The sequence below is a fragment of the Hemicordylus capensis genome, chromosome 7 (genome assembly GCF_027244095.1).
Source record: "Hemicordylus capensis ecotype Gifberg chromosome 7, rHemCap1.1.pri, whole genome shotgun sequence".
Taxonomy (NCBI): domain Eukaryota; kingdom Metazoa; phylum Chordata; class Lepidosauria; order Squamata; family Cordylidae; genus Hemicordylus; species Hemicordylus capensis.
This window is the reverse complement of record NC_069663.1, coordinates 31,342,528-31,403,475: the sequence shown is the minus strand read 5'-3', so window position 1 is coordinate 31,403,475 and position 60,948 is coordinate 31,342,528. Positions and strand designations below refer to the sequence as shown.

General features: G+C 58.7%; 4 protein-coding genes across 11 annotated transcripts in view; 3 read left to right on the top strand and 1 right to left on the bottom strand.

The window, feature by feature from the left end:
* Window positions 1-9,861: 9,861 nt before the first annotated feature.
* On the bottom strand, window positions 9,862-18,206 carry UTP11 (UTP11 small subunit processome component). Its single transcript, XM_053268317.1, has 8 exons — window positions 17,996-18,206; window positions 16,564-16,625; window positions 15,524-15,626; window positions 13,860-13,973; window positions 12,996-13,089; window positions 12,558-12,688; window positions 10,486-10,596; window positions 9,862-10,100 (listed from the first exon to the last, which is right to left on the bottom strand). The coding sequence occupies exons 1-8, from the start codon at window positions 18,056-18,058 to the stop codon at window positions 10,017-10,019; spliced, it is 762 nt and encodes a 253-aa protein (XP_053124292.1). The 5' UTR covers window positions 18,059-18,206; the 3' UTR covers window positions 9,862-10,016.
* A 1,137-nt stretch (window positions 18,207-19,343) lies between these two features.
* On the top strand, window positions 19,344-40,939 carry FHL3 (four and a half LIM domains 3). 6 transcript variants are annotated; one of them, XM_053268316.1, is made up of 6 exons: window positions 19,344-19,388; window positions 36,889-37,056; window positions 38,633-38,807; window positions 38,945-39,114; window positions 39,213-39,399; window positions 39,625-40,939. In XM_053268316.1, exons 2-6 carry the CDS (start codon window positions 36,901-36,903, stop codon window positions 39,774-39,776), a joined length of 840 nt encoding a protein of 279 aa, XP_053124291.1. In that variant the 5' UTR covers window positions 19,344-19,388; window positions 36,889-36,900; the 3' UTR covers window positions 39,777-40,939. The 6 variants fall into 6 exon arrangements, with proteins under 6 accessions (XP_053124291.1, XP_053124287.1, XP_053124288.1 ...); XM_053268312.1 differs by lacking the exon at window positions 19,344-19,388 and adding an exon at window positions 21,899-22,044; XM_053268313.1 differs by lacking the exon at window positions 19,344-19,388 and adding an exon at window positions 34,211-34,501.
* Window positions 40,940-47,250: 6,311 nt separating this feature from the next.
* On the top strand, window positions 47,251-54,990 carry SF3A3 (splicing factor 3a subunit 3). The gene is made up of 17 exons (XM_053268637.1): window positions 47,251-47,517; window positions 47,792-47,839; window positions 49,200-49,252; window positions 49,514-49,619; window positions 50,164-50,236; window positions 50,452-50,543; window positions 50,754-50,836; window positions 51,200-51,338; window positions 51,531-51,599; window positions 51,786-51,853; window positions 52,064-52,171; window positions 52,327-52,396; window positions 52,488-52,652; window positions 52,740-52,850; window positions 53,639-53,729; window positions 54,116-54,171; window positions 54,714-54,990. The coding sequence occupies exons 1-17, from the start codon at window positions 47,260-47,262 to the stop codon at window positions 54,789-54,791; spliced, it is 1,668 nt and encodes a 555-aa protein (XP_053124612.1). The 5' UTR covers window positions 47,251-47,259; the 3' UTR covers window positions 54,792-54,990.
* Window positions 54,991-55,109: 119 nt separating this feature from the next.
* LOC128333299 (uncharacterized) overlaps window positions 55,110-60,948 on the top strand; it is a 9,756-nt gene continuing 3,917 nt past the window's right edge. Inside the window, exons 1-4 of one of the 3 annotated variants that reach the window (XM_053268642.1) lie at window positions 55,110-55,593; window positions 55,927-56,061; window positions 60,394-60,450; window positions 60,795-60,854. In XM_053268642.1, the coding sequence (XP_053124617.1) occupies window positions 60,426-60,450; window positions 60,795-60,854 (85 nt within the window). In that variant the 5' untranslated portion in view covers window positions 55,110-55,593; window positions 55,927-56,061; window positions 60,394-60,425. Of the gene's footprint in view, window positions 55,594-55,926; window positions 57,459-60,393; window positions 60,451-60,794; window positions 60,855-60,948 lie in introns of those variants that run through there. The other 2 variants (XM_053268640.1, XM_053268641.1) reach the window with 2 other exon arrangements.

Sequence of the window (60,948 nt, the reverse complement as noted above, 5' to 3'; positions counted from 1 at the left end):
ACTTTGTATTTCGCCCGGAAACTTACTGGCAGCCAGTGTAGTTCTTTTAAAATGGGTGTGATCTCTTCGGGCAACCCCAGAGACCAACCTGGCTGCTTCATTCTGTATGAACTGCAGTTTCTAAACTACCGCATTGCAATAGCAATAGCAATAGCAATAGCACTTACATTTATATACCGCTCTATAGCCGGAGCTCTCTAAGCGGTTTACAATGATTTAGCATATTGCCCCCCAACATTCTGGGTACTCATTTTACCGACCTCGGAAGGCTGAGTCAACCTTGAGCCCCTGGTCAGGATCAAACTTGTAACCTTCTGGTTACAGGGCAGCAGTTTTACCACTGCGCCACCAGGGGCTCTCAATAGTCAAGTCTGGATGGTACCAGCAGATGCACCACTGTTTTAAGCTAGTTCAGCTCCAGAAATGGATGTAGCTGGTGAAGCAGCCAAAGCTGATAAAAAGCCCCCCTGGCCATAACCTCAACCTGAGAAATCAGGGAGAGGTTTGGGTCCCAGCCTACGAACCTGCTCTTTCCAGGGGAGTGTGACCCCGTCCAGCTCTAAACCACTTCCTAAGTCTTGGCCTCCCACAGAGAGTGCCTCTGTCTTGCTTGACCCCTTGAGCTCAGTATTATGGACTCTGAATGGCAGCTGCTCTCCAGGGTCTCAAGCATTCTTTTTCTCCTCCCGCTTTTTAGCAGGAGACGTGGATTGACTCTGGGGCCTTCTGTGCATAAAGAGTGTGCTTTGCCACTAGCGCAGGAGTGGCTGGTCCGAAGGAGCCAGAGCAGGGGCAAAGGAGGCCCAGCAGCCTCTGCTGCCTGGAGCTTCATGTGCTCCTCTCTCCCCCATCCCAACCCAGTATTAATAAGAGCTCCAGGATGCCCATTCGTCAGGTAGAGAGCTGTGCAGTTAACCGCACAGCTCTACCTGACAAATAGCCAGCCTGCAGGCAGTGTGTGGGGCAGAGGGGAGAGCAGCAAAGTAACAGAGCTCTGGGAAGCAGAGGCAGTTGTGCTTCCTTTGGCAGCCCCCCACCCCCACCCCACCGCTCCTTAGGATGAGCCCCTCCATTTCCTGCTGGATGCGAGGAGGGTGTGCATCTCTGTTGTCCCAGCACCACATCTCTCCCTCCCAGGGTGCCAAGCTGTTTGGAAGGGCAACATCCTGTGCCTCGGGAAGTGGTCAGAGGCCCAGCTCGATGGCCTGGGCACAGCTGCCCAGCCGACCTGGAACTCCAGGTCCGATCTGAGCCCTCCGCCTGCACATGGTTGAGAGGCAGCTGGCTGTGTGGCCAGAGTCTGGGAGGTGTCCCCCCCCCCGCCCCGCCCGGGATTGGCCCTTTGGCCAGGGCGGTGAAGGGCTTTTGCCACACGCCAGCAGCCAGCCCCCGCCTGCGTCACGGCTCCCTCCTGACGACAGCCGGGCCGGTGCTTGGCACAGGGCTGCAGGGACGGGCTGGCTGCAGCTTCCGCTCCTGCCTTCTCGGCCTCCGCCTGAGAGTCCAGCTCCCTGTCCTGGAATGCGGCTGGAACACGGAGCGCATTCAGCCACCGCCTGCTGCACACCCAGCTGCCCAGCAGCCGCCCGCCCTGCGCTCCCAGGGGACGAGGGGCCTCTCTCCGTCCCACGCAGCAGCAGCAGCAGCAGCACGGGGCTGGCCAGATGGGTGGCATTTGCCGGCTGGGGACTTGGGGACAAAGCGGCTCCTGTGCCAAGCTCGGGCTGGGCAAATGCCAGCTGCCCTTTCGAATGCCATGTGGTGGCAGCCAGCAATCCCCCCGCCCCACACACCCCGCTCCTCCTGGCTGGCTGCTGCTGGTCACCTTGGCAGGGCCTGGGCTGAGCAGCAGCCACACCGCCCCAACGGGGTCCCTCTCTCCTCCCTGCCAACGCAGAGCAAGGGCGCCTCGCAAGGCAGCCTTCTCCAAAAGGCAGGTCTCGTGCTTAGGAGTTCCCATGAGAGGGGCTGCTGGGCTCGGGCCTGCGTGGAAAGTGCATCGCCTGGCCCGGAAGCCCTTCTGGAGGCTCATTTGGCACGTGCTCAGAGGCACTCTCTTCTTTTTACTTCACAGCGTCTGTGGAGGAGTGCAAGCCTTAGAAGCAGCTTCTCACGCATATCCGAACAAGCCAGGGTGTGTGTGTGTGTGTGTGTGTGTGTGTGTGTGTGCGCACACACACAGAGGCACAGCTGCCTCCTTCCTGGAGTTCCATTTGCTCCTCTCTCTCTCTCCCACCCCGCACCCTGGCTACAGGCTGGCCATTCATCAGGTAGAGCCACACAGTTCACCAGCCTGCAGGCAGGGCAGCTCTAATTAACGCGGGGGTGGGAGCGAAAGGAGCAAACGGAGCTCTGGGAAGGAGAGGCAGCTGGGCCTCCTTGGGTGCTCCCCCCCCCACACACACACGTTTCATTCGTACAAAGCGCTCCTGTTCTCACATCTGACATGAGAGCTGTCTGGGCTCAAGATGACCTACAAGCACAGCCTTTGTCCTGGGAGCCCTTGCTGACCCCCGGACATGCATGTGGTCGGAAGGTGGTGGTGTTCTACTCAGAGGAAGGAGGAATCTGCACATGCTCAGGAGCATTCTTCTTTTAGCATAACTTCCCATGTTGCCTGGCTCAGGCAGGCGGGGCATTGAAAATGGGGGCTGCTCCTTGGTGAGGCCTCCCCCCAGCAAAGGCCGGGACGGAGGCCAAGCAGCAGAGCTTAGCAAAAGGGCCAAGAAGACGTGGACCACCTTGCTCCACCCCTCTGGAGAAGCAGAGTCCCGCGCGGGCCACACCTCCAACTCAGCGCTGTTTCCAAGGGGCCGAGGGAGGCAGTAACCTCGGCTCATCCCTCACAGGCTCTTTGGGGACGTGAGCTCCGTCTGGGAGCTGCCGGCACAGCTGCTCCTGCAGGCTTGTGTCCAACCCGGGGCAAGAGTCACTCCCTGCCCCAAAGTGATGCTCCTTTTCCCCAGCAAAAGGCAGGCTGGTCCAGCTCCCAGCTCCCTCTGTGGTGGCGGCACGATGGCTCCTGGCCGCAGCCCTGACCTTGGAGGAGAGGCATCTTCCAGCTTGCTCAGTGGCCTGGAGCGGGCGGGGATGTCCTGGCCGCAGGGCTGGTGAGGCGTGGGGCTGGCCAGGGGTGTAGCTAGGGGAGAGGGGGCCCGTGTCCGCCCCTCTCCCCGGCCAGCGCCCCCTCAGAGTGAGGGAGATAGATAATGAAGAAGAGAGGGAGGAGTGAAGCGGGGGGGGCGGGTTCTTTGACCCCATCTGCTCAGTTACAGCCCAGAGAGTTGAGGCTGTCGGGGAAGTCCTGAGGAGGAGAGCCGCAGACGGGGCCGCGCTGAGCCCTTTGGAGGAGCCCAGGGAGGGCGCCACCCCTTCCGCCCCTCCCGAGTCCGCCTCCTCCGGCACCTGAGCCAGATGTGCTTCTTACAGGGGGGCGGCGGGGCGGGGCGGGCCAGCCAGGAGGGGGTCCTGAAGGGCAAAGGGTGTGCCTGGGAGGCCCCCAAAGCAGCCGACGTGCAGCCGCCCTCCAGCCTCCCCGGACGTCATTTCTGCATCGCCGCGGGCTGCCGGGCAGAGCGTGCCTCCCATGCAGGGACAGCCAAGGCGGCCTCAGCCCTCCAGCCCTCTGAGGGGCCACCCCTCCCGCTCCCCTCCTCAAGGCCTGGTGCAGGTGCCGCTGCCAACCTGTGGCGTGCCTTGGCAGTCCACACAACGCCAGGGCCCATTCTGGTCCCGGTCCCGGTCCCGGTGGGGCCTCCTGGGGAGTGGCCAGAATGCCTATGCAGGCTTTGTGCAGCCGCCGCAGGCGTGGGCTGGGACACGGATCGGGGCCACTTCACTCAGCCAAGACAAGGGGCCCCCCTCTGAACCGGGGGGGGGGAGAGGGGCTCAGCAGGACACCAAAGAATAAAGGCTTGTTGTGAGAGGTCAGCAGCCAAAGGCTTCCGTAGGTGGACGGCAGATAAGAAGGCAACATGATCTCTCGGCCGGGAGGCCTGCAAGTCGCATTCTGCCCAGGCCCCCAGCCCCCGTGAACAAAGCGCCCAGTGTGGGCACGCTCAGTGAGGCTTTTCTTCCCAGGGGGCTTGGCCCCTCTTCGGACAGAAAGGCAAAGGCACGTGTGCCAGCCAGGCCCCACAAAGGGCTCTTGAGCCTCCGATGGAGCCCCTCATAAAAACATTATTGTCTGCATCCCGGGACATTTATTTGCTCCGGCAACGGCCAGCGCACTCCAAATATGTGACTCCGGAACAGCCGCTTTCGCCGCCCCCGGACAGGGTGGACTGTGGCCACCTTGGAGGAGGGAGGGGTGTCACTAAAGGACAGGCACGTGTCCAGTCCCAGCAGGCTCCCTTGGTGCCTCCCTGCTGCTGCTGCTGCTGCAAAGAGGGACCAAGAAAGGCTCGGAGCACGAGCCTCAGGGGCTAGTGGGGGCCTGGCAAGCCACCCACACAGCCCCAGCCCAGCCCAGCCCTCCACCTCCTGCCCGTCTCTGCTCAGCGGCAGCAGCTCGTCCGGGCGGGGAGCAGGGCGCTCCCAGCAAGGCACAGCTGCCTCTGTTTCCCGACACTGGGCCCGTTTCTCCCATCCTGCCCGGCCCCGTGCAGGCTGGCCATCCAGCAGGTAGAGCTGTGCGGGCTAAGCCTGCAGACAGCGCAGCTTTCCCGGGCGGGAGAAACAGGCGCCATGGGGCGGAGCTGCGCTGCGCCGGGTTTGGCCCCCCACTGGCTGCTCGTGCGGACGGGCTGCGGCAGCTCAGATACGGGACTGCAGCCTGCTATGCCCGGAAGAGCGACCCAAAGGCTTCCGATTCCGACTCGAGTGCCCTGCAGAGGGAGGCTCCCAGCTGCTTTCGCTGCGGGGCTTTGCCGGCGCCCGGCCTGTTCCTTTCTGCAAGGCAGCCAGTCCAGGAGGGCCCGCTCCCTGCCACAAGGCTGGACCGCGGGCGTCGGCGGCGCAGCTGGGAGGTTCCCGCGCACTCCTCCCGAGGGGGGCCACCGCTGGGCTCTGGCGAGAGCCGGAGCGGGGCTGCCTCCTCCTGCCTGCAGGCTTCTGAACTGGGGCCGGGTCTTCGAGGGCCGGCCCAGCTGCGCGCACGCGGGGCCCGGGGCGGCTGAGGTCGGCGGGAGCAGCACAGCGGCGGCGTCGTTCTCCTCCTGGGGAGCTGCACGCTCGTCTCGCTCTGCACACGTGAGGGAGGCTCGCTTGCTGCCTGCCTGCCTGCGCGGAGGAGGGGGTTGGCTGGGGCGGGAGAGCCACGCCTGCCGGCCCCCTCCCTGCTAGCCGGGAAGGAAAGGGGCTCCCCCTCCTCCCCCTTCATGATCCGGGCCGCGAGAGGGACCGAGCCGGCCCTTCCTGGCCGCCAGAGACTAGCAGCGCCGGCGCTGCGCTCCAAAGGCGGCGCGCTTGGACGGCAGCGACAGCCGCAGCTCATTAGAGATGCCTCTCGCTTGGCGCGAGTCCCACACCTTCCAGCTCATTATAAATATGCAGTTGCTGCTGGCTCTTCCCCAATCATCTCTGCAATCAGAGCTTTTAATTAGGTTAATTAAATTGTATCAAACCTCGCAGGGACACAGTTCCCTGATGCTGATGAGGCAGCCCAAACAGACCTCAGCGGCTGCAGCTCGAACAACGGCGGCGACTCACTGGCCGGCCGGCCGGCCGGCCGCAGTTAGTGACAATGCCTGCCCGCGGCGGGTGTGGCCGGGGTTGAGCAACGGGGCGGCTCCCGTGACCTGGCTGGCCATCTGCGGGACGGAGGGCAGCCTTCGGCTTGCACGCGTCCAGCTCGCCCCGCTCCCCGCCCCATGACTGGCTTCGGCTGCCGCCCAGCGCTTGCAAAGGGCGAGAACGCCGCTGAGAGGGGCATGAAGGCCACCCGACCGCGCCGGTGGCCTGGTTCGCAGAGGGGGCCCGGGGAGCACCCAGGCAGGCGCGGCCTGGCACCAGCTCAAGGGACCCTGCTGGAGAGATTGGGCAAGGCCTTGCCAAGCCGGGGCGCTTGGAATGAACGTATTGTTGGTGTAGGTGCTGCCTGCACAGCCTCCTCCAGATGGCTACTTACTTATTGTCTTGCGTTTATCGACGGCCCCATCCCAAGGCTCTGGGGGGTCCAGATCACTGCAACAACCTGCTTGGGCTAGAAAGGAGGGCGTGGTCGGCCTGGACAGCACCCTGACTCAGTAGTAGCCTTCCAGAGGAGGGCCCAGGCGGGGGGCCTTGGAAGCTGGGCCAGAGAGCCTCCGCTTGGGCCTGACTGGGCGGCAGGGCTGTTCTTGGGACAGAGTCTGCTCAGCGTCTAAGCAAGAGAGTTTCCTGCAGAGAGAGCCAGCAACAAACCACCCCTGGGCTGCTCTTTGCCTAACGGCACCTGGCAGGTGGGCTTGCCCTTTTGGGAGGGGGCAGGGGACAGTTGAGAGAAGAGCAGGTTGGGGATGGGGTGGATCCCACTGCTGCTCTTCTGGGACCCGTGCTCCTGGCCAGTTGGTCTGCTTGGAAATGATTCTGGGAATGAAGTGCCTGCCTGTCTGCAGAGCTTCCTTTCCCCAAAGCCCTGAGAACAGACTGATCCTCACCAGCCCCCAAGAAGGTAGGCTGCCTTCAAAGAGCAACAGCCTGGCTTCCAACTTGGCCTGCCTGCCCCAAAAGCGCCAGCCTTGCGGGTTCACAGCAGGAAGGCAATAGCAGAGCAGCAACAGGGGCTGCTCGCGGCAACGCGGGGGCGGCTGCAGAACCCCCCCCCCCCGCTGGAGGAGCTCTGAGCTGCAGGGACTCTGAGCTGCTGCACGCTGAGTCACCCGAGTCTACCTGCTGTGGGATTCAGCTGCACCACCAGGGAGCAGGGAGGTGGCTCGGGAACCTGCCTGTTCAGTCCTTGTTGCTATAATTATCCCCAGCTGCTTATCTCCCCCACAGATATCCCCAAGCAGGAGCTGGGGGCTCAGAGACCCCACCCCATTCCTCCCACTCCACACTCTGCAGGATTGGGAAATCCAAACAAGTCCTACCGCACGGCAGCTGCATATGGCAGCTCCCCTCAGGACTGCACAGCCTTTGTGGGTGGGGGCAGGGTGAGGGAAAGATCCCCTGCACCCTGGTTCCCACCCTGGACACTTTCCTGAGCAGGAGTGGCAGCAGGAAAGGCCTGGAGGAGGCCAGGAGTGTCAAGAGAGCAGCCCCAAGCCCGGAGAACAGGAAGGGAGCAGCTCCTGAGCTGGGGAGTGCAGCAACAGAGCAAGGAAAATACAGCACCACCCCAGCTCATGAGGCCCCAGCCTGCCCTGCCAGCTTTTAGCACCCATCAGATCCGGAGAGACATATTTATTGGTATTTATATCCTGCCCTTCGTAGTCCAATTAGTTCAGGCTGCAGCAAGCCAGCGTTTCACCTCGAGGCAGGTAGTGCTGCTTAAGAACCCTCTCGAAGCCAGAGCTGTTGCCACTCAGCGTCAAGAGAATCTTGCCCTAAATGATCCAATGCTCTGACTTGGCATAAGGCAGCCTCATCTGTGCTGGGCAATTTTCACAACAGAGGGAAGAAAGAAGAAGCGTCTCTATTGCAATCTGTGTTTTTTAAAGATCTGGAGTTAGAGGGAAGCAGCCAGGTGGCCAAGTCTGCAGAACACATCAACCTGTGATCAGTTTTCCAGGGTGGTGAAAACCAAAATAGACCACAAAGAACTTCTCCAGATTAGGTAAAGGGGTGACAAGATTGTTGCAAGAAAGTGTAGAGCAATGCGGGGGGGGGGGTGGAGCGGGGAGAGAATCTCACTGTCTCATCTACACTCAGGGGAGTAACCTGGAAATGTCTTGCTCAATGAAAAACTTTGGGATCACTAGGAAAGGGGTGAAAAGCAAAACTGCCATTAACTAGTGCCTTTTGTGACCACATCTGGAATACTGGGTACAGCTCTGGCCACCTCAAAGAGGACACTGTAGAGCTGACTGGGAAGAAATGATTTCAAGAGAGTCCATCCCTTTGCCAACATCCCTTCAGGGGTTAACCCAGCAAAACTACCCAGATGTGAAGGCCCCCCCACCCTGTTCCTCTTATCAGAGACCAAGGTTGGAGCGACTCACCCTAATATGCGGGGGGGGGGGGTCAAAGGAGGCACAGTTAACTCTGCAGCTCTACCTGACAAATAGCCAGCCTGCTGACAGGACAGGAGAGGCAGGTGCCAATGGGTCCCAGGGAAGGGAAGGCAGCAGATCTTCCTCTGGGGTGCCCCACCCCCAGCCTTTTAGGGCAGGCTGTTCATGGACCACTCTGGAGACACCGAAGAGGCAACCCCAGAACACAGGCTTGGAAGTAGCGCAGCACGGAGCAGCAGCGGCACCTACTGGGCACTGGCTGCCAGTGCAGGGCCAGAGCCAGGAGGGCTGAGACCCCCACGCCCCCTATGGCAACCCAATGCTGCGATCTCCCTCCTTGAGGGGAGGAGCCAGCTGCCCTTTTTGGAACCAGACTGGCCAGCCTGGGCTGCACTCGGGCAAAGAGACTCCACCTCCAGCCTCAAAGGCAGGATGCCTCTGAGTAGCAGTTGCAGGGGAGTATCAGCAGGAGAGAGGGCAGGCCCTTAGCTCTCGCCTGTGGGTTCCCCAGAGACATCTGGTGGGCCACTGTGCGAAACAGGATGCTGGACTAGATGGGCCTCCTTGGGGGGCCTGATCCAGCAGGGCTGTTCTTATGACTGCTGCCGAGAGAGCTTGTTCCCCTTCACCGCGTGTCCAGCGACGAGGCCACCAGTGATTGCAGACCTCCTCCTCGGGGTTAGGGGCCAAGAAGAGTCCCCGTAAGAGGCGCTCTCTAGCTGTAGGGAGGAGCTGCCTCACTCCTAGCTTCTCCCTTTCTCCGGCTCATTTCGGAGATGCCGCTTTCTTCCTTTCCCCTCTTAACACAAGTTCCAAACCAAACCACAGCCAGTGACCAGCGAGCAGACCAGTGGGTCAACTTCCCCCTACAGCACAGCCGCAGCCAGTGGCAAAGTAAAAGAGAGGCAGGGGAGCCATTTGCCGACAGTGGTGAAATCTGAAGCATGGCAAATTTTGCTGCCCCTCTCTGGGGGTGGCAGCTGCAGCGAGCGGGGGAGGAGAAAGCCCCCGCCCTTTGCATTTTAAAAACACACACACTACTGCGTGGCAGTGGCAGTAGCTGTGGGGAAGGGAGAGTTCCCCTTTACCAAAGTATTTAGGGGGGGTGAGGGGGGGAGCATTCCCCTTTCCTCCAGGTGGCTGTTAGCAGAGAGGCGACAGACCCTTTCAGTCACTTGGGAGGAGGGAGGGGAGCTGGGAGGAGATCGCCACCCCCCCATCACAGTGAAAGGGGGAACTCCCCCCCTTGCCCCACCCCGACTCTCCCTGCAACCGCCGCCACGCCCCATCCCACCCTCCCTCCCTGAGTGAAGTTAAATACTTTGCTCAAGGGGAACTGCCCCTCCCTGCAGCTCCTGCTGCCACTACACAGCAGCATTTAAAAAAAAAAAACATGCGGGGGGGGCTTTCTCCTCACCACCACCACCACCACCACCCCCGGCTGCAGCCGCTGCCATCAGGCAAAGAGGGAAGTTTCTCCTCGCCCCCACCACACAGCAGCGCTTTCTAATTTACTTTTTTTTTTAAGGTAAAAGGGCAGCAAAAGCCTTTTGGGCTTTTATGGGCGGCAAAAAGGTTAACCCACCCCTGGCCGCAGCCTTGCTGTGCGGCTCAACTCCAGTTGCTTGCCCCGCACTCGGGGCTCTTCGCCTGCTCTAGGGAAAAGAGCAAGCAGCCGTGTGGCCAAAGTGACATTTCTCTGCTGCTCTGAAGAGAAGGTTGGTGAGGCCCCAGGCACCCCAACACAAACAAGCAGAATGGCTCCTGCTCGATTTGAAAAATAAGTATTTATAGGGCAGTGTTGATGCTGAAAGACTACAAGGTGGGCAATAAACAGAAAACTTGCACAATGCCATCTCTCCTTTGAGGAAAGCCATCTGGGTGGGCAGTGGTTCCTCCCAGGCCTCCGGCGGGGCAGAGCAGTCAACGCTTCCGCCGGAACTGGAATTTGTAAATAGCTGGCTGGCTGGCAGTTTCTTTCTTCAGCTTCACTTTCTGAGTTTTGTCCTGAAAGGAGAGGAGAAAGTGAGCCTCCTTAGAGCAACACACCTTTCCAAAAACATCCTCGCCTGCTCAGGGGGCTCTTTGGAGCCAGCAAGGAGTCCACCCTGGGCTTCTGTGCCTAGTTGATTATTTGTGGATCTAGCCAGTTCCCCCAGCCCAAGACAAGCAAGAGACTGTCCCTTTCTGGAGGCAGAAGGAGCCCCCGTTTCAACATCCAGGAAGGCAGCTTCTCGCCTTCCCTTGAAATCGCTTCACAGGCATGAGAACCAGCTCGGCACGCTGCGGAGCACTCAGCCAAGGCACAACCTTCTGGGCCCAGAGGAGGCAGACGGCCCCACCTCAGCTGTGAGTCGAACACCCAGGAGGGTGCCTCAGAAGAGCCCCTCACCAAGAGATCCTTCCGGGTCTGGAGCTTCTGGGCAATGACAAACATCTTCCGCTCGCGCTCGATGCGCTGCCTCAGCAAGTGGTACTGACTTTTCCTCTGCTGGGCTAATTTCTAGAGACAGAACAGAAACAGGGTGTTAGTAGCAAACAAGAGAGACACTAGTCCTCAAGGAAACACTGCAGGTACAGTCATTCCTGCACTGGTCTCTCCCTGCCCAGGGCCGCTTCCAGCTGCTTCGCCATGGTGAATATGGTTTCCCAACTTGCCTCACTCTGGTTCAGTGTTCCCTCTAACAGGAATTCCCAGATGTTGACGACTACAACTCCCATAATCCCCAGCCAAAGGCCACTGCAGCTAGGGATGGTGGGAGTTGTAGTGAACCACATCTGGGAATCCCTGTTAGAGGGAACACTGCTCTGGACCCCTGAAGCCCCTAGCATCTAAGCCCTGCCACACAAAGCAATTTGTAGCTTCCTCCGGCAGCCGGGCTCACAAGGGACACCCTGCAGCTGCCACAACTCCCAGGGGGCTTGGAGCAACCCCCCATCGGCCACCAATTATTGATCGCCACAGACATGCGGGGACCTCCACAAAGGATGCAAACCGAGGCGGGGCGAACCTGAAAGCACGAGGCGGGGGTCTTATCCAGCCGGCGGAGAGAGTGCGCTGGGCCCTGGCCAGATGCCAGTCCCAGGGAAAGGCAGCCTCTTCCCACTGGCCCCAGGCCACCAGTCCCAGCCCAACTGAGCTGCGCCAAGCCTGGCTGGGTCGCAGCAGGTGTGAGCTAATTAGGCACTATCGAAAAAGGATGGATCCTGACTTGTCCCGCCTGGAGAAGATGACTCAAGTCTCATGGAAGAGGAGGAGAAACCCTACCAGTCTGAACTAGCCCAGAGACTTCAGCACGAAGCCTGCGAGAGGGCGGGGAGCTTATCTCCAATCTTGCACATCTGCCTCCACCTCAGCAGTCCTGGACACCCTGACAGCTTCCTCTGCCACTCAACACCTCCAGTCAAGCCTTGGTTTGTGCAAAGTGATGGCTGCTGCTCAGCCATGGGGCTTCCCACCTCGCCTCCTGCTGCAGGGCCGCTGAATGCAGGCTGATCACGAGAGGAGAGCAGCAGCAGGCAGAAGGACCTCATTCCAACGCACTGGAGAGTTGCGTTGGCGTCCGTGGACTCCAAGCTCTGACCAGCTTCAAGTTTCTGATCAGCCCCAAGACTGCAGCATTAGCTAGCCATAGCAGCCACCTTCAAGAATCAGGGCTGAGACACGGGGGGTGGGGGTGGGGGTGGTTGTTGCTCCCAAGGGGAATGGCTGAAGTGTCAGGCAAACAGATTTAGGCTAGACATCAGGAGCTTCCTAACTGTAACAGCTGTTCAACAGTGGAACCATCTGCCTCATGCAATGATGGGCTCTCCTTTACTGGAGTTTTCCATACAGGGGCTGGGCGGGCATCTGTCAGCGATACTGGAGTACAGTGTTCTCTCTAATTCTTTTCATCTGTGTGCGGAATGAGTTTTGCTCTGGGCGGCAGTATCAAGGCAGTGTGTGTGCACCATGTGCATTCAGAGTGGGGCCTTCCTGATTCAACTTGAGCAGGATCCCAAATTGACTGAGCGGACATTAAAAAAAACTTGTGAGCATGCACAAGTGCGCACGCCTTAGAGGGAACACTGCTGGAGTAGCTTCCTGCATGGTGGGGGTGGGGTGGGTGGGTGGGTTGGATTAGAAGGTCTACACGGTCCCTTCCAGCCTTAATGTTCAAACACACACACACACACACACACAGTTTCCCCAGATTAAGGGTCAAAGTCACAATCCTATGCAGGCTTCCTGAGAAGCAAGCCACTCCAAGTCAAAGGAGGCTTCCTGTGAAAAGAAGCAGACAGGCTGCTATCCGGATCCTTTCACTGCTATACAAATGGTCACTCCAGCGCCTGAGCAGAGACCGCCACATCCCTGGTTCTCGTGATAAGAATGCTGTTATTCCTTGCCTTAAATGCAAAACAAAATTAGACCGTTCCTTTTGAAGACCTCAGCAGCCCTTGAAATGCAGCCACTGTACAGACCTCTAAATGGGCAGGAGCCGTGGTCCCCTGGATGGTTGCCGTCTGCAGAGTTTCAAGGGAAGGCCGGTTGTAGACTCGGCTCACCAGCTCAGGGGCCGTATTCAGGTGGGTGGCAATGTCAAACTTTTGCACTGGAAAAGGAAAACCAACTCAGGAACCCAAGAACCGTTTGTTGCTTGAGCAAAGAGTTGACCAATGGCCCAAGACACAAAGCAGCCAGCACTCTTGGCTCTCCTCATCTACTTTTCTTCTTCACCACCACTCAGCAAAAACTCTCCAGTGCAGGGCAGGATAACCCCACACAGTCAGGGGAGGTAAAGCACTTTCCTCAAGATAAAATAAAATCAGGGGAGGGGAGCAGGGGCAGAGGCACCCACAAATGCAAACAGACACACACCTCCCTCCTATCCTGCCAGTACAACCAGCAAAAACCTTTACCTTCCTCCTTTGTGTCAAAGAAGAAAGTGTGCGTGTTGGGCTGCTTCCCTTCAGCTTCCAGCAGATGGAGCTCCGACTTCAGCTTTTCGATTTTCTGAGAGACAGAAAGGATTCAAGTCCTCTTCTGGCTTCTTCCGGCAACGGTCACACATGGGGAGGGGTCCAACGGCCATCTAGGGCCATCAGCCTCCGAGCCAAAGCAACAGCCATCCAGCCCCAGCTCTTTGCTGGATCTCCCTACCCAATCCAGAAGAGCAGGAACCCTGCGGAAGGCAGGGGCAAATAGCTCAGGCAAGTGAGCCAAACCACACACTGAAGGGCCATTTGCTTTACCCTGGATGAGTTTCCCAGCCTCTTGGGCAGTTAATGTGAGCAAACACACTTCAACAGAGAGATGAGCGAGACATCACTCCACTGGCAGCTTCACTGGGCACATCTCAAGAGCCCATCACCCTAGCTGGATAAATTCCTGACACCCCAGAGGAAGTGGCAGAGGGCTAGGGGGTGGGAGAAAGCGTAGGGCTGATCAGCACCACTTTATTTTCTGGAAGTTGAGCCACAGGGTTTTTGCCATACCCACCATGGCCTCTGACCTCCTCTCCACCCGTGGTCACCCCTTGATCTCAGTTCCCTGCCTCCTTATAGTCTGGAAAACCTCTCAGGTCTCCTCCTCACTCCCAGGAAATGCATGAAGCATTTCCAAAGAAGCTTCCTCACGAGCCGCCATCTACACGGTCTGACTTCCCAGCCACTCTTCTCCCAGGAAGCCGAAGCTTCTCCTTCCCACCAAGAGCCAAGGAAGCACCAGTGTAGCCATCCAGTGAGAGTGGAAATCCTAGAGAGACCAAGAGGGCACGTACTGACCTTGGCTTCAGCTACTCGCTTCATTTCAATGTATTTCAGATCCTGCGTCTTCATCAGCTTCTGCTGCTCCGGTGTGGATTCTTCTTCCTGATGCTTAATCACATGAACACCATCCTGCCAGGAAGGGAACACACTCATTGAGCCCCGAGACAGGTGGTGCTGGGGCTCCAGTCCAACACCCAACACAACCAGAGCCAGCGTGGAGTAGCAGTTGGAGCCCTGGCTTAGGGCCAGGGAGAAAGCTCCAGCAAAATGTAGGAGAATTAACTGAGGTGTGCTCATATCCTCTTTGACAAGAGCAATGAAGAGAAGCCCCTTCATTTTCAAGCCTGTAGGGACAATGAAGTGCAGAGCACCTCCGGGGAGGGAAGTGAAGTCTCCATGTTTACTTCAAACTCTTTGACACATGTACATTTTCAGTAACTGCTTTTAATGAGTAATTATTTTGATTAATTTCAATGTAATCGTGTGCTAAAAACTGACCGTGGCCCCAGCACACCAAGTCATGGTTGGCTCCAGCCTACCAGGGCACCTGAGCTGTGTACCCCTGGTCTAGAAGGCCCAAGGAAGTACTGGGCTGAAGCTCAGTTGGTCTGGGCCTGGCCAATGCCTGGATGGGACACCTCTTGGGAGCCCCAAGGATGCTGCCTTGAGTGGCATCATGGAAGGAAAACAGGACAGAAAGCAACTAATGGGCTGGTTCCAATTAGACTTCCCCAGCCTGCGTGATTAAAAGCGGGGGAGAGCGTGTCTGTCATAGGAGCACAGGAAGCTGCCATATACTGAATCAGACCATTGATCCATCTAGCTCAGTATTGTCTTCACAGACTAGCAATGGCTTCTCCAAGGTTGCAGGCAGGAGTCTCTCTCTCAGCCCTGTCTTGGAGATGCTGCCAGGGAGGGAACTTGAAACCTTCTGCTCTTCCCAGAGCGGCTTCATCCCCTGAGGGGAACCTCTTCCAGGGCTCACACTTCTTGTCTCATGACACCTTTCATGGATGCCCCAACCCACTAAGCATCCCTTCACTGCATTCGTCCAAACAGCTGCTCTGTATGAGTATTTGGGCTGCACGGAGTGGCAGTTTCGACCATGGTAAATCCATGAAAATGCCACAACGGGCATAATCTCAGCATCGCCGCATCTTAATTGTGTGGGACCATCCAAACTGGGTCCTTGTAGGTTAAGCTCACTTCGTCAGCTTAAGCCATTCCTTCACCTTGCTTTGCAAGGATAAGAGGTGCAGGAGAAGGGGAAGAACCATTGACATCACCCTGAGCAATTTGGAAGAAAGGAAGTAAATGAAAACAACACAGGCAAGCCAGTGGCAAAAGCCCAGTAGCCGCTTCTGCCCTTGGGTGAGAACTCTAGCTATTAACGACAACCGGAATATTCCCAAGATGCCAACAGCAGGGATGGAACTGCCAGCTCTCAAGTGAAATGAATCATCGAGACTGACAAGTCCAAGTGAGAGCAGCTACGCCCACCAAGGATGAATGAATCCAACTGCAGTTACTCCACAAGCACCCACTTCCCAAGACACACACAAACAGACAGCTCTCCTTCAAAGACTGCTCCTCTCCCAGGCATGTCAGGCTACTGAGCCAGATGTGTGTGTATCAACCTAGCCCCACCCATGTAAGCCTACACAGAGGCAGGCCCTCACCTGCAGCTGCACACGGGTCATTCGGTAGTAGAATTCATCGGGGTTCTTCTCTTGGGCCTTCCTGCGAAGTGCCCGGAGGGCATTCTGCTTCTTGTGGTAGTCACTGAAAGCAACAGCACAGCGTGAACACAGTCTTTCCAAACAGACAGCTTCCTCCACAGCTGGGTTTGAGAAGTGAACACGCAGGAGCTGCTCACTCTTTTTCACCCAACACCAGAAACAGTGGACAGCCAGTGCCACAAACCACACACTCTGGAGTGCCAGGAGGACAGGGCAATATTAATGGGACTCATGAACATCAATAGCTACGCTGAAGGAGGCAAAGGGAATCCACCCCAATGCTCAGGCTGTTCCTATGTCTCAGCACTGGAAAAGGCTAGGAGCAGCCTCCAAGGAATAGCATGTCTTCTTGGGGGGTGGGGGGTGGCAGTGGGTCGGGCAGCTTCCAACTCTGCATCTGTCAAACTGAGCAAGCTTTTGCCCACAAAATAAGCACTCATGTTTTTAAAGCATCACAAGATTCTTGGCTGTTTTTGCTACAGCAGACTGACACAGTTGTCCTTCTGGGTGTTGCTGCTTTCAATTCTGGCTATTATATTGTTGTTGTTGTTGTTGTTGTTGTTGTTGTTGTTGTTATTAACTACATTTTATATCCCGCTCTTCCTCCAAGGAGCCCAGAGCAGTGTACTACATACTTAAATTTCTCCTCACAACAACAACCCTGTGAAGTAGGTTAGGCTGATAGAGAGTGACTGGCCCAGAGTCACCCAGCTAGTTTCAAGGCTGAATGGGGATTTGAACTCGGGTCTCCCCGGTCCTAGTCCAGCACTAACCACTACACCACACTGGACTGTCCCCAATTGCTTATTGTATCATTCTCTCTCTCTCTCTCTCTCAGGAAGATGCAAGACTTGTAGGAAACACACTTGGTCTCCCCATTACACAAGCCGACAACTTCAAATGATGGAACCTGCTGCAGCAGGTAACTACTGGTCCTGGCAAGCAGCATGGGGAGGCGAAGGAGAGGGCGAACAACTCACTCGGCACGGAGCTTGTAGTCCTTCTTCTTCTCGAGGAACCCGAGGTGCTTCCGGAAAGCAGGCTGAGTGGGAAGAAAGACATATAGGGGAATCCAGGAATGAAAGGGGTGGAAATAGGCCGAAGGCTTTTTAAAGGTTATGTGCTCATATAGCATTCTTTATATAATAAGCCTTTTATACAAAAAACACAGTTTCAAGGACCTGTTTTACATTAACCCATTGAAACTGAGTTGCTAATACTTTGGGGCAAATTGTATATTCTTCTAGAAAATGGCAACAGCCCCCAACCTCCATCCTAAAACAGCTTCTCGTGAACAAAAGGTAGCCAATTAAGTATGTTATTGCCTGTTTTTCTAACACAGAGCAGTCTTCCAGAGTACATACAAGCATACCTGAGAGGAGGAACCAGGACTGAGTGTTCCACCCGCTCAGACCAAGCCTACCTTTCCTGTACCTTGGCAATATCAACAACAGATTGATTTAGTAATTTGGAAGCTGTTTCTTCTGCCCCCAGCCCCACGTTAGACAGCGTGCCCACTTTTCGCATGTGCGGGGAGCAGCATGAACATTCACCTGTTCATGTGCATCGATTGTCTTGTTTTGCAACCAATACTTTTGGTTGCAAAACAAACTTTTTAATATACAAACTTTCAAAGAGATGACTGCTCAGAGGCTAGCGAATTGGTGCTGTGCCCAACTGGCTTCCGGTGCCGTAAGGTCCACCCTCCCATGGAAGCTTGAGCCAGAGCAGGAAACAGGCCCAATCCGTGCGCTAACGTGGGTGTGCAACATGGCTTCCCGTCAGCTGCTGCTGCATACACTGCTTTTCAACAAAACCGTTTTCAAAGCTGCTTAAGCAACAAAAGGAGTAAGAAGGGGGTTCCCGACTTCCCCAAAGAGCAAGGGAGACCCCAGCAACAGCTACGAAAGAGATGCGGGGGGGGGGGAGGCGGTGTGTGTGTGTTTGCGGGTGCTCTAACAGGGACAGACGCTCCCCCCGCCCCACGCTAGATATGGGCAAGTCGTCGCCACTTCAAAGGGTGCCTCAGAGTGTTCCCAAAGGGGCAGGGCAGTTCCGAAGACCATGTGCCACAGGGAGCACCTGAGGAGGGTTCCCTGCCCCGCGGGGCCCCCATCAGCGGCCACTGGGCGGGGGTAGCCGCTCTCCGCCGTAGGGAGCCTCCGGATCTCTCCAAGAGGAATTCCCAGATGTTGTTGACTTCGACTCCCAGAATCCCCCAGCAAGAGCCACTGCAGCTGGGGATTCTGGGAGTTGTAGTCAGCCACATCCGGGCCACCCGGCATCCCTGCCCACCACATTGCCCCCTTCACTTGGATGGGGAAACAGGGACGTGCGGGCAGCCGGGGGTGCCTCTGCCCATGCCCCCCACCCCAACCCGGGCCGCGGCCCCAGCCAGCCCCGATGCCCCACCTGGGCTCGCTCGCGGTGCTGGCGCTGCCCGGCCTTGGCCGCCTTCTTGAACGCCGCAGCCATTCTCCGCACAGCCACACTCGGCTGCCGAGCCCCGTGGACTGCTTCCGGGTCAGAGCCAGAACCGGCTTCCGGCCTTCTCGTCTACTTGCTGCAGGAGGACCGTAGACATAAAGAGGGAAAAGGTCTAGACTGTCACCGCCGTTGTCTGAAGACAGGACGCTTCTCTTTCCTCGCGGGGCGGTGGGGGGCGCTTTTCCTGTCCGTTTGGTCCGTAGGGCAAAAAGGAGCAACCCACGGATTCCAGCAACAAGGAGTCTCCCGGTACGGAAATGACCAAAACATTTGTGGAAGTAGAAGCTATTATGCTTGGGAACCCACCTCATGTGCCCCCTAAGGTGGGGTGGGAGGGTCCAAAGGAGCCTCTACTTCCCGGACCTCCGCTTGCTCCTCTCTCTCTCACCCCGCGCTGCCTGCAAGCTGGCCGTTGGGTTAACCACGCAGCTCTACCTGACGAATGGCCAGTCTGCAGGCAATGCGACTCTCATTAACGCAGGGGCGGGAGGGGAGAGAAAGGAGCAAATGGAGCTGGGGAAAAGAACAGCGGTCGTTATCAGGCCTGCTGTGAGTCTTGCTGGCGCCTCTTTGCCTGCACACACAATGCAACACTTGAAAACTGTCTGGGTGCAAGTGCAATGCTCACATAAATAAAAAACCCAGTCTGGAGGAGCACAAGAGAAAAAAGATCCTCCGGGGCACGAGATGATGCTGACGCAGAGCCGTTTCCGACGGGGAAGCCCAGAGTCATCGCTGTGAATTGAGCAACACCGACCCGTGACCTTCCAAGTTGCCCTCTAAATAACCCTCCATCCCTCGCGATGCTGGAGATCCGTGATCGACGGCAGGGGAAGGAGCTTCAGAGGAGCTGATCCCAGTAATGCCCCGGTCAGGGCGGGTAGGGACGGAGGGAGTGGGCCGTGGAGATCCAGTTCTCCGAGGCCAACAACTCACGGACGTATACTCCTAATTTTCCTCCGCAGGTGCGAGATGGGTGCATTCTAGTGGCAGAAACGGCCGTCAAGAAAAGGTTGAAAGGCAGGCAGAAAAGCCTGCCTTGCACGTAGAGACTTGACCCCTAGGAAAGAGTGAGACCCACCTGGTGTGTCAGTCTAGCTTCTTTTGCTCTATGAGCAGAACTCCGCCGGGCAGGTACGTCTCCTTCCTGCCCGCCCACACCCCTCCAAACCCCGCCTCACCTCTTGCGCGGACGGCGCGCGGACCATGCGTTTTTGCAATCAAGACCTGGGCCGTCCAGTGATTGGCGGCGGCTGCTGCTACAAGAAGATTCTTCAAAAGCAGCAGTAGGAGCCTCTTTTGGCGAGCTCAGAGTCAAGTACGTTTCGGAGCAAAATACTAAGTGCTGGTTATCACTAAAGCCCTGAACAGCTTAGGTCCAGGTTACCTTAGAGAGCGCCTTCTTCGATCTGATCCCCACCGCACGCTAAGATCATCTGAGGAGGTCTGGCTCCAGTTGCCACCAGCTCCTCTGGTAGCGACCCAGAGGTGGTCCTTTTCTGGAGCCGCTCCTGGACTGTGGAATGCGCTCCCCGCAGACATCCGTAATTGGAATTTAGGAGAGCACTAAAGACCTAGCTGTTCGGCCTGGCCTTCCAGTGCTCTTAAATTATTTTAAAGGGTCTTTGATGTTTGTGAACTGCCCTGAGCTATTTATTTATTTAACATTTTGTAAGGGCAGTCTAAAAATCGAACAAATAATAAGTAGGAGCACGCTTTCTGGTTAATTATTTGTATGAGCTTGTTCTTGTCAAAATGAGAAGGGCATTTGCCTTGGCATGCTTAAATGTGTTGCCCTCAACTCTTTCAGAGGGCTGCTGTCTTGGGTATTTCTTTTTCTCAACAGGTATGTTAAGGGGTGCCAAAGGACAGATAGTAACTGATTCGGAGAGATGGAAGGAGTATACTGAAAATCTGTACAGCAGGGACGGCAACATCCAAGATACTCTAGTCTAGAAGATATTCCCTACTTGCAAGAACCTCTAGTATGGGAAGATGAAGTTAGATCAGCACTCCGGTTATTACCAAGTCGAAAGCCTACAGGAATTGATGGAATAGCTACAGAAATATGGCAGGCAACAGAAGAAGAATCAGTCAAGGCTCTAACCAAACTATGCCAGCAAATCTGGAGAATGACACAGTGGCCAACAGGAGAGATCAGTCTACATACCCATACCAAAGAAAGGAGACTTAACAGATTGTGCAAACCATTGAACAATTTCCTTAATTTCACATGCTAGCAAAATAATGCCCAGGATCATCAAACACAGATTAGAGCCCTACATGGAAAGGGAAATGCCGGATGCTCAAGCTGGTTTCAGAAAAGGCAAGGAACAAGAGTAAACATTGCTGATGCACGCTGTATAATTGAGAAAGCCAAAGAATACCAGAAAGAAGTCAATATGTGCTTTGTTGACTACAATATTGACTTTGCCAACTGTCTCTCATTACATGAGACGTCCCTCATTTCCGGGATGAAATGTTGGTCCCTATTGGGGGACAGAATCTCCCCCTCATTTTGGTGGCAGGACCAGCAGCTTCTTATTTTGAGAAGTTTTTGGTTGAAAAGTGCTATAACTTGAATATGTTCTAAATAATAACAATGCTGGCATTGTTCAATAGCATATAATTCAATCACATATACGTCAATGATACGCAGGGTCTTGATTACCACTGCATACACCGGCTGGCCCCCCAGCCAGCCCCCACCCCTCCAAACTGGTGTCCCTTAGTCTAGCAATGAAATGTTGGCAACCCTAGCCATGAGTCCTCACGCTCAGCCAGGACTCTATTTATTTATTTATTTATTTAATTTCTATACCACCCTTCCAAAAATGGCTCAGGGCAGTTTACACAGAGAAATAATAAATAAAGAGAATCACCACGTTAAAAGGTGCCTCTTTGCCAAGTTAGCAGGGCTTCTTTGTCAGCTCTTTCTTCCACCTCCAAGCCGGCCTGCAGAAAAGCACTCCCTGCCCCATTTCTGTTTCAGAAGAGGAGAGGTGGGCAGAGCTGGCCCATCCAGAAACGCACTTTGCCCCTTCTGTGGGGCCCCCGCAAGCACTGCTGGGTCTCCCAACCTTGGACCCCCAGAGATGACACTGAGCTACAACTCCCATGATCCCCCACCCCAGCCACCAAGGCCACCGTAGCATGGGATGGTGGGTCTGGGGACCCACGACCAGGAAACCCGGATTCAATGCTTTCCTCTCCCGCCCGCTCTCCAAGGAGCTGGGGCCGGGGTCTTCTTTGGGAGCAGCAGTTCCTCATCTCCCCGCTTCCATGCAAGGACTCTGGGAGGCAGGGGAGGAGAGGCTGCCAGCCAGAGCGACTGGCCAGTCAGGTCACCAGCGGGCTGCGTGGCCGAGCGGCGATGGGCAGGCGGCGGGTCTCCCGGGCCTGATCCACCACTGGTTCTCGCCCAGGCCGGGCCGGTGGCCAGTCAACTGGTCCTGGCTGGCAGCAGGCACTTGGGAAGTCCGAGGAGGAGCCGCGTCGTCGGTTCGACCTGGTAGAGACGGACCGACCAAATCCCGCAGCAGCCTCTGCAGGCAGGACGTGCCGCCTCTGGCCTCCCTCCAAGCGCCGCTGGCGGGCAGGGCGACGACTCACAGGAGTCCCCAAACCGGGCAGCGGAGATCGGCCTGGAAGAGCAGAGCGATCCTTCCGGCCGCAGGGGTGGGGGCGCGTGGGGGTCCCGCCTGCCGGTCTGCCAGCCTTCCACTCGCAGGGGCCTAGCACGGGGAGGGCCGGTGGGCTGGCTGCCCGCCCCCCGCGCAGCTCCCCTCTCTCGTGGGCAGCAGCGGCTCCGCCCTCGGAAGGGCAGGGCGGGCGGAGGGCGCGGCCACCCCGACCCAAGCAGCTGCCTGCCGGCGGCCCGGACCAGAGAGAGCGCTCCCGCCTCTGATCGAGCCGCGACCGCCGCCAGCAGCCAAGCGCCGACTGAACCGCCGCCGGACAGCAGCGCGAAGCAGGTGGGCGCGGGCGACGCGACTGGCGGGAGGCGCGTAGCTCGCTCGCTCGCCTCTTTTCCTTTCCTCGAAGCGGGCGGCGATGGTGGTTCCCTGCAGCACGGGAAGCGGGGCGGCGGCGGCGGCGGCGCGAGTCAGGGATGGCTCCCCACCCGCGGCCGTTGCCTTCCTCTCTCTTTGTTTCCGGACGGCCGCCCGGCTCCCTCCATCCAGCAGCCCAGCCCCTTAGGCGGAGGCTCTCGAGCTCCGGGGACCGGCGGCGCCTACGGGGGGTGGGGGGGCGAGCGGGTGGCCGGCGGTAGCGGCAGCCCCCACGCTTCTCCCCACCCCTCCCGCTCTTCGGGGCCCCTCGACGGCGCCTCTGCCTGTCCGCCCGCCCGCCGCCGAGTGGGAGCCATGAAAAGCCCAGCAGGAAGGGCAGGAAACCCTCGGCGAGGGCTGCGGAAGCGCCGCGGGCGAGCAGGCGGTGGCAGCTGCCTGGGTTGGGGGCGTCGGGCGCAACGCAAGGATCGGGACCGGTGCCCACCCCACCCCCGGCTCGCAGTCCTGGGCTTCCGGTCCCCCGTAGGCTTCGAGAGGATGCTGCGTCCCGCTCCCTCTGGAAGGCACCGCCGTGGGCAGGCCGCCGCCTCCTGCTCGCTCCCCGGTGCTAGGCAAGAGCCCTCGGCTTGCCAGCTGCAAGGCTCTCTGCAGGCAGCCGACCGGTGGCCCAGCGCGCCCCTCCGCCCTGCCCGACGGCCCTGCCTCTTCTCAGGATTTCCCTCCGCCTGACGGTGAAGTCGCCGCCACCGCCACCCCTATGCGGGCCTGGCGGGCAGGGCAGACGTGTGGATGGACCGCCCTGCTGGTCTCTTTGGAGCAGCCTCGGCTGCGGGAGGGCAGGGTCAAGCAGAGGGCTGTGGGGCACTGGGCATGATGGCGGGGAGGGCTGGGGAACGCGGAAGGCGCCCCCGTCTGGAGGGCGAGCTGGCGCCCAAGGTGCTGTGGAGCCTGGGGCACAAATTCTCCCGAGCGAGGAGAGTATAATCCGTGTAGGGGACTGGCCGTCTGGTGACCCGCAAAGGTGCCCCCCCCCAGATCTGCTACCTCAGAGGGGCCGCCTCGCCCCGCCGGAGGGCAGGAGTTGGCCTGGCCTGCCTCCCCCCTCCAAATGTCCTGAGCATTTCTCTGCATCTATTGTGGAAGTTAAAGGTCCCCCCCCCCGGCTCCCCTCTCTTGCTCCCACCCTTGTCTCAGTCCAGGTTCTGGGCTTCCTCAGATTGGCGGAGGCTTGGAAGGCTGCAGCTTGTTCAGATGCTGCCCCAGCCCGGCTGTGTCTGTTTCCGCTGGGGAGGCGAATGTGGGTGCCTGGGTGCTGCGAGTGTCATGATGCTGCTGTGTTTGGACATGTTTAACCGGGTTGAGAATCTGCGAGTTACTGATTTACCTTTTGCAAAAGGTCAGGGAATGGCAGCCTGTTCTCCTCTGGTGGGGGGAGCTCAGCTTCCTTGGACGTGCTCACAAAACAAGTGAGAGGTGGAAATTCTGAGGGGCGGAGTGGAGGTGGGGGGCTGGAACCAGTAGCCTTTTGTCCTAACAAGCCTCTGGGGTGTGTGCGTTGAGGTGGCTCCTCTCTCTCCCCCTGCCTGAGAGCTACGCTGCCTGCAGGCTGGCCACTTCTCAGGTAGAGCTACGCAGTTAACCGCAGGGCTCTACCTGATGAATAGCCAGCCTGCAGGCAGTGAGAGAGAGGAGCAACCCGAGCTGCCTTCTTTGGCGACACCCCCCCCCACTGGCTAGGAAGAGCCGCCATGGCGGGGGGCCTCCCCTTCTTAGTGCTGGGGATTCCTCAGTTGCGTCCCATGAAGCAGCAGAAGTAGACCAAAGCATGCACTGAGGATCACTTTCCAGGGACAGAGGGGCCCCTCCCTCTCTCGCACCCAGAGCTGGTTTCCAAGGCCTACAAGGTACCTCAAATAGAAGCAACTCTAAGAATTAACTTCTGAGCCAGGAAGCTCAGAAACTGAACACCCAGTTTGAACGTGCAAAGTGTTGGTGCTCCAACAGAGGTTTCACGAGAGACTTAAGAAGCGTGCCAGGAGGAGCTGGCATTGCCTGGAGTTCCGCAGCACCCTTGACGGAAGGCGTTTGGACTCTGGTGTATGACACTAGGTCCAAGTCGTCTCCCCCGCTTCTTATTAGTCAATAGATCTGCTGAGATGTCCCTCTAAGCCAGGGGTGGGCAGACTTAGTCCTCCAGCTCTTGTTGGACTACAACTCCCATCACCCCCCATCAGCTTTTAGGGAACGACGAAAGACACTTCTCTTCAGCCAAGCTTTTTAGTGAGTGGTGTGTTTTTATGGATGTTTTAATTTGATTTTCTGTATGTTTTAATTGATAAATTCTTGGTTTGTTGTTTTATGCTGTAAATCACCTAAGAGACTCCAGTAGCGGATGGCATACCAGTTCAATCCATCCATCCATCCCCAGCCCTGTTCAGTTGTGGATGGGGATGATGGAAGTTTGCCCACCCCTGCTCTAAGCAGTCTGCCTCTAAAAGCATGTTGACTGCTAGTGCTTTAAAAAAACAAACCCCCAAACTCAGCCCTCTTGCACTTCCGCCCCTACGAACACATTCCGATTCCTCCCGAACTGTTTTTACAAGCATGTCCTTGATCCGCACACCAGGTTTCCAGGGCCGGCAGATGTGCTCAGCTGACAGGACTTCCTTTTATCAGGCCCTCCACATTTGCTTTTCCAAGGGAGATTGTCGCTTCCTGCGGAAAGGGGAGGCCTGCCTGCCCCCCACCGCCGCCGCCTTGGGGGCTTATTCTGCTGCCTGGGATGGAGGGCATGTTGCTTCCAGGCCTCCCAGCAGCTGCGCCTGGCTCTGAGGGGGAGAAGCGGCTTCCTCTTTGTTACCGTGTGCAGACCTGGCTTTATACAAGGAATCACTAGGAAATCTGCTGCTGCTGCTGCTGCGGCGGGGGCGGGGGCGGCGGCGGGTGTGATCCCCAGCTAGTTTCCCTGGGGTCTCATCCCAGTTCTTCAGCTTCAGCCATGCAGGGAACTTTCATGGATTTCCCCCTTCTGCAATGACTCATTCAGTCAGTGCATCCCCCTCTCCTTTTCCACAAGGATTTGTGCCCCCAATGACTTACAGTGTGTTGAAAATACATGGTAGCCAACAATAACACAGTGTACATACCAATACCAATACTTTAGTAGAACCATAAACATTAAAAACACAGTTAAATGAGCATTGCATACAAGAAGACCAGCAGAGACAGAGATCAAAGGCCATCTTCTCTGGGGACATAATTGTAAAGCTGGAACGTCCCGCCCCCCCCCCCCCAAAGCAGCCCCAACCTCACCTCTGGTGATGGTGAGTGACTGAGAGTTCTGGGAAAGGACCTCTGAGGGAAAGCATAGTTCCATTGGGCTTGTCCTGCCCACGGTCCTGTTGGTTGGTCAAGGCTCTTTAGACGAAACCAAACCGCCAAAGCCCGACTCCCTTTCCGGCGCCGATGCCCGTGGTGCTCTGGCTGCCTCCTGCCACCGAGTTCTCCTCCCAGACGGCCTCAGGCAGCCTTTGCTTGGGCCACAAATGCTCTTTGCTCCAGGGGGCTCCCACGGATGCCCCTCAGTGGTGCATCTTCAGCTTCCGGCCTGCGAGGAGGAAGCCGCTCTGCATCCGTTGGCTCCTTTCCCCGGGAGCCCAGCGGGCCTCTCTGCAGCTCTGCACTGAGCACTGCAGGAGAAGAGTGGTGGTGATGGCACAAGCCCCACAGTGTGGCTTCTGGCAGCGTGTCTGCAGTGGCCACTTTCCCCATTGTGGGCCTCTGGAAAGCATCCAAGGAGCCCTGAGGATTGGGAGCAATGGGGTGGTTGCACTCTGGCTCCAGCCCCACCCCGCGGAGAAAAGCTTGCTCAAATTGAAGGTGACCTTTTGCCACCCCTCCAGGGATGCAAGCACACGCTCTTCCCGGCTTGCTCACGAGTAGCTGCCGGACACTGGGAACCGGTCAATAGGAGCCCTTCTCCTCCATCTGGCCCCAGCTTGTCCTTGGTGGTGGCACCACTGAGCAGAAGGGCCAGGCCTGCTTGGTTAGCTGGGTGGCAAATGGGCATGACCCTGCCCTGCCCAGAGGCTTGGGGCGGCCTGCTGGGGGTTCAGCTGCAGCTTGAATCCCAGGCCGTCTTTTGGCCCCTTGTGCTGACTTCTTCCCTCTTCCTGGGAAGTGCTGCTGGGCTTGGCGTGGGAGGTTCTTGCTCTGCCCAGCCCAGCTGCCCTCCCTCCGTCTTGGAGGGAATTTCACCACGTCTTTGGGCTCGCTGGAAGCTGCATTCCAGTCTGGCCGTTGCATCAGTCTTCCTATCGCAACCTTGCCTTATCCCGCGGAGAGATCCTCAGACGGAGGCGTCGGCGGCGGATGATACAAGAGTGACAAACGGATTTGGGATGGTGCCAGTCTGGCCTTGGATGTGCCAATTTGGCAGCTGGCCTGGTGACTCCCTCCTGCTGGCAAAGCCGCAAGTGCCACTCCTGGAATGGGCACGGGGGGGGGCGGTTGTAGGCAGCCCAAGCTCGCCAGCCATCGTCCACTGTGGAGGAGCCAGACCAGGAGAGTGTGCCAGGCCTTTGCTGTTGCTTCCAGCTCCAGACAGGCATTTGCACAGGAGGGGCCTACTCTGGGGGTTTGCCCCGGGGAAAGAGGAGCTGAAGATACAGGCTCACCTTGATTCTTTGGGACGCAAGAGACACAATCCTGAGTGCTCAGGAGCCGCACGGAATGGCTCTCCAAGGCTGCGAGACACATGCATGGGCGTGAGGAGCCTCTGAGGCTGAAGGGAACCCGTCCAAAAGTTGTACGCTGCAAGGAAGCCTCTGTGTGTGTGTGAGAGAGAGAGAGAGAGAGAGAGAAGATGCCCTCTCCAGGGTGTGCCAGAGCGGGAAGTGCAGAAGTGGAGGGACTCCAGGACTGGGACGGACTTGGAGCCATCTTGGCAGTCACCACTGTGGCTTTGAGAGCATCTCCGGGTGGCAGCTTCCCCGGCTGCCCTTTTGGGGGCCTGAGCACAAAGCGGGGACTGCAGGAGGCAATCCGGCCTCCAAGACATGAGGCCCAGCTTGGCCTTGTGAGCGGCCTCCCCCAGAGTGCCACGCCTGGCGCAGCTGACGGGAGGGGCCGCTGCCTTCCCTGCGTTGCTCCCCCCCCCCCCGATCCCAAGCGAAGCCCCTGCAGGAGTGTCTGCAGCCAGGTCCTGCTGCCGGTGGCCAAGCGCCAGAGAAGGTCACTCGGAACAGTGAAGGATTGCCAGGAGCGGCCCTGCTGCGGAGGGGGACACCGGCTGGTGGCCTGGGGCTTCCCGGCCCCCCCTCTTCCCACAGACAAGCTGCACGGAGACCACGGCAAGTTGCAGAGAGGGCAGCAGAGCCAGGCGGCCTGTGCTTGCCAGGGCCGGGGCTCACGCTGCGAACGGAAGAAGGCCTCCGGGGCGCCCTCGGCTCCCCCCTTTCCGCTGACGGCGGGCTTATTCAGGGCTCTGCAATGTGCTCGTGCTCCATGACTCATGCGCCGAGGCCGCCTCAGCCCCGGAGCTCAACCTAGGAGGAAGTTCCAGGCTCTGCGCTCTGTGCCAGAAGACACCCCTCCAAGCCAACTGCCGGAGGGGCCACAAAGGAGAGCCGCCTCCCCTGGGCGCTGCAGGCCCCTCCTCACTGAAGGGCTGGGCTGGGCTCCCTGACAGAGGCTCCCGTCCCAGAGGCAAGAAGAAGCCTGCCGGGGTGGCTGGAGCCGTTGGCTGGGACTCCTCGGCACTTGGGCAGGAGCAGCCGGCTGCTCCCCAGGACCCAGCCCCTGGCGCTCTCCCCCTCCCTCTCTTGCTCCTGGAGTCTGGGAATGAAGCAGCCTGTCTGCCTGCCTGCAGGCTGCGGGGGGGGGGGGGGGCTGTGTCCTGCCCCCTCCGGGTCTCCTTGCTTAGTCAGCCCCCCCCCCCGCCGCCGACAGGCCGATGTGGAGCTGGGAGGGCCAAGAGCTTCCTGTGTGAGGCTCTGCTCTTGAGGATCCAGGGGTGCCTCCAGCGGCACGTCCCCTTGCGTTTGCTCTCCAGGGCAGCTGCAGCCGCCACCGCCGCCAGCCAAAGCAAACAGGAACTAATCAAGATGGGGAGATAACCAGCGTGGAGCAGCTGCCAGGCCCCAGCGGCGAGATGTCCGGAGGGGGCGGGCATGGGTGGCGGGAGGGCTGCCCTCGGGGGGGGGGGGGCTCCAGCTGGTAGGGTGCCATTCCAGGGTGGGGCAGCAGGGCTCCGTCTGAGAGGGGCCTCCCCGCCGGGCTTGGTCTCCAGGGGCAGTGAGGGGGGCGTGCTTCTCTGAGGAGGCGCAGTGGGCCCCTTTCTGGGATGTGCCTCTCTGGATGGACCTCCAGGCTCTTGAGGAGCCCGCCTGGAGCCCCGCTCCTGAGGCGCCCCTGGCTTGCAGAGGGGCCCTTCCTGACAAGGCCCCTGTGAGGGGAGCCTCTGGTGCTGGCGACTCCGCGAGAGGCTTGTGAGGCAGGAGAGGGGGGGGGCTTCCCAGGCCCAGCAGAGCAACGGAGGGCCCTGTGGGGCTGGAGCGAGGCATGCCGCCTGATGCCATCAGCCCGGCTGGAGCAGGGCAGTCTCGCTTGCAGGGTGGCCAGTGGTGGGAAAGGCCACGGGGGCCGGGGGGGGATTCCAGGGCTCTGCATGGTGGTGACCGCGAGAAGCTGAGCTGGGAGTGGCTGGAAAGGGCCACGGGGGCCCAGGAACCTTGCTCTGTGGGGGTGCCTCTGGGTGGGTGGGAGGTGCCTGCTGTGCTGCCCAGAATAAATCCAGTGCTGGCTGGGGAAAGGCCTTCCTGGGGGTGGCCAGAGCCAGGCCTTCTGAGCTGTGTCTCCCGGTGCCAGGGGGCAGACCTGCCCCATGGTGCCTTTGGGGCTCTTGGCAGCCTGGAGGCCTTTTGGGGGGCCAGGCTGGCAGGGTGGCAGCGTTCCCCCTCTCAGGTGTGCGCATGTGCACACACACACACACACACACACACACACACACACACACGCTGTTTGCTTCCCACTCAGAGGCCCCATTCTGAATGCAGGTGTGCACACACTGCCTTGATGCTGCCATCCAGAACTTGGAGAGGAGAGCTGGTCTTGTAGTAGCAAGCCTGACCAGTCTCCTAGCTAAGCAGGGTCCACCCTGGTTGCATATGAATGGGAGACTAGAAATGTGAGCCCTGGAAGAGATTCCCCCTAGGGGATGGAGCCGCCACTCTGGGAAGAGCATCTAAGTTCCAAGTTCCCTCCCTGGCAGCAGCATCTCCAAGATCGGGCTGAGGGAGACTCCTGCCTGCAGCCTTGGAGAAGCCGCTGCCAGTCCGGGTAGACAATCCTGAGCTAGATGGACCAAGGGTCTGACTCGGTATATGGCAGCTTCCTATGTTCCTAAAACTCACTCCATGCACAGATGAAGAAAATTAGAGGGAACACAGCTGGGTTCTCTCAGCACCTAGAAGGACCCGGAGTTTCTCCTGCAAGGCTGTGTTGGCTCTTGGACTTCCTGCTGGGGCCGCGGCTGCTGGGGTGCTCACTCTTGGCTGCCGCTAACTTAGTGTCCAGCTGCGAGTGATGGCTTTCCCAGCCCCTCCAAGCACCTCCCGGGCGGGCAGCGGTGAAGGAGTCCCGATTCCCTGCTGGTCTCCCGGACTCGGAGTCTGCCGCTTCAACAGGGCTGCTGACTCCTCTGGTGGGGCCCCACATCGTGGCGGAAGAAGGCCGGAGCCCCTCCCTCCGTGCTCCAACCAGCGGGTGCCAGCCGGCCTTGCTCTCAGGGTGCTGCTGGGGTGAGCAGGCAGCTGCCTGCCGGGAGCTCCTTGGACGGGGGAGGACATGGCCGTCCCCCCCTTCCCCAGGCAGGCAGGCTGACTCAGCCGCTGGGAATGTTGGGCCCTGCCCCCCCCCCCCGAGGAAGCCGCCTCCCGTGTGGCCAGCACAGGCAGCCACGTGGCTGGGGGGTCCTGCCACAGATGAAGCGGCTGGGCCTCCAGCGCCCCGAGAGGGAGCCTTGGCCGTGCCCCGGGAGGAAGCACTGCCGTGGCTGGGGGCCTTCTGGAGCCAAGCTCCAGCCCTGCTGCTGCTCTTCCCCAGGATCATCCCGCCTCCCTGCCCGCTGGAGAGCGGCTTCCTGCTGCGGCCCTTGCCTGCCAGCCCTGCACTCGCTTCTGCTGCCAGAGGCTACCCCAGGCCTGGGCGGGCTAAGCACAGCAGCCCCTGGCTCCAGAGAGCGACATGGGTGGGAGATTCGGGACTTGAAGCCGCGGAGAGCCAAAGGGCTTCCTGGCCTGTTCTGCCCACTCGGCCACTCCTGCCCGTCAAGGGACACGGGGAATGCCCCATCGTGCTCTGCAGTGCCCAAGGGGGCTCCAGGTAAGCCCCGCTGGTTGGGCACCGCTTGGCCATGCTGCAGAGCTGAGTCAAACCCAATTGCAACTGCACTGATGGCCATGGATGCCGTCGTTGCTCGTCCTAATGAGCCAGGGGTGTGCCCAAGGAGGCAGCTCAGGTTGCTCTTCTCTCTCTCTCTCTCCCCCCCCCCCCACCCCACTAGAGAGCCACACTGCCTGCAGGCTGGCCAGTCGTCAGGTAAAGCTGTGTGGTTGACTGTGCAGCTCGACCTGATGAATGGCCAGCCTGCAGGCAGAGCAGCTGTTGGGGGGGGCAGGAGAGGCCGCTGCCGGGTAGCAGAGGCTCGCTAGGACGAGCTACTGTGTGGATGACTGTTCCAAAGATCCCCGGGGACGGCAGCCCTCTGAGAGTGCTCCTGTTAGATCTTTGGCCTCTTCACAGAATGGGAATTCCCAGAGTTCCTTGACTGGGGGAGTGAAATGGCCTCCCCGTGGGCTTAGATCCATAGTGGATGCCCCATGGAAGAGAGGTCGGGGTCACTCCTGGCAACATGTGGCATGTTTCTCTTGGGAGGTGGGGGGGATCTTTTGGGGTGGCTAAAAAGGAGGAAGCGATGTTCTTGTGGGAAATGGCTGGTGCTGGGGTCTCAAGGTCCCCAGGTGCACAGCCAGGCCCCCCCCCCTGCACAGATCCTGCTCATCATCACCACCATTACTCCAAAGTGCAGCCACGGGAGCAGCGCCGCCCCCAGGCACAGGGTCTCGGGAGAGACTGCAGTGCACGTGGCCGGCTATAAGGGCAGGAGCCCTTATATTCTATGGAATTCTATGGAATGGTTTGCATGCAGCTGCTCAAGCCCTGGTAGTTCCCAGTCTGTCGTTGCAGGGCTTGTGCAGACATGCTGGACAGCGGAGGCTCCGCCTGTCGGCTGGTGTTGCGCGCGCCTCTCCCTCGGCACTGCAGCCTCCCTCTGGCCTGGACTCTGCGGGCTCGAGAGCCTACCTATGAGCCTTGGGAGAGTTCCCAGAAGGAGCACCTGGGGGGGCTGAGGCACCCCACGGCTGTGGGGCAGGGAACCTGTCGTGCCGCACGTCCCGCAGGCTGCGGCCTGGTGCAAGGAGCAGCTGCCGTCCCTGCTCTCGCTGATTGCTCGGCATCTCCCAGGCTAAAAATACCGGCTCCTGGAGAGGGGTCTCCCTTGTGCCTCCACTCGTGGCTGGGCTGAATGTCACGGGCAGCTGCTCTCTGTCTTCACAGCTAGCCCATGTTCGGGCTGCCCTTTCGCGCCTCCTGCCTGGGCTGTCTTCAATAGATGCCTCCCCATTCTTTTCCAAGCCTGGATTGTGCCGGGACAAAAAATAGACCAGGGGATTTTCGCTCCTGCCCTTATACCCGGCCACGTGCACTGCAGTCTCTCCCGAGACCCTGTGCCTGGGGGTGGCGCTGCTCCTGTGGCTGCACTTTGGAGTAATGGCGGTGATGATGGGCCCGACTCTGGGGCCGGGGGAACCAAAGCCTTTGCTCACCTTGTGGGAAAACCGCCACAGTGCCTGAGCCCAGGAGAGCCAGCCTGCCGGGGGGCGGGCATCGGGGGGCAGCTGCCTGTGTGCAAACCGCTGGCCTGCCACTGCTCCTCACGCGGCACCTGCGTGGCTGGGTGCCCAGCCTCTTCCCCAGAGCCCTGCGGTTCCTCCCTCTCAGTGCCCTTGCCAGGACCCACTTCTTGGGCTTCTTAAAGTGGTTCTGCTTTTGCTTGGGGGGCCTGCTTCCTCTCTCTTCAGAGGTGCTGCTATGGAGGAGGGTTGACTGGCTCGCTCTTTTTGTTCTGGTGCGCAATACATGCGTCGCACATGGGCTGCCCAGTCCCCAGCTGCCTTTCCCACCACTTTACAAGAAGGGATAAGCCTGTTCCCCTCGGGACATGCTCGGACCTTTGCTTGGCTTCCAGCCATGTGCGTCTAGGAGGTGCACAGTTTGGGAATGCTCTCTGTCTTGTGCCTCCCTGTCCCTCCCCACTCGGCAATGGCCTCGCTTTCTTTGCGTGCCGGTGGGCGCGGGGGGGGGGGGGGTGTCCAGTGGCAAGCTGCACTGGCAGGGTTGGCTGGCGTCTCCCTTGGCGTGGCGGCTGCCTGCTTCCTTGCAGGCCGCATCTCTTGCTCGTGCAGCCGTGTGCTGAAGCAATCCGAGTGGAAAGCCGGGCCTGGCAAGCCGAGGCCGCTTACCTCACCCTGCAAAAATGCTTTGTAACTCAGAAGATGCAAACTGTCTGAAGTTCCTGGGCTGAGAGGAATTGCTGGTGTCTCTTGAACTGCAGCACCTTCCTGCAGTCGTCAGATAATTCCGTGGCCGCAGGAGTGGCACGGAGACCGGGAGGCTTCCACAAGCAGGAGGAAGCCAAGAGCTTGGAGGGGATTCTGGGCCCCAGCTGCTCCTGAGCCTTTCGCCTCTTGCTTTGAGAGTTGCAGGAGGACCCTGGAGAAAACGCAGGCTGACTCGCCAATGGTCAGGGCTAATCTGGGTTTGACTCCAGTTGCATCCCAAACTTGTCAGCACTTTGGAGTTGGATGGGAGCCTTGCCTGATAGCTGCGAGGGACAGGGGAGCTGTGAAGGTCAGGGGTTTCCAGTGAGATGGCGCTCAAAATGTCAGGGGCTGGACTCCCATTGGCACTGAGCGCTCTTGGAAGACAGAAGCTAAGCACCCTGGGACGTTCCAGGCCCAAGACGGGGCTCTGGCTGGGGGAGTGGGGGCCCTCCCCCCCCCCGCCTGTAGAACTGCCTGAATGTGCTGTCTGGGAGGCTGAGGCCAGGACTGGCTGAGGCCAAAGCTGCCGCCCTCCAGTACCTGGCAGGAAGGGTGAGGAACCCAATGGGACTCGGGATCCAGCTCCAGCCACGGAGACAAAAAACGAGGAGCGCTGGGTCTTGGGAGCCAGGTGGGGCGGGAGGCCAGCTGGGCCTCACCGACTCCCCTCCGGGGACTGGGAGGGCTTCTGCTGAGCACCCAGTGCCTCTCCCTGGGGAAATGGGGGCTCTTGGAACCAGAGAGCTTGCCTTTGTTTCCTCTGGCTTCTGAACGGCCTGCGGAGCCCTCTTCCCTCCTAGTGGAACCCGGTTGCCCTGCGTTGCCCTGCAGCTGGGGCAAGAAGTGGCACCCTCCCCACTCTCGCTTGGCTGACTTGGCTGGCCTCCCCCCCCCCGCCCCGCCCATGGTGTGGGAAGCAGGGCCTTTGCTCCCGGAAACCTTGTCCCCTTGCCTTGGTGTGCAGGAGCCGGTCTTGCACGGCCCTTGCTAGCCGATGGCTGTAGCCCAGCTGGGTGGACAGGAGCCCCCCCCCCGCCCACCTCTCCCAAAGGGCTGGAAGGTTTTGCCTCAAAGTTGCATCTGAGACCAAGCTGCCATTTGTCAGGGCACTGAGAGGTCAAGGCCAGGCACAGGCTGCTCCCGCCCTCAGAACAGCCTCAGGGCTCTGCTCAGCTTCCCGGCCAGACCAAGGCGGGGCCAGCAAGCCTCTTTCCTCCCGCAGGGCTGGGCCAGAAAGGCTCCCCCGGCAGGCTTGCGCTGGGGCTGTGTGGCCCATGGCGGGTGGTGTGCACTCAGCTCTCCCCAGCTCTGGAAACCCCCAGCTGTGCAGATGGTGGAAACGGGATCCAGCTCTGCTCTGATGGGGAAGAGGCAACGGTGCTCCGGGCTCCCTCTCACCTCCAGCAGCCTACCCTTCTAAAGGCGGGGGGGGGGGGGGGCGGTGTAGCAGCAGCAGCAGCAGCAGCTGGTCTGGATTTCTCCACCCACAATAGGGCCTGTAACCTGAGTTTCTTCCCTTCCACTGGTTTGGTACCGTCCCAGCTTTTGAGGTGTCCTGGGGAGCTGCAGTGCTCTTGCTGCCCCCCCCCACGGCATGGCCTCCCTGGACTTCAAGCTGGCCAGAGCCCAAGGACTGGAGGCGCCTCCCGCCCGGAGCCCCCAGAGCCTCTACCCTGGGATACCTGATCTACACCCCTCCCCTTGGAAACGCTCCCTCCTCGGCTGCTGCTCTTACAACAAAGAGCCGGCGCAAGGCAAGCGGGGCTGCTTTGACCAAATTTGGGGGGGAATTTGGCCTCCTTGGCCTCTGAGCAAGATGCTTTTGTGCCGCTGGATTCCAGCCGCTGTCTAGTTGCTCCTCGCGCCCCTGTGTGTGTGATTGCACGATTGCGACACAGCAGCTCCTGCAGGCACAGCTCGGCTCCTGCCGTCTCGGGAACCTTCCCCAGAAGAGAGACGCCCGAAGCCTTGGATTCGCTGCTCTTCGCTCCTCCGAGGTGGTGCTTCCTCAGAGGCTCCTCGGGCTGCTTCATAAGGGAAGCCGAGAGTGATGGCGGCTGCTGCCCTGCAGCCAGGGGAGAACTGGCCTGCATCTGCGGCTCCCTTCCCCGCTCCTTGGGGGCTTGGACACAATCCGCCAGCACCGCGCCTGTGGTCTGCAAGCGGAGCAGGGCCTGGCCGCTGCGTGCTGGTGCCTGGCCGGGGCGGGGAGCTGCCCTCCCAGGGCGTCTGAAGCCCAGCCGTTCTGCTGCTGCCAGCTGGGCAGCCCGGGGGCTGTTCAGGGCTGCCTCTGGGCCCTGCCCTGGGGAGGAGGAGGGTGGGCCTGTCTGGCTTGGATGGAGAGCTGCCACCGGGGCCCCAGTTGGAGCGGTGCCCCCGCAGCTGCCGAGGGACGAGGCTTCTTCCGCCGCTGCTGGCAAAGGGCTCCCGTTCCTCTGGCACGGAGAGGGGCTTGTCCCTGTGCCCAGGAAGCCGGGTGCTGCTGCTGCTGCTGCTGCTCTGTGAAAACAGCGGCTGGCTCTGGGGAGTGGGCCCCTGGGATTGGGGTTTCCGGAGTAGGAGCAGCACCCCTCCCTTTCTCTCCCCACCAGGTGGCATTTTATGTAGCCGAACCCAGAGCCCACCCCTCTGCTCCTGGGAGGCAGCAGGGCCTAGCGGCAGGGGGGCCTTGCTCTGCAGATCCAGAGGCCAGGCGCTGCTCTCCTGCCCTGCGCTCGGCTGCCTTTGGCCTGGGGCGGACGGGGCGGTGCGCAGGGGCAGGCTGTGTGCCAGAGCACTGCAAGGCGCTGTTGTTGGCGGGGGGGGGGGGGAGTGAGGCTTGCCTCTCCCCCCACCCCCATCATTAGAGAGTTGGGACATTGGAATTTCCTGAAGGCCGTACTTTGTGGCTGGCCCGCCCAATTCCAGGTCAGCTAGTCCAGGCACGCCACACGCGTTCCCCCCTGCTGGAAGCAGCCTTTGCAGGCAGGAGGCATTTCCCTTGCTGGCACCCTGGAGGAGGAGGAGGAGGAGGAGGAGACAGGAGCCCTGGAAGTCTCCAGGGTGGGGCCGGGGGGTGGGAGCAGAGGGTCAGTGTGTGCCTGTGGCTGGCGGGGGGGGGGAGATGATGAGCAGCTGCCCAGAAGGTTGCCCACGCAGGGGCTGTGTGACAAGCCGCTTTTACTGCACGAGGGAGGGAGGCTGGCTGGGGAGCAGAGGAGCACAGAATCCCAAGCCACAAAGAGGGTGGTGGCCGTGCACCCGCTTCTCCGCCTGCTGCCATGTCCTGGGGGGTCGCGTCTGCCCAGAGTCCCTGGAAAGAAGGGAGGGGGCAGGGGAGGGTGCACCCCCCAGGGAGGGTGTGTGCAGGAAGCAATTGCTCCCAGAAAGCCATTCAGTGGGAAGCTGAGAGAGGAGATGGTGGCCCCCCGCCTCACTCTGAATGCCCTGGGTTGCGTACGGGTGACAGGAATGGCTTCTCCTAATAAGCTGGGGGGGCCCTAAAGGAGGCACTGCTGCTTCTCCTTCCTGCGCTCTGCTTGCTCCTCTCCCGCCTGCCCCATGCTGCTTGCAGGCTGGCCATTCGTCAGGTGGAGTTGTGCAGTGAGCCACACCACTCTACCTGATGAATGGGCAGCCGGCAGGCAGCGCAGCTCTCATTAACACTGGCAAGCAGGGGAGATATGGGGAGAGAGGCAACCGTGCCTCCATTGGTGTCCCCCCCCCCTCCGCTGGCCCGTTTATGACGTGGCTGGGCCTGTGAAACCAGCCGTGTGCCCCCCACTCGCCTTCCCAGGCAGCAGCGGCAGCTTCTTGCCTTGCAGTTGCATCTTGACCCTTCCCCGGACCCCCAAGGTTGGGAAGGGACTTGCCCCGGGCTTCTCACTCCCCCAGCGGAGACGTTCCACTTGGCCGGTGGAAGAGTCACAGAGAGGGCTGCTTGGGAAAGCAGAGTCCTGCTTCCTTCTTTCAACATGGGCGGGTTGGGTGGGTGCCACCTCTCCCCCCCCCCCAGCTCCACCTCATCCCAGTGCCATCAGGGGCTTTTAGGAAGCCGCTTCCTCTCTCTCCAGAGGGGGCCGGACGGAGCCCCCCCCTCGCCTCCTGCAGGCGGCCCGAGCTCCTCCACCTCTCACAAGCGTTGCTCCTTCTCGTCCCCCAGGAGGCCGGCAACATGACGGAGGGCTTTGACTGTGCCAGCTGCAAGGAGTCCCTCTACGGGCGCAAGTACATCCAGGTGGACGAAGGCCCCTTCTGCATCCCCTGCTACGACACCCACTTTGCCAACACCTGTGAGGAGTGCAAGGAGCCCATCGGGCACGACTGCAGGGTGAGCCTGGCGTCCTGGCGGAGGGGCCCCCAGCGGCACACCCACACGCTCTTCCCCTCACCTCCTTGCTGTGGGGCTCACCCACAGCTGCAGCCCCCCCCCCCCGCCCGGCTCCCTCCAGCCACTGGGCGTGACGCTGCCCTTCCCAGGAAGGATCAGATCTTGGGGGGGGGGGAGGTGGGAGCTCCTTCCCAGGCCAGGGTTTGCTTGGCTCTGGAGGCAGAAGGCCAGAGTCGCCCCTCCCGGGACTTCTGAAACAGCTGGCCGGCTCATGGTGGCGGGGCTGGGGGGGGAACACAGTGAAGGAGGGGTCTTGCGCTGCCGCAGCTGCTTGGCACCCGGATTGCAATGCTGAGCGAGCACTGAGCCTTTCTCAGCAGACCCTTTTAGTCCGTGGCGAGCGGGAGGGAGGCCCCTTGGTGGGCAGCAGGCTGGGAGAGGGGAATGGGGTGGCTGGAGCCGCCCCGAAGATGTGTGCGGCCTGGGGCAGGTGTGATGTGGGGGCCCCCTCAAAGGACCCCTGCAGATGCCTGCAAAGGGACGGGGGGGCCATAGAGGAGGCTTCTTGCATGGATGGTCCACGTGGGAGAATTCCCGCATGGAGCTCCTCCTTGCCCAGTTGATCATGGCTGGGTTGGGGCCTAGAGTTTGCAGTTCAGTGTCCTCTTATGTGCTGATGAACCATTCCCTCTTTTCTTTTCTTTTAATGGAAACTTAAGCAAAATACCAAGAATTCAATTGAACAACGTGGCAAGGCTGGGGCAGAAATAAATGGTACACATAGGAGCTGAGGTAGATTGCCTCAGCTGCGCATGCGCGTGCGCACACACACACACACGCTTGGTACCCCGGGTAGCCCTCGAGATGGCCTAGCCTTCCTGTCCCACTTATGGCACCCCAGAGGCACTTGCTTCTGACTGAGCTAACTGAGCCAAGAGGCACCTTTTCAAAGTGGTAATTCTCTTGACTGAGCAGAGGGGGAGCAACTGGCCCTATCCGTCCCCAGCAGAGCATCCCTCCAGTGGCTGTTGCTGCTGGGATCTATCTTATGTTCCTTTTTAAGATGGTGAGCCCTTTGGGGACAGGGAGCCATTTATTATTTATTTATTTATTTATTTATTTATTTATTTATTTATTTATTTATTTATTTATACCTATGTAAACCGCTTTGAGAACCTTTTTTGCAAAGCAGTCTATAAATATTCCTTGTCATTGTCGGCTTGGCTGGAAGCCGGATGCAGGACGTGCCCGCCCCTCCTGGGTCTGACCCGGTAGGGCTGATCCCGTCTGCTGCAAGGCAAAGGTGTGGGGCTTGTAGGTGGGCGTCTTGCAACACCTTCTGTCCCTTGCCTGACTGGGGCCTCCCCGCCCTTCTCTGCTCCCTGGAACTGTGTTGACCCACCAGCTGCAGGCCGGGGCTGCCGAGGGCTTTGTCAGCCGGCAGACCTGCTTCTGCTCTCTCTCGCCTTCCGCTGCGGAAGCCCCCTTCTGCCCCCGCCAGGCGGCTCGGCTCCAGCCCCCAGGGCTGCGGGTGGGGGGCGTGCCCCTGATGCCCTCTCCCCGCCCTCCCCGCCAGGAGCTGTACTACGAGGACCACCACTACCACGAGGGCTGCTTCCGCTGCGTCCGCTGCGACCGCTCCCTGGCCGACGAGCCCTTCACCTGCCAGGGCGAGGAGCTGCTCTGCAACGACTGCTACTGCCGGGAGTTCTCCTCCCAGTGCGTGGCCTGCCAGCAGGTGGTCATGCCAGGTGCGGCACCCCCACCTGCCCTGGGAGGAGGGGGCGGGGGCGGGCTGGGGCTCTGGGACCCTGCGGGGGGGGAACGGTGTGTCCCTGCCCGGCCTGCTCACCCCAGTGCTGCTGCTGCTGCTGCTGCCGCCCCACAGGCTCCCGGAAGCTGGAGTACGGCGGGCAGACGTGGCACGAGCACTGCTTCCTCTGCAGCAGCTGCCAGCAGCCCATCGGGGCCCGCTCCTTCATCCCCGACCAGAAGGACTATTACTGCGTCCCCTGCTACGAGAGCAAGTTTGCCCCCCGCTGCACCCGCTGCAAGAAGGTGAGGGCCCCGGCGGGGGTGGGGGGGGAGGGCGGGCTGGGCAGGGCAGGGCAGGCGGACTCGGTGTGCCAGTCACGCTGCTCCTGTGCCCACCGCAGTCGCTGACCAAGGGGGGCGTCACCTACCGGGATGAGCCCTGGCACAAGGAGTGCTTTGTCTGCACGGGCTGCCGGGCGCCCCTGGCTGGCCAGCAGTTCACCTCGCAGGACGACCAGCCCTACTGCCTCAAGTGCTTCGGGAGCCTCTATGCCAAGAAGTGCAGCGCCTGCACCAAGCCCATCACGGGTGAGAACTGCGGGGCGGGGGGGGGGGGGCGGATCCTGCGGCGGGGATGGGGGGGAAGCTGGGCTTGCCTGCTGCTGCAGGCCTCGGGGGGAGGGGAGGGGGGGCCTGTGTCCCCGGAGTGGCGCTGGGCCAGCCACCGGGCTCCAGCCCTGCCCCTGCCCCCCCCGCTCAAGGACTGAGAGGCCTCCTTCTCCCCCCCCCCCCGGACCCCCTTTCTTCCTCCAGGCTTTGGAGGGGGCAAGTATGTCTCCTTCGAAGACCGCCACTGGCACCACAACTGCTTCGTCTGCTCCCGCTGTGCTGCCTCGCTGGTGGGGAAGGGCTTCATCCCTGAAAACGAGGAGGTCTTGTGCCGCGACTGTGCCAGCGACCTCTGAGGCCCCCGCCAGCCTCCTCTGCGTGCCAAAATCCCCTCCTGCAGCCAGCGGGGCAGGGAGGCCGCCCTCTCCCCCGGCCCAGGGGCTGCCTCTGCTTCCTCGCAGCCTGGGCTCAACTTGGCCAAGACCCACCTCCGCCAGCCTGCTCCCCCCCCCACACCCAGCCCCAGGGCTTAGGGCCATTCGGCTGCCCCACATTTCCCTGGGACTTCTGTCCGGCTGTCCCCAGCAGCCGCGCTGTGGGGTGGGAGGCAACTCACCCCCCCACTCAGGGCCACAGACTACCCTGAGGGTCCAGGAAGGCACTTAGCAGGGAGAGCCCTCTTCTTCGTGCTCCCAGCCTGGGGGAGCGTGTGCATCTGGGCCTCGGGGTGAGGGTGCCCGTGTCCAGCCTGGGGCTTGAGAGGGTGACCCATTTGCTGGGGCAAGCAACTTCAAGCCCCCCCCCACCCCCACCTGCCCCAGCAAGAGTCTTTTCCTCCGGCTTGCCCTGTGGTTCATTAACTAACTAGCAGTGACCCCCCCCCCTCTTGGGGTGGGGCAGGCCAAGAAAAAGGGACAGAACCCACAGCTGCCTCCGTTCTCCCCACACCCCTCCTCCCATTACTATGTAACAAATGGTCCTGCTGGGAACCGGGAAGGGGCAGCAGCCCAGGGGAGGGGAGGCCGGAGGAGACCTCTGGAGACAGACTCCTCTCCAGGGCCCCAGTTGCTGCTGCTGCTGCTCTTTCCCCCAGGCAGGTGGGGAGCCAGCAGTGACAGGGCAGCCCCCCCCGCTAGTTCCACTCACTAGAGTCTTGCTAACTGCCCCAACCGGCCCCTCCTGGGCTTGTCCCCAATGGGGAAAACTTCCCGGCGCTTCTAACCGGGGTTCTTTTCCACTTGGGTTTTCCCTTCTGTCCCTCCGCCCAGGGAGGGAGCGGGGAGCAAGGGAACGCCTCCCCCCTCCAGGAAGGTGGTGGTGGTGGTGTGTGTGTGTGTGTGTGTGTGCGCGCGCCCTGTTAACGAACCACGTAGCCAGCCTCTTGGATGCTTGGCTGTGGGGGAGGCGAGTGTGTCTGTGTTTCTGGGGGAGGCGGGGACCTCCTCTGGCTCTGCCGACATCTGCTCCGTGTGTGCCTCTTTCCCCCCTCTGACTTTGTATAATAAACCTTTTTAATGGACCACTTTGATATAATTCACTTTTGACCCGGGAGTGGGTGGGAGAGTCCTGATGCTTTTATGAATGACCCACCTTGAACTTGCAGTCGTTGCTTTGACTGAGGAGAGCTGGTCTTGTGGTAGCAAACATGACTTGTCCCTTTAGCTAAGCAGGGTCTGCCCTGGCTGCATATTAATGGGAGACTAGAAGTGTGAGCACTGGAAGAGATTCCGCTCAGGGGATGGAGCCGCTCTGGGAAGAGCATCTAGGTCCCAAGTCCCCTCCCTGGCAGCATCTCCAAGAGAGGGCTGAGAGAGACTCCTGCCTGCAACCTTGGAGAAGCCGCTGCCAGTCTGGGTAGATAATACTGAGCTAGATGGACCAAGGGTCTGACTCTGTATATGGCAGCTTCCTATGTTCCTATAGGTCCCATTTTGACCAGTTTAGCACCCCTTTCCTTTCTCCCCACCAAATACATGGCTTTGCTGCATTTGCTTAGAACCTTGCATTTCCCTGGTGTTGCTGCCTGGAACTGGGGCTGTCACCACCCTCTTCCATTTACACATCCTGAATTGAAACTGAAGGATGGACCCAGAGCGAGCAGGAGCAGCCGTGGCAGCATTCTAGTCCAGTCCTGGCTGCATTCTGGCCTCAGGGCCTGGCTGCAGCCCTCCTCCTCCTCCTCCTCCTCCTCCTCCTCCTCCTCGTGGCACGTAATGGAGGCCAAGAACATCCCTGGCATCCCAGGCCAACCCCAGTGGGACGTGCAGCAGCAGAGCAGTGGGGCGAAGCAGTGAGTCCTTCCTTGCTGCTGCCTTTCCCCTCCCACACATGCACTGCGGGGGGGCTTAATTTCCTTGCTGTGGCATTTCTGTGTGCCTCTGGCTGCTCCCTCTTGTCCCCCACAGAAGACGTCCTCCAAAGCGTGGCCGTGGCAGCAGGGAGGGGGCAGCAATCCGCCCCGCTGAGAACCAGCCCCCCCTCCCCCCGTTTCTAGCCCCAGCCGAAGAAGAGAGCTACCAGGCTTTGGTTAACTCTGGGCCCCCGCGCTTCCCTGTGGCTGGCGCTGTTCTCCAAAAAAGGAAATGGCCCAGCTGCATGTGGCCAGCCACATCTGGATTCAATCCCAGCATGAATGGGTCATGGCTGGCTTGGCTGGCCTGATTTATTGGTGGGGAGGGAGTGGGAGAAGGGTGAGGTAATGTGGCAGGATGGGAAGGCGGAGCTCCGGGGGGGGCACTCCTTACTGGCTGAGAAGGGGGGGCAGGGAGAGGTGGAATGGCTGGGCGCCTTGCTGGGAGGCTCTTGGGCCAGGTTTGATCTCACCCACCTTTCTCTGCCCGCTTCCACAGAAGGGGGGGGCTTGCAGTCTCCCCTCCCTCCCTCCCTCCCTCCCTCCTGGAGAGGCCACATTCCACTCCCCTTGGGGGTGGCCCCGACTGGAGGTGTTCCCTGCCCCCACCTGCCTTAACATTTGAGAAGCCACAGTGTGCAGTGCTGCGCAGCAGGAGTCGGGCCACCTTCAGGCCGGTGTGGCCTGCTCTGGGTTGCGCTCTATGACGAGCCCTCTACTCTTCTAAGCTGCTTCGATGAGAGAAGCTTAGGAAGAGAGCTGGTCTGGTGGAAGCCAGCAGGACTGGTCCCCTTGGCTAAGCAGGGTCTGCCCTGGCTGCTTAGAAAAGGGAGACGAGAAGTGTGAGCACTGTGAGATATCCCCCTTATTAGGGGATGGAGCCACTCTGGGAAGAGCAGAAGGTTTCCAGTTCCCTCCCTGGCAGCATCTCCAAGAGAGGGCTGAGAGAGACTCCTGCCTGCAACCTTGGAGAAGCCACTGCCAGTCTGTGAAGACGATACTGAGCTAGATAGACCGGTGGTGTGACTCAGTACATGGCAGCTTCCTATGTTCCTATGATGTACACAGCAAGTCTCCCTCCAGAACCAAGGCAGGAGCAGTTTCTCCTAACAAGGGGAGCTCCGTTTGCTCTTCTGTGCCATGCAGCTTTACCTGACCAATGGCCAGCCTGCAGGCAGAATGGGGCAGGAGATAGCTGCCAGTCGGTGACTGACAGCTGGTGATTTGGCTCTCCCAGTACAAGGCTTCGCTATCCTGGCCCACTGAGGGCGAAACCCTGAGACGGAGCATGGGGACCCAGGAAGCTGCCTTTGGAGCGGGACCTTGGGTCCATTTCATTCCACGTTGCCTGCCTCCTTCTCCAAGGCAGTGGCTCTCCGGGTTGGGGGGCTTTCTCAGCTCTATACAAAGATGCTGGGAAGCTGGACCAGCCCAAGCAGGTACTCTGCGACTGAGCGGTGGCCAAGCCCCATGGTGAGCAGCGCACTGATTTCACCCATGCATCAGCCGGCTGCTGCTGGGGCCAGTCTTTTGCAGGGCTGGGGCCCTCCCTGCCGTGACCCCTCAAGGGTGAAGACCCATCAGTGCAAGGCTGCCTCAGCCCCCCCTCCCGTATGCCCACCGCTGGAAGGGAACAGGCCCCTGAGGGGCCTCAGCCACTGTGACTGGGGATGATGGGAGTTGTAGTCCCACAACATCTAGAGACCTAAGCTTGGGAACCGTGAAGGAGGAGGATGTGGACCTGATTCTGCTTTCCTGCCCACTTGGAGCCGCTTGCAAACCCAACAGGGAATTAAAACACAAAAAGGACACAACACAAAACCAGATTTAAAAGCAAGCATCATTAATGGAACAGCAGCATTTGAGATGACAGGCCTGCTTGAATGGCTATGTTTTCCGTTTCTGTCTCAAAGAGGGAACTTTCAGCAGGGAGGCATCCCCAGCAAGAGGGCCTTTGTGTTCACTCATTTGACCACTGAGGATCAGAAGAAGCTGGTCTTGTGGAAAGGTAAAGTGTGCTGTTGAGTCACTTTCAACTCCTGGCACCCACAGAGCCCTGTGGTTGTCTTTGGAGGAATACAGGAGGGGTTGACCATGGCCGTCTCCCCCATAGTATGAGATGAGGCCTTTCAGCATCTTCCTATATCGCTGTTGCCCAATATAGGTGTTTCCTGTAGTCTGGGAAATATACCAGCGGGGATTTGAACCGGCAACCTCTGGCTTGCTAGTCATTGTCCCATTTGCTAAGCAGGATCTGCTCTGGTTTGCATTTGAATGGGGCACTACATATGTGAACCCTGTAAGAGAGATCCCCTGTAAGGGATGGGGCTACTCTGGGAAGAGTAGCTGCCTGCTTGGAGGCAGAAGGTTCCAAGTTCCCTCCCTGGCAGCGTCTCCCAGACAAGGCTGAGAGGGGCTCCTGCCTGCCACCTTGGAGAAGCTGCTGCCAGCCTGTGCAGACAATCCTGAGCGAGATGGACTCATGGCCTGACTTGGTGGAAGGCAGCTGCCAATGTTCCTAATGGCAGGCTGAAAAAGGAGGCTGGAGGGCCACAAGGGCCAGGGCTGCGTGAGAGTGAGGGAGAGCTGAAGTGGCCCCTCTCCCGGCGGCGGCTGCGGCAGCGGCTGCTGGGCCACTGTCCTTTGCAATGGGCGGGCTACTGCCAGGGCCAGACCAAGCTGGCATTCTGGGTAGCACAAGAGGCGCGCGGTCCTTTGCTGCTGCCCCCAGTGGCCAGGGCAGACGATGGCCGTTTGGACTGCAAGAGTGGCCCGCAGCGGGAGCCTTTTCCACAAGTATTTTAAACGTGTGGGTTCTTGAGGGCAGAAGCAGGAACTGAACTCACAATAATACATGAATACAAAACAGGTATATTTATGCAAATATGCATGGGCAGCAACATTTCAACATATAACATATTCCCCTCCCACACTGTTCTTTCCCCACTCCCCGCTCGGTCTCTCAGCTCACAACCACACTCAGTGCTGGCCAGCAGGGACCACACCAGCCAGGACAGACTCAAGAGGATTTGTGGGTCTGCAGGCGGGTGTGAAGGCCCTGGACTCCGGCCCCCAAGTCCAGGGGTCAGAGCATCACTGGGGGTGACAGCCGAGGCTCGTTGGCCCCTGCACCCTCCTGCCTTGTTCTGCAGCAGGGCATGATTCTGCCCGAGGAACTCCAGCTCTCTCTCCCCGGGCTGTGCTGCGCCTCTGCGCGCCCCAGAGGAGCTCCCCGCCCCCAGGCGCCCAGCTCCGCCACTGCACTGCTGCCCTTTTGTTCCGGTCGGGAGGGGCCGGGAGGAGAACAGCAGCTGGGCGGCCGGGGGCGGGGGGGGGGGCTGCTCCGCCACCCCTCCTCGCCATATATGGGCAAGACTGGGAGAGACTCTCCTGCTGCAGGGGGGAAGGGGGAGGCGCTGGCCCGCAGAGAGCCAGAGGATTTTTCTCCAGTGTTCGCCCCCCTCTCCGGCAGCTGCTTGGAGGGAGAGAAGGAAGACAAGAGGGGTGGAGCTGGCGGGCCGGCGGGTTCTCGGAACCCATTTGCTCAATGCTAGCCTCACCCCTGAACTCGCATCTGGGAAGGGCGAGGGTTGTCCTCCAGCAACATCTGGGGACTCAAGGCTGAGAGCCCTGGGCTAGCCTAGCAGTCAGGCCACTGGCCAGGGGCGTAGCTTGGAGAGAGGGGGCCGTGTTCACCCCTCTCGGAGTGAGGGAGAGAATGAAGAAAATGGGGAGGAATGGAAGGGGGGGGGGACTCGGGAGCTGGGGGTCCTGGGTGCTTTGAAACCGTGCACTGGATCATAGCTGCACCCCTGGTGCTGGGGCCTTTTCTCTCAGGGCTCCGTCAAACTCCTGGGTGTGCATGGCGGGGTCACAGTCCTTGGACACGCAAAGCAGTGATAGGAACATAGGGAGCTGCCATGTACTGAGTCAGACCCTTGGTCTATCTAGCTCAGTATTGTCTTCACAGACTGGCAGCGGCTTCTCCAAGGTTGCAGGCAGGAGGAATCTCTCTCGGCCCTCTTTTGGAGTTGCTGCCAGAGAGGGGACTTGCAACCTTCTGCTCTTCCCAGAGCGGCTCCATCCCCTGAGGGGAAGATCTTGCAGTGCTTACACATCAAGTCTCCCATTCAAATGCAAGCAGGGTGGACCCTGCTTAGCTCAGGGGACAAGTCCTGCTTGCTGCTACAAGGCTAGCGCTGAGATCTGATCTCCAATGATCAAGCGCGCCCTCTGCGTGAGCATGAAGGTGGATCTCCCCCCATCTCTCCTCCTGGAGGGGACCAGCCTGTCTCAGCATGGAGCCTCCCGGCGGCCGACCTTTCTTCTTTTGCAATCACCGCCCACCCTGCATGTCTCAGGCCTGCCACTCCGCTGCAGCAGCGGCCCGCAATGTGCAAGCTATGCTCCGTCCTTTCGCCCAGGGCCCCCCAGGCCGTCTGCAATCAGCCACAGTGGCTTGTTGGCAGCCCTTTCTCGGAAACAAGGACTCCCACTCTCGGTTTCCACACCGATCCCCCACCCTGCAAGTCCACGTCACCAGACGGGTTCGGGACGCTCCCCCCAGGCGTATCGGGTGTGCCGTGCCGCCGGGGGAGCGCCAGGGATGCGACGGTCTCTGAGGGGTCCCGACAAAGCTCTCTGGCTCGTGGCGTGCAACTCCCCGCGATGGCGGACAGGGAGGGGCGACTGCTCGCCTCCCCCCCGCCTCCCCCCCTTAGGCATCCACAGGCAGAGGCTGCGGGGCTGGAGAAGGGGAAGGCAGGACTAGACGGCGCAAGAGACTCGGAAAACGCTGCCACAGCGCCCCCCCCCCCGCCGCCCAATAGAGCGGAGCTGGCTGCTGGCAGCGACCCCCGCTGGAGCAAAGCGCAGCCGCAGTCTCTTGCCCGCCCTCCCAGAGAAGGGCTGCGGCGGCGCGTCGTCTCCCCGCGGGTTGGCAGCGGACCATCTCCGCGGGGCAGGCAGGAGGGAGCGCTGCCCTTCAGACGCCCTGGAGACCCCCAGGCGTTCAGTGAAGAGGGGGCCGGGCTTTTTCGACTTTTGAGGAACAATTCCCCAGCAACTGCAGGTGTCCAGGGGAAGGCTGCGCCCGAGCGAGTTAGTGGCCTACGACAGCCCTGCAGAGTAGTCCCCTGGCGCCATGGACGGCGGCAGGCTAGCGTGGCTTTACCCCCCAGACCCTCGATAACAGGTCGCCCACCCAAGGCCTGAAGTGCGCATCCATCGCGCCCGGGGGCAGGCAGGAGCAGGCTTTCCCCTTTGCATGCTTAAAGCCTTAATAATAATTCATTTTAAAAACACCCACCCCAGCCCTCCACTTCTCCCCCAAAATTTGACCCAAGCTAGACACTGCAGTGCGCTTCCCTTATCTGCGGCCGCTCGATCAAAAATCCTGGACTTCGGATCGGGGAAGCAGCAGCAGCAGCAGCGCTCGCTATCCTGGCCCGGGGCTGTTCGGAGAGGCGACCTCGGAAGCAGGGCTCTGCATGCGCGAGTCTAGGTTGTCCGAGTCTACACCCTGGCCCGGCCCCCGCTTCGGTGGCGGAACCTTTGTGCGCGAGGCGAGGGCGGCGGCGGGACACGTAGGAGCATTGGCTTCCGGTTTCTGGGGGTCAGCTTCCGGCCTCGTCTCTATCCCGTTCGCCGCCATGGAGACGATCCTAGAGCAGCAGCGGCGCTACCACGAAGAGCGGGAGCGACTGATGGACGTGATGGTCAAGGAGATGCTCACGAGGAAGTCCACGGTGAGGGAGCCCGGAGGGGCGTGCCGCTGCCCGCAGGCTGGCTCTACCTGACGAATGGCTAGCCTGCAGGCAGCGCGGCTCTCTTTAGCGGTGGGGTGGAAGAGAGAGGGACAGAGTGGCTAACGGTACAGCTCTGCCTGTCGAATGGCCAGCCTTCTGGTAGGGTCGGGAAACAGGGACAGCTGTGATCCCCCCCCGCCCAGTTATAACGAGCCGCTCTTGGCCTCTCCTTCCTGCTTTGCGCCTCTCAATTCTTTCTCCCCCCACCCAACAGCTGCGGGACCAGATCAACTCGGACCACCGGACGCGGGCCATGCAGGACGTGAGTGCATTCTCCCTGCCAAGCTCTGGGAAACAAACATCAGAACAGCCCTGCTGGGTCAGGCCGAAGGAAGCCCATCTAGTCCAGCATTCTGTTCCACACAGTGGCCCAGCAGGTGCCACTGGGAGCCCACAGGCAGGAGCTGAAAGGGGCAGGCCCTCTCTCCTGCTGTGACTCCCCTGCAACTGGTACTCAGAGGCATCCTGCCTTTGAGGCTGGAGGTGGCCTATAGCCCTCTGATCAGTAGCTGTTTATTGACCTCTCCTCCATGAAGTTATCCAAACCCCTCTTAAAGCCAGCCAGGTGGTTGGCTGTCACCACATCTTGTGGCAGAGAATTCCACAAGTGGATTATGTGTTGTGTGAAAACATACTTCTGTTTGCTGGTCCTAAATTTCATTCATTTGACTTCTATACCACCCTTCTAAAAATGGCTCAGGGCGGTTTACACAGAGAAATAATAAATACATAAATACTTTAATAAATACATAATGTATTATTAAATACATACATGTATATATTATATATATACATAAATAATAAATACATAAATAATTTCATGGGATGACCTCTGGTTCTAGTGTTATGTGAGAAGGGGAAGAATTTCTCCCTATCTACTTTCTCCACACTGTGCATGATTTTATAGACCTCTATCATGTCTCCTCGCAGTCGTCTTTTTTTCTAAACTAAAAAGCCCCAGGTGTTATAGCCTTGCCTCATAAGAAAGGTGCTCTAGGCCCCTGATCATCTTGGTTGCCCTCTTCTGCACCATTTTCAGTTCTACGATGTTCTTCATTAGATGTGGTGACCAGAATCTTATGCAGTACTCCCAAGTGTGCCGCGCCATATAAGGGCATGATAATATTAGCCGTTTTATTATCAATCCCCTTCCTAATGAACCCTAGCATGGAATTGGCCTTTTTCACAGCTGCCGCACATTGAGTCGACACTTTCAATGAGTTGTCCACCACAATGCCAAGATCCCTCTCCTGGTCAGTCACTGAAGGCTCAGATCCCATCAGCGTATACTTGTAGTTGGGTTTTTTGTCCCAATGTGAATCACTTTACACTTGCTAACATTGAACCGCATTTGCCATTTTGTCACCCACTCCCCCAGTTTGGAGAGATCCTTTTGGAGCTCCTCACAATCTGTTTTGGATATCACTACCTGAAAGAGTTTGGTATCATCTGCAAATTTGGCCACCTCGCTGCTTACCCCAACTTCTAGATCATTTATGAATAAATTATCATTTATGAATAATGTATTTGTAGAATTATTTTATGAGCAGGGGGAGGCTTTCTTGGCCTGTGCACTACTCCCTCGTGCACTTTGCACCATCATTTTCTTCCTTGTCTTCCAGAGGTACATGGAAGTGAGCGGCAATTTGCGGGACCTGTATGACGACAAGGACGGGTGAGTGCCTGCACCTCCCTCTTCCCCAACTCCTACCATGGGGTCATGATGTCCCCAGAGGGGCCTGGAGCTGGCGATTCTTGTCTCTAGTTCCTGGAAGTTGTGCTTCAAGCGTGTCAAAGGCCTGAGCGTGGGCTGATAGCTGACATACTTTAGGGTGCTTGGAGGAGGGGCCCAGAGGCCAGGGAGTCTCTGTTGCTTCCTTTTGCATGCAGTTCTGCTCAGCCACCTTGACCAAGCTTGTGTCTCTTGGTTTGCCAGGTTGCGGAAGGAGGAGCTCAACGCCATCTCGGGGCCCAATGAATTTGCTGAATTCTACAACCGCCTAAAGCAGATCAAAGAGTTCCATCGGAAGCACCCAGATGAGGTGAGGGGCGGTTGGGAGGCAGCCCTAAGCTTCTCCTTGCTGTCTTCCCCAGTATTCCCAGTACTTATATCTGTGAGCCTTCACCTAGGTGTTCATGTCTGCTCCTGGTGCATGTCAGTAGCTCTCGCTGCTGTGGTCCTCAAAGGGGCCTTCACCTGTTATCTGATTCTCCAGAGCCAGGCATTGCCTGATCACCTGGGGCTGTCCTTTCTCCCTCCTCTTTCAGAACCTCTGTTTGCCTGTGTGCTTCATTTTCTGCTCTTGCTCCAGTCTCTGCGTCTTTCTTCATGATGCGCAGTATGCCAGGAGCAACTTCCTCTCTCTCTCGGCAAGCTCCCTTTCCAGGTCCTTCCTCAGTACCTCCCCTGATCCTTGTAGCCTCACTGCTTTCTTGCTCTTCTTCCCCTACTATTCACCTATAAATTATTCTTTCCTGTTCTTTTTGTCTTGACTAACTAATGTAGAATGTTATCTGTTTGGCATCATGACCTGCACTATATCCAGCATGCAAGTTTTAAGGAATAACGTTTTCTTTTTCCTTCAGGTCTGTGTGCCAATGTCCATGGAGTTTGAGGAGCTTCTGAAGGCCCGAGAGAACCCCAGTGAAGAGGCTCAGAGTAAGCTTAAAGCCGCCCTCTGTTTAGTGTGGCTCCTTGTTTATTCTCCTGTCCTGAGGGCCATCTCAAAATTGGCAGTCTGTTGCAGCAAAAGCCATTTTTTGTCTTATCTGTAACTGGCCTAGCATGATCAGTGACTCGGCCTTATTTCTGTCCTGGGTGTCCCTGTCTCTTTCTTGCTATGTCTGAGCTCTGTCATGCTTTGTTTCCTGCAGACCTGGTGGAGTTCACTGATGAAGAAGGATATGGCCGCTACTTGGACTTACATGACTGTTATCTCAAGTACATTAACCTCAAGTCCTCAGAGGTAAGATTCCCATCCTGTTGCCCAGGCTTTAGAGGTGTTTCCTCACCCCTCTTTTGTTCTCTGCCCTCTGTATGCCAGGGTACCAGGGTTACTCAAGGTATTGGGGGGATTGTCTGGAGAACCATTAGATGTATGTCAGGGGCTTACATTTGTCAATTGCTGGTTGGCAATGCTCTCTCTATCTCTCTCCCTTCCTCCTGTTTCTTGCAGAAACTAGACTATATTACGTATCTGTCCACTTTTGACCAGCTCTTTGACATTCCTAAGGAAAGGAAAAATGCTGAGTACAGGAGGTGAGTGTTTGCAAGGACATGAGTAGACACTGAAACCCTGCACAGCTGCTTGTTGCACAGCCGCTTGTTGCACAGCCTCTAGTGTGTCATCCTTGGTTGGGCCTTTTTTTCTGTCATGCACCCCGGTTATTGAGGCCATGCTGTTGAAGTTCTTCTGGGCCAATAACATTTCATTTGGGGCAGAACTGCTCTTTCCTCCATGTGGGATGTAGGATGAGATAAAGGTAAACTTAAACACTGTTGGTGCACAGCACACCATTTCTACACAAGATGGATCTCTTGTTGGAGAAATCTCCGCTGCTAGAGGATGGAGGGGAAAGCGTTGCTTGGTTATGTCTTTTGCTGTGCTTGTTACCATTCCAGGTACCTGGAGATGCTGCTGGAATATCTTCAAGACTACACAGACCGGGTGAAGCCACTGCTAGACCAGAACGAGCTGTTTGGCAAAATCCAGGCAGAGTTTGAGAAGAAGTGGGAGAACGGTACTTTCCCTGGCTGGCCGGTAAGAAGCCTCTCTTGGTAGGGAACGAACACAGCAGGATAAAGAAGCAGGTTGGAGGCAGCTTTTTGTACAGGCCTCTCTGGAGTCTGCTGAAAGGCTCCTTGGGAACTGCTGGTGCTTCTCCCAAGGACATTCTGGGATGTAGACGAAGTGGCTTCTGCCAGTGACCCTCCTGTTCCCTTCTCTTGGTAGAAAGAGACGAGCAGCGCCCTCACCCATGCTGGTGCCCATTTGGACCTCTCGGCGTTCTCTTCCTGGGAGGTTCGTTTGCCTAATTTGAGCCTCTGCTGTAGTAGGGAAGGGGGTGGGGGCAGACGCTGCTGGTGCTTCTGCCTCTTGGAAACTGTGCCGGGCAGGGGCTTTGGCTCCATCCCCGCTCGCTCACTTTGGTGCCCTGAGGTGGTGCTGAGGATCATGTGGGCATTTGCAGCATCTCTGCTTCCACAGGAACTGGCCTCCCTTGGACTGGACAGGCTGAAATCTGCACTGCTGGCATTGGGGCTGAAATGTGGGGGGTAAGTGTGATGTGGGGGGTAAGCATTGGGGCTGGATATCCATCCACCAGGGAAGCTTTGGTGGGGCTGTCTTCAGGGTTGCTGCTGGAAATCTTCTGTCATTTGGGCCCAGGCAGTGGCCCGGCAGTCTGGGTACACTCTAGTTCGGTCCACAACTGGAGATGCCGGCACTCCACAGGAGGTCTCTTTTCTCTCCTCCTCCCTGTCCAGAACACTTGAGGAGCGCGCTCAGAGGCTGTTCAGCACAAAGGGCAAGTCCCTGGAGGCCCTTGACCCTTCCCTCTTTGCGAAGAACCCAAAGACCAAGGGGAGCAAGCGGTGAGTCACTGGCCTAGCCTGGTGCAGGAAAGGAGTTCAGCTGGGCCTGCTCAGGTCCTCTCCTGGCTAGCTGCACCTTGGCTCCTCCTCCCCTCCTTGGCCAGTTACGGTGTGGGATCATGCCCTCCCATTCACGGAGCTGCTTTGCTTGACAGGGACACGGAGAGGAACAAGGACTTGGCCTTCCTGGAAGCTCAGATCTACGAGTATGTGGAAATCCTTGGGGTAAGGCCCCATCTCCCTTTCCCTGGCTCCAGAGCCCCAGGGTGTCGCTCTGGGAATGGGTTGTGTTCACAGGTTCTGCTTTGTATTTCAGGAGCAGCGGCAGCTGACGCACGAGAACGTGCAGCGCAAGCAGGCGCGGACTGGCGAGGAGCGCGAGGAGGAAGAGGAGGAGCAGATCAGTGAGAGCGAAAGTGAAGATGAAGAGAACGAAATAATCTACAACCCCAAGAACTTGCCGCTGGGCTGGGACGGCAAGGTGAGAGCCCTGCTGCTTTTGTGGCCAAGTGCCTTACCGGGACTGAGCTCTCTCCCACAGGCTGACTGTGTCTCTCTTGTCCTCCAGCCGATCCCCTACTGGCTCTACAAGCTCCACGGCCTGAACATCAATTACAACTGCGAGATCTGTGGCAACTACACTTACCGTGGGCCCAAGGCTTTCCAGCGACACTTTGCGGTAGGGGGTGCCCTCTGCTAGGCCATGTGCTGGGACAGTGCAAAATGACCAAGGATTGCTGGGGGGGCGGCAGGGGTGGGGGGACCTGTCAGCTTGCCCCAGAAGACGGGCAGTCTGCTTCCATCAAGGCTGCTACATGGCGGGAACATCCATTTTTCTGAGAAGGAGTTTCTGTCCTGCCTTTCCATTCAGTGGAGTGCCCGAGGTCCATGAGAACAAGAACATCCGGGTGCCACATCCTGTAAACAATTGTTCTGTTTCTCTGTTGGAGAGAAAGGGGTGGAGGCTGAGCCACGCTTCTTCTTAAGCCTGAATAGCAGGCCCGGCCTGGTTGCCATGACTGTACCACATGAAAGGTGGCAGCAGGATCTGTCCTCCCTCACCTCGCTTTGCTCTCGACCATTGTGCCTACTTCAAGAGCGGCTTGTTGTAACAAGCTGGGCCCACCCCCAAAGGAGGCACAGCTGTGTCTCCTCCCTGGGACTCCGTTTGCTCCTCTCCCACCCCAGCATTACGGAGAGCTGCACTGCCTGCAGGCTGGGCATTCATCAGGTAGAGCTCTACCTAACAAGTGGCCAGCCTGCAGGTAGCACGGCTCTGATTAACACAGTGGCAGAGTGGGAAAGAGAGGATCAAGCGTAGCTCTGGGAAGGAGAGGCAGCTGTGCCTCCTTTGCCCCCGCCCCTGGCTCGTTCAGACCAGCTGCTCCTGGCCTACCTGAGAGCAGTCGGCACAGCTGGTTTCCGTCACGCCTGACCATCTCCTTGCTGTCTGTCTCTTCTCCGCAGGAGTGGCGTCATGCCCATGGGATGCGCTGCCTGGGCATTCCCAACACGGCTCACTTCGCAAACGTCACGCAGATTGAAGATGCCGTTTCATGTAAGGGGCTGCGAAGGGCCTTTCTGGCGCTGCCTGTGCCTGGATGGGGGGCCTCTGTGCTGCCACTTTTGCCCGTGGAGCTGTTGCAGAGTGGGGCTCAGGTGGAGAGGGTCTCGGACTCTTTTGCTGTTGTCAAGACCAGACGTTATAGGGGGCAGGAAGGAGAAGGTGGCTGGGCTGGCGAGGGGGAGTGTCTCGGCATGGTAGGCGCTGGACCCAATGGAGAGCACCTCCTGTGTGTCTCTGGAGGGCCACCTGCTCTTCCTCCACCTGGTCACCAAGACACAGAGCCCTGCTTTGCTCTGGGGTTAGCGGGAGGGGTTTGGAAACTAGCGATGTGTGGCCAGGCCGGGATCGTCTGACTTGTCTCCCTCCTTGTGTTGCAGTGTGGGCAAAGCTGAAGCAGCAAAAGGCTTCGGAGCGGTGGCAGCCAGACACAGAAGTAAGCAGGGCCCAGCAAGCCTTGGCCAGAAGCACCCTTTCAGACCGCGGCTGGGGAGGGACGCGGAGGGGTTGATGGTGTATGCCTGCCAAACTGCCAGCCTCCGTAATCCATAATACAGCAAAAGAGTAATGCCACCTATCTAGGTCAATGCTAAGACTTCCGTGTGCATGATTTCACACATCCCCCCCCCCGCCCCCGCTTATCCCAAGCTAGACAAAAAGATCCCATTGCTTCCAAAACTTAGAAACGGAGCTGACCTCTCCCTCCCTTGCCTTTTAGCGTGGCCATGCCTGATATGCTGAGCCATTCTGCCAGGGGGCTTCCAGATTTTAGCAAAGGGAGTTGAGCAGGCAGCAGGGAAGGTTAGGGGAGTTGAGGGCCTCTTTTGTGTTCTACCCCCAGGTGGCTCTTTGGGAGAGGAGGAGGACACCCTGCAGCCAAACTGGTCCCTTCTTGGCACCGTGCTGTGGCTTCCCTGCATCCCCTCCACCAGGACTCAACCAGGTTTCTCTCTCTCTCTTCCTCTCCCCCCACCCCAGGAGGAATATGAGGATTCCAGCGGAAACGTGGTCAACAAAAAGACCTACGAAGACCTGAAACGCCAAGGCCTGCTGTGAGGGGAAGAGGTGCTGCCACGATGCGCCAGGGTGCCATTGTTCCCCTCCCCGCTTCTCTCCCCCGCCCCCTGTGCCTGCACTTTTCTCTTCCGGGTGAGCAGGCACTTCAAGGACTTGCGTAGCCAGCAGAGTGGATTCTGCAAAAAGCTTTCTTTGTATGGAATGGAAACATGAAAATAAACCCTAGTTTTAGAGGCAAGGAGGGGTCAGCATCTGCTGTGGTCTGTGCCCTGGCTTCATGGAGCTGTTCAGAATCTCCCAGCATGCAGCAGTCCATCCTTCGGTCAGGTCTGGCATCACTTCCCAATAGCCCCGTTGCCTCTCCTCCTCTGAGCTGTTCTGGCTGAGGCATCCTGGGAGGCTGACAGTTGCCAGCAGAGAGGCCCAGTTGGGAGGGCGGCTGCCTTTTGGGCTTTGTTCTGGAGCGGTGTCAGAAGAGGAAGCTGGCCCTGTTCTGGAGGAGAGCAGTGCCCGGCTTCGGGTGCCTTGTGTGCAATGCGCTGGCTGATCTTTGTTCCACGTCCTGCTCCTACACACAGCAAACGGTCAGGCTGGGGAGAGGGTTGCAGCCTGGCTGCCGCCTCCTTTACAGCCTTGTGTTCTTGTGTGCAGGGGATCGGGGGCCCTCCTCACCTGCACCCTGATGTGCAGAGGCCAGAGAGAGGTTCCACTACCTCACCGAGAACGAGGCCAGGACCACAAAGCAGCAGGAAAGGGTTAAGCAACCAGGGCTGTGGAGTTCCTGCAGCTGGGCAGGTCTTCTTCTCTCCTTGCCGCGCTCTCTTCTGGCAGTTCCCAGAAGGTAATTGCTGGCGTTGGCTTCTCTCTGGAGGGGGTAAGTGCCCCTCTTGGCAGACCCAGGGGGCCTGGTTGCAGCAGGTGACGCTCCACAGCTGGCCTTCCTCTTGCAGCAGTAGCTTCTTGTGCTCCCTGCGTTGTTGGGCTTTGGCTCTTTGTCTCCCACAAGCACAGTGTGGTCAGAGGGCCATTTGCATAAGCAGAGGGCTAGGACCACATTGACGTGATCACATTTTCCTGTTTGGTGGGAAGACAGATCTGCAATGGTGTGCCCCTGTCTGCAGAGTCTGCAGTCCAGCTGAAAGAGTGAATTAACTGCTGCTTCTCTGGTTTGCAGCATTGGAAGCCCTCCTGGTGGCTGGCCACCACCTGGACCACCTGCCTGTGCTGCCCCTGGGTAAAGATGTGCACGAACCTGTTCAGTGGGCCGGCTCACGCACGAGTGTGATGCGTGTGCGTGCACACGCACCAGGTACTTCCAGCTGAAGAGGGGACGGGGTGGCAGGGAGGTACGCTGCCGCCTCAAAGGACTTTACAAAAACAAGCACCGGAGGGGGGAAAGCGGAGGGAGGGGTAAGTGCACCCACCCCCGCCCTTAAAGTCCAACACACACCCTGTCTCTGAACCACCCCCGTCTGGTTCCATGCACATCCCTATCCCTGAGCTGCGTTTCTTTCTCTGCAGCAGCTTCTCAGCTGTCGTCGTGACTTGTTGTGGTTTCTGTGCTGCTGCCGGAGTCCCCAGTGGCCAGAGGTCCCTGGAAAGGAAGGGAGTGGATAATTAATCTAATGGGGGCGGGCTTGTTCCTGTAATAGCCCCAGGAAGCCAAAGCCCAGGCCCCACGTGACTGCTGGAGCCAAGCTGGGGGAGGGGGGTGGCGAGCGAGGGCAGGGCAAGAGCCCTTCTGGCAAAGAGGGGCAAACTCTGGGCTGGTCTTCCCACAAGTCTGGACCAAGAGCAGAGCTACTCTGCAAGTGCCCTGGCCAGGAGCTGCCCTGGCATGCTCTTCCACCAGCCAAGGGAAGGCGGGGGCTGTGTGGTGAGCCTTCCGCCGCCTTTGCCCAGGACCTTGGACCCTCACGGCAGCTGATGGCTGTGTGGCCACAGGGGAAGAGGGATGCTGCCCAGCCTCCTGTGGCGTTCAGCAGGGTCACCGCTCCATCCTTGAAGCGGGCTGTTCCCTCCCCAGGAAGAATCTCCTGCCCATTTCCACTTGCCTGGCTAGAAGTCTCCATGTCCCCCCCTCAGGCCCGGGACCAACATTCTTCTTGACTTCCCAATGTGATTTCCCTTAATGATGATTAAAGCTATCCAGCCCTGAAGGCAGATTGGAGGGGGTGGGAAAGACTGGAGCAAGTGTGCGCACACACCAGCCCTCTGGCCCTCTTCCTCTGCTGCAAGGTCTCGGGTCGGCTGGGAAAGGCCTCTGCAAGCCAGTTGCTGGCAGTGGCTGCTCCCCCCCCCCGTTCCTTTCCCCCTCTGTGCAGAGTTCCCCAGTTGTCCTCCTTGGAAGTGACGCGAGGCCTTCTGAGGGGGAGGGCCGGCTTTCCCTTTTCCTAGAGAGGTTGCAAGTGCCTTGATGTTCCCAGCTGAGCTTTGGGGTTCAGAAATGTGCAGAGTCCCCATGAGGCTAGACCTGGTGATGGTGTGTCCCACCTCTCCAGTCTTGAGGAGCAGTGGGTGGAGCCCCAGGTGAGGAGAGCCTTCTTGTCCCTCCTTCCCCCACCCCTCAGCTCTTCCTCAGTTGGCGCTGTCTCTGCCTGGGCGGGGAGGAGAGCTCTCCAGGGGCCATCTTGCTTTGCCAGCGTTGGAGGCAACCAGAGGTTGCTCAGACCGGCATCTGGGGCTCCTGCAGGAGTGACAAGCACGGTGAGTGAGCGCAGCTGGGGGTGGGTTCCTTTGGGGAACTGGCCAAGGGGGTGGGGATTGTCCTGTTACAGAGAGGCTGGAGGCTGGATGCTTAGTCTGGGGTTCTGGGTGAGGAATTCCATCTGTGATGGAAGAAGGTGGCAGCTCCTGGTCCTCAGTAGGACGAGATCGCAAAGAACATGGAGGAGGAGGAGGAGGAGGAGATGTTGAAGAGCTCCGTATTTCTCTCCCCTCCCCTCTCCTCTCCTACTGGGAAGAGGGAGGTGTCCTCTCCAGCCCTTTGGCCTCTGGACTGTGTGCATATTAGAGCCACAGAGAACTTGCATGCTCTGGTTCTGAGCCCAATTTCCCCAGACCAAGGCTGCTTTGGGGTTAAGAGAAGGTGAATGTCGTGGCGTCGAGCTTGGTTCCCTGTGGGTTTGGTTCTCTGTCTGTTTCTTCCTCTCCTTCATTTTGGGAAGGTGAATGGTGGATTCTCTGAAGCTTCATCTGAACTCAGACCTTCCTCTTATCCAATTTTGAGAAGCAGTTTTAGAGTCTGGGAGGGCCAAGAGTTCTGATGGTGCACCTGTTCAGCTGGTGAGCCTGGGCTCTCTCCCGAAACTTGTACAGTAGCCACTTAGAGGGGGCAGGTTCTGACCAATGTAGGACCCAAGGCAGAGCTGGTCGGCTACTAGGTGGCACTAGGTGAGGCATGCTTCTCTTCTTGACGTCTGTCTGTGGCTCCATCGTTTCCCTTGGAGGCTCAGCCAAACAGACGGTTGCTGGGCCAACAGGATGCATCATGAGCTACCCAGCAGCACTGGGCCTCTGGGCTTGTCAGTTTCCAATCTCCATGGCAGCTACCCACTGCTCAGGGACCTGCAGGGGAGCCGGGAACGAAGCCTGCAGCCCTTCCCAACTCGGCTCTCTCCAGTCACTTCCTGGTGTGTGTTCCCTCTGCATCCCTGAAACAGAGGGCCATCATGCCATTCAAGAACTCTTAGCCGGTACATTACATGTGCATATGAATAAAAGCCAGTGTTCTGCAGCAAGAAGTCTACTTCTTGGTTATGCACAATTTCAGAAGAAGCACATATTCTTTGCACATATGTTGGAGAGAAGAGAGAATGCCTCTCCTAAGATAAAATGTGCTAGCTGCAGTTTTAGAAATAGTTTAACTGGGCCAATGCATTAAAAACAACAACACCTTTTTGTCAATTTAAAGTGTTTCTTAATCTAACGGATTAATTGATTAAACGTAGGAGCCCTACTGGAAAAGCCGTGGCATTAATGGCCCTCAGCGCCGCAAGAGAACAAGGCCTCAGGGAGCAGGCCGATGCTCTGAGCAGGTTGGCCAGGGAACAAGCTACAAACTGGCCAAACGGTTTTTGAAGCCACTTGGTCGGCAAAAGGCTCTCAGCAAGCCATATCGGGAGGGTGTGCAGAGGGCTGCAACGTCAACGCTTCCTGTAAAAGGAAGGTAGCTTATGAAGCATCAGTGGAAGGACATTCAGCTGCAGAACTTTATTACTAGTGAGGCATGCCGTGATTTGCCAGAGAGGAGGATCTTCGGTCACTTCTGGAAGCTGCTCAGGTGTGAGTTCTGGCAGCCCTCGAGAGGAGGGGTATTCCAAAGCATAGCAACAACCGCTGTGAGTGCGTGGCCCTCCGTGTGCTGCTTAGGGAGCATGAGCAAAAACCTTCAGGAGGTCCATGGCAGGGGTCAAAATGAGACACTTGAGGGGGGAGCAATCTCTTGGGGAATGAGGGACACCTATGAACTGGGTACAGCCACCAATTACTGCCCACCTCTCAGTTTAAAACCACAGTGTCTGATGCCCAGTCTTAGGTCGCACTGAGTCTCCAAATGGAAGGAGGGAACCCACAGTCATGTAAAGTGCGCCATCGAGATGATTTTGGCTCCTGGCACCCTCGGAGCCCTGTGGTTGTCTTTGGTAGAATACAGGAGGGGTTGACCATTGCCACCACCCTAACGCTTTCAGCATCTTCCTATATTGCTGTTGCCCGGTACAGAAGTTTCCCATAGTCTGGGAAACATACCAGCAGGGATTCAAATCGGCAACCTCTAGCTTGCTAGTCAAATCATCTGCAGCCACCCAAATGCCTCTCTCAATGCATGCCCTTGATGGCCTGCCTTGGCCCTCAGGTGCTCTTGGAAGAGAGGCTCTTTAGTTGCATAAGCTCTTCATGCTGTGAGCTCCAAGGGAGGAAAGGGGGTTCTCCCAGGTGGACAACTTGGCTATCATAGGTCCAAAAGTTCCAGCCCCAGGTGCAGAGGTGAGATCTGGCTGGCACCAACCTGAAGGGAGTGAGCTCCCAGCAGTGGAGTTGGGGGTGATGAAAGTGTCCCAGAAAGGAGAGCACCAGAGCTCTCATGGACCCTGCCTGCCCACCTAGAGGGAACAGCAGGTCTTGTCTGCCCCGTCAGCTGGGATGGTGCCCAGGAGCAGAGAGGGCCAGCTGCTTCCTCTGAGAAGGCAGGTAGGCAGTCAGGGTCCCTGCTCCTGCCTGCCTGAGCCCAGCCTCCCCCTGAGAATCAGTTGAGCCCAGAAGTGGTGTGGAGGTTACAGTCTGGGCAGCTAAGCCTTCTCCAGTCCTGGCCATGCATACATTGAGTGGGTCTGCACTGCAAGGTCACCTGCTCTGGTCCGATCATACAAGGGATTCCTCTTCCTTCTCCTGGGGTCTGCCAGTTTGATGGCTCTCATTTCCCCTGGGATCTGCCTCCCCAGCACCAGACCCCTGATCTGGAGTCCTAGCCATAAGAGTATATACCACATCACAGGTGCTTACTGAGCATTCTGCCAGCAGGGAGGACTGTATAGCACAGCCTGGACTGGATGCTGCCTGCGACTTGTCTGGGGCCTTGGTCAGGTGGTGTCTGCTTCGTTGCCTTTGAAAAGCACCCTTTTCTTCTCCTCCTCCTCCCCAGGGTCCTAAAAGAGCAAGTCCTCTTGGCTAAAAATGGACCGGCTCCTCCCAGCCAAAGGTAAGGGCTTTTGTCATCTTGAAGTGCAGTTGGTGCAACGGCAGAAAGTGAGTCAGAAGGGCAGCCAGGCTTCCGGCATGCTCTTGGCTTAAGGAGTTGTGAAGCAAGAGAAGCAGAGGGAAAGCTTTGCTGGTTGAATTTCAGCCAGTCAACACTCAAGAGTCCAGCCCCAAAGAGAAGCAGCCTGCCCCAGATGCCTCCTCCACTAGCTGGGGGAGGGTTTGACAGCCAGTCGTCCTGGCTGGGGGCTGTAGGCCTCCTGTGCCACCTCTAAATGTTGGTGCCCAGGAAAAGGTGCGATTTCTCCCTGCCCCTCCAAACAACCATCCCGTCTGTCTCTGCAGGCTTCCTCCTGCTTTGGATTGTTCTGCAGCTCAGCAGCTGGAATATTTCTGCATCTGCAGGTGAGATGGAGGAGCCCCTGCTGACAAGGGGTGGCTCCCTGCCTCCCCACATGTGGTCTCTCGGCAGGCAGGCAGGCAGGCTGGCTGGGGGGAG

Coding starts and splice junctions, on each gene's coding strand:
- SF3A3 (XM_053268637.1), top strand. CDS start 47,260: ATGCGCGAGTCTAGGTTGTCCGAGTCTACACCCTGGCCCGGCCCCCGC. Junction 47,840..49,199: donor GGACGCGGGCCATGCAGGAC/GTGAGTGCATTC, acceptor CTTGTCTTCCAG/AGGTACATGGAAGTGAGCGG. Junction 52,397..52,487: donor AGTATGTGGAAATCCTTGGG/GTAAGGCCCCAT, acceptor TTTGTATTTCAG/GAGCAGCGGCAGCTGACGCA.
- FHL3 (XM_053268311.1), top strand. CDS start 35,084: ATGGAGAGCTGCCACCGGGGCCCCAGTTGGAGCGGTGCCCCCGCAGCT. Junction 37,057..38,632: donor CCATCGGGCACGACTGCAGG/GTGAGCCTGGCG, acceptor CCTCCCCGCCAG/GAGCTGTACTACGAGGACCA. Junction 38,808..38,944: donor CCAGCAGGTGGTCATGCCAG/GTGCGGCACCCC, acceptor GCCGCCCCACAG/GCTCCCGGAAGCTGGAGTAC.
- UTP11 (XM_053268317.1), bottom strand. CDS start 18,058: ATGGCTGCGGCGTTCAAGAAGGCGGCCAAGGCCGGGCAGCGCCAGCAC. Junction 10,597..12,557: donor CGGCTCCTGCCCATTTAGAG/GTCTGTACAGTG, acceptor TTCTGTCTCTAG/AAATTAGCCCAGCAGAGGAA. Junction 10,101..10,485: donor AGACCCGGAAGGATCTCTTG/GTGAGGGGCTCT, acceptor CTCTCCTTTCAG/GACAAAACTCAGAAAGTGAA.